This window comes from Notothenia rossii (genome assembly GCF_949606895.1).
Source record: "Notothenia rossii genome assembly, chromosome: 10".
Classification (NCBI taxonomy): domain Eukaryota; kingdom Metazoa; phylum Chordata; class Actinopteri; order Perciformes; family Nototheniidae; genus Notothenia; species Notothenia rossii.
Window position 1 is genome coordinate 17,530,107 of NC_136908.1, and position 69,566 is coordinate 17,599,672.

Sequence of the window (69,566 nt, forward strand, 5' to 3'; positions counted from 1 at the left end):
TCAATCAAAGAACTAGATTCCTATACCGGATCTCCTCTCTGGTAAACAAAAACACCCTGAAAACTCTGGCAGGAGCACTCATTCAAGGGTACTATGACTATGCTTGCACGTCATGGTACCATAGCACCTCCAAGGCGCTAAAAATAAAACTTCAAACATCACAAAATAAACTGGTCAGACTACTGCTTGTCCTTTCATCTAGAACCCACCTCACCTCTGCCCACTTTGACAACCTAGGATGGCTTAGAGTAGACGACAGAGTACAGCTACTTGCAATGGGCCTGGTCTACAAGATCCAATACACCTCTATGGTACCCATGTACATGTCAAAATTCTTCCCAAAGGTCAAGGAATATCATGATCATAACACCAGAGGGAGCTCCACAAATCATGTAAAACCCAGATTTGGCACAAAAAAAGGGGAATACACATTTCGCAATTATGCCACATCAAGGTGGAACGCTCTTCCCACTACTGTAAAGGAAAGTAAAACTATACTTACCTTCAAAACCTCTCTTAAAGAGCACCTTCGGGGGAGAGCATTGCAAAACTGGCTCTGGTAATGGTACAAATCTCAACCTGTCGTACAATGGACAGCTTCCCCCCCCATCTATGTATATAGGCCTACTCGCATTTTAGACTCTGTTACAACTGTATATCTGTAGACTTGGTATGTCTTAAATGTCCGGTTAGGATGTATTAGAACGAAATCTAAAATGAAATTTGTAAGTAAGCCATCTGTATGTAAAAAAACACCTGTATGTCAATTGTAAATAAGCCATCTGTATGTCAAATATGTCTTGTATGTCTTAAATGATATGATGAATTGGAAATGGGGGACCCTGATGTAAACAAGACGAAAGTCTTTCTCTGGTCTGCATCCCCTTAACAATTGTATGTTTTGAGCTGTACTGTACTGTACCCAATATACAAGCTGTTAATAAACCTTTCAATCAATCAATCAATCATGCAAATGAGCATGGAAAGATTTTTTTTTTTGCTTTGGTTTGTTTCATGTTCTCAAATGTATGTTGTCCTTTTTTGTGTTTTGCATATATTGAAAATATAAAGTGATTTTTTTTCAAGAAAATGAGTGATGTATTTATTTGCTTTAATCTGTTCACTCTTCCATTCATCCAAATAAATATATTTTACAAAGTAGGTTGATACTTTGTCACACCTAAAAAGTACATAAGCAGATCCAGATATACATAGTTTGGCTTTAAAAATCAAATAAGTATATTGATATTTGATTTAATAATTAAATTAAGAATATAGATAGAATTGGAGGATGACCCCTCTTTAATGGTCCCACATACATGCACACAGCACACACAGTGACATTTGACCTCTGCATTTAACCCATCCTAGTACTAGGAGCAGTTTTGTGCTGGTTTAAATATTTTAGGGTTTCCTGAACTTACTAGACAAATACTTCTTGTTGTAAAAAATAAAACGAAAAGAGACATTACAAATTGCCTTTTATTGAGGAATTGACATTGGACACATTTTCCAAATACTGTAGAAATTGTAGGACAGTCAAAATAGTAGTTTCTGTTTAAATGTTAAAAAAAACTGTCCACAACCACATTTACATTTTTAAAGCAATAAAACTTGACCAGAGAAAGGACATCCCTTAAATACTTAATTTATGCAGCTAGGTTAACTAACTTGTCAAAAGCAGGCATGACACAAAGGATGCAGCCATCAAAATAATACTGCAAAGCTAACAACCTTAAAAACAGTTGATCAATTCCCTTCTTTTTATCTGGTTAAACCTTGTGCAATGAATACTTTACTCAATAAAATCCACTTTTTGTTCTATTAAACAATCAATTTTTGCATTGCTTTTTTCCTTTTGAGCAACACCTATTTTGTAACATCCAATAAAATGCAAACGGTTAATAGAAATCCCTTCTGCAACAAACAGACAAACATGTAGGTAAAATGCCTGAGATATCTAAATGGGATGGTAGGTAAAGAGCGCCATGGACAATAGTCTGGTGGACAAGTAAACACTAATATAGCACTGCCCCTCTACAGCCACTCTTCATCCACCCCTCTTCATCCTAAGCACCATCATTAAAGGCAGTGTGTTTTAGCACTTCGGTATGGGACACAAAACACAGAGGCATGAGGGGAAAAGGTAAGGCTTAATCTATGAAATCTCTAAAGCACTGCATGATAACGATAGCATGATATTTACAGTCAGATTTACACATAAATAAAATGGAGGAATACAAATATATAAATTACTTCATCACAAGATGAGCAGGGCAGTGAGTCTGTACATGTAGACACAATAACAGAACGTCGATCAGGCACTGTTGAGTTGTGGGTTGTTTTGAGGTATGTGTGATCAAACACACAAATGGATATATTCTGTGTATTTATTTATTCTAAATAAAGGGGCACTCACTCCACCATTTTTTTACAGTCATGAGGGACTACTGAGCCTGTAAAAACTGTACAAATGTCTCATCTGCAGCATTGATACATGACCCTTCTGAAAGTCCCCTTCTGAAATGCAAATCAAAACTGCTGCAGTCCTCTTTTATGTTGATTTGCTTTACTGTTGCAGGGTGTAATAACATAATGGCTAGTTTAACCTCTACCAAGTTTATAGGAGCCTTCCTATTGGTTGCTTCTTAAAGTTTGGGCCTTTTTATTTTCTGAGAAAATACCTTTAGCACACATGGAAATGCTGGATTTGTTTGACAGCAGAACGGTTAATAAGAAATAATTAAAATATGTAGTTTTACATGTTGATGAAAACCAAGCAGCTGGCTGAAGTTTCATATACTGTACCAGTAATCCCACACCTTCTTAAACATCAAGGTTAAATAATGGTGTACTTCCTCAACGCCGTTTACATGAGAAACAATAAGCATGTGCAGGGTGCAGATGGACGATTTACTACTGTTAAAATAATAATTTAATTTCTCAACTTACAAGGCCCCTATTTACCTCCTCAAATTCACAAACATTAAATGATTTCGAGGACTTATGGTCATGAGAGTGGTATAAATCTCCTTATCTGATACGCTGCAAGAAAGCAAAGTAGTGGAGATTCCCTTTTATGTAACTTAAATAGTTCAGAACCTATAGTCCAAACTTTGCCAGCAAACACTACAATTACGAAGTAATTTCTTGAATCTGTAATCCAAAAATTGAGATGACATGCTTCATAGTTTATAGTAGAGGCAGAGTTTCACACATGGTGGAAATGAAGAGCTCCTTAACCTGCAGGGTGTGTATTTCTGTTTTTTTGTATCTGTGTGTGAGTGTTTTGTTTTACACCAGCCACTTCTCCATGCACAGGTGGAACACAGTCTCATTTGAGTGCCAATACACGTGTTCCACGCCGGGAACAGAACAGATGATCAGATCTCCACGAGCCCCAAGCGTCTTCAGACCAAAAACATCCCTTAAATACATCTGAAACAGGGAAAAAACAAGCAATATGATTTATGGCAAATTTCAGGCATTTATTTTGTAAAATGTCTGTTATTTCTAACAGCTTATTTAGGTTGGAGAACAATTTAAAATCTTTGAAACTTTCTATAAAATAAGTTATTTAGTTGGAAATGTATATATGGTGTCTGCTTGTCAGGTCAATATTTGTTTTTTAGATATCTTTGACCTATATGTTTGCTTGTGCATGACACAATAAATAAATATGGATAGAAACAATATACAATAATGTTAGGGTATTAGTAATGTTCACAAGGGGCAATCATACTTGCCAACCTTGAGACCTCAGAAATCGGGAGCATTCCAAAATGCAAAATGGATCGCCGGAGCTGTTAGATTAACATTAACATGTTTATTGTAGTTGTAAGTGCACTGCCTTGCGGCCTGTAGCACCATCCTTGATGGAGCATAGGCTATGTGTGGGCTGGACCTGTATTTTACAGGAAAGGATTGAGCAGAGGGTAGAGTTGTTGATTCTTGTTCTGTTTTCTGTGACTATCTTCCTCACCCTCTCAGACTTTCAGTTGCACGCTAAAGAGATGCGTTACCATGGAAACCAAACAATGGTGTAACTGTAAAGTCTGAGTGGAAACAGCAGAGTAAATCGGATTTTGTCAGAAATCGGGAGAAATGCGGGATAAATATGACCCCGGGAGGAAACCGGGAGAGGGCAATGAAATCGGGAATCTCCCGCAAAAATCGGGAGGGTTGGCAAGTATGGGGGCAATACAATCAAATAAAGTTTGTTGTTAATGTGTTTCTGTGGAATGATTCTTTCACTCACATCCTGGTGCTGCATCTCAACGACCGTGTCGTTGTCGTCAAAAAATCCAAACTGACTAAAGTCCATGAGGGACAGAGAGAGAGAAAAGATAAAGTGTGAGCATCACATGAGAGTCATCTGATCAGCCACAGTCAAGAAAAAGCAACATTTTCAAAGCAGAGACGTGTGAAGTGAGCGTGAAACATGTCATAGGACAACGGGAAAAAAGGATTTGGTGAAGCAACAACAAGGCTTTCATAAAGGGTATCAATGATACTCTGCACTGGGGTGAAGTTACTGTTACTGGGCGCCTTAAGTGTATGTGCTAAGTAATGTTAAAGCATTTTAATGCAAAAAATGACACCAAAACTTTCAATAAAAAACTTTGAAATGGCTAAGAATGACTCCTTGACTATGTGTACTTTGCCACCAATAACTGGAGAATACTGTAAAACATTTTTGTCTGCAAGAAAGAGCATTACATGAAATCATAAAGCAGAGGAAAAGCGTCAAAGTATTTGTTATAAAATGTTAGCGACAGAGGACGAACTCACCTCGACTGCCAGGGAGTGATGACTCCATCGTCCGGTCCTCCAACCAGCACCAGCTTTTTTATTTTCAGGAAGTTCTTCTTCCACTCTGAGATAGAGAGGTACACTTTAGTACACTTAGTTATGTATGGCTGCACAACATATAGCAATCCAGTATGTACTGTAAGCTCTGCCATTAACTCTACTACGCACTGTGTATGATATCATTTATTAAATATATAAATGATTTGTTTATTATAAATAAATGTATTAAAAAGGGATTACAATTCGAAGACCTGGATAGTCAAAGTTTTTACTGTCAAATGATAGACTAACTGAAACAAAATGCAAGTTTAAAAAACATTTACAGACAAGCCACAACATCCGTCTACTTTTTTGTAGCTATGAGCTCAAACCTACTGTTGCATAATAACAATAAAGCAACATCCCCTGATGGTTACATTCATTCAACTTTTGGATGAGTTTTACCCTCAAAGAATTTGCTGACCTGTTGAATTTGGATTTGATCGCTCGCTGTTGAGCAGAGCCAAATAATCACTGCTGTTCACATACATGTCTCTGTGGTGGGGGTCTGGAGGAAGAGGACAAACAACCAGGATGTCAAAAGACTTATTTAGGAAGCTTTCTTACACTTAATCTCATATCCTTTTCTGAGCTTGACAAGATCCAGAATATAAATAATTCTCACCGTTCCAGTAGTTGCAGATGGAGATCCTCTGACCTACCGATGTGTAGCAGAGGTGGAAGAGGTTGGACTTCACAAACTGTGGGAAGAGGTACCTCAAGTAGTCGGTGTCTGATGAGACAAAGAGCGTGATGAGACACAAGCTTAACGAGTTATGGAACAAACAGTCCTTAACATGTTAAATCTGGAATAACAGATTTTTTGCCAATTTGGGGCGGTAACAGGTTAACAACATAACATTGAAACATAGTCTCTTCTGAGTAGATACAACAACTTGCTGATTTTCTAATCTTCTCTCTCTTTTAGCTTTTTTGTTTTTGTTTGACTCTACCAACTTTTGAGTGAAATATTTGTCTCTTTAACTGCTAAATGCTCCACTATTTACACCAGGTAACCAACATGGGTTGTTAAAGATGTCTTTGCTGGCTGCTGCAGTCGTAGACAACACAATGAGCATTCAGAGTGAACAGAAACGGTGAAGCTCAAACAAGAGCTGAAATCCACTCTAATGGGTTTATAACAGAGAGAAGCTAACATCAGGGGATATTTACAAGGAGTGTTGCCCCTCTAAAAATCACAGATTCACTGAGATTACACATTGTCATTTGATGAATTGTTGTAACAACTATTGATTATAGTTGCTTTAAACATAATCATGTGTTCAGCCTTTAAAAGTAGAACTCACCTCCATACTGCCCGGCCTGCGGCGAGGACAGAGAGATGAAAGACTGGACGTTGTGGTCGTTGAGAGTCGAGAGGATCCCTCTGCAAATAAGCCCACCTGTGAAAATGACACAAGTCTGTACATGAACATTGTTTACACATTTTGGATATTTAATGTACACAAATCATGTTTTTGATTATATATTTTCTTTTCCAGTGTATATTTTTTAGGAGAATTGTACATACAAATGAATTATACATAATGATATGCTACGACTTCAGTCTACACTTTTATTCATTATAAGTTTCCTTTGGGCTTACTATTTCAAAATTAATGACTTTTTTATATACATTATTCTTAATATGTGTATTTAAGTTGTACTTGAATAAACAAAACGGATTGCCTTGTTTTGACCAACAAACAGACAAAAAGGTGCTAAATTTACTATCAGATAAGACAAAGTAAAACATTATGTATTTATTAACTAGTTGTTTTATTTTTAATCTAATCAAGATTGCACACTACTCTTTTTAATATTCATGTTTCAGTTTCAAAAATTGAAACGTCTTCACATAAATATTTGTGGTAACAGGTTGTATAATTTCCACGTGAGTAATTCACTGTTGGGCAAAGGAAATGTCATGGGCATTCACATATATTCCCCTGGTTTTTAACATAGACTGTATATATAGGTTTTTACCAACAGGAACATTCGGCAGTTTGAATAACACACTGCAGGTTGGGAATTTCCAACTCCAGACTGAAAGTGAAATCTCAGGAGTTGAGAAAAAATCCCTTGTAAAGCCCCGTCTTTTAAATAAAAGAGTGAAATACACTGAGGAAACTTATAGCAAGATTGGCACAAATACTTTTTTATCATTTTAAGAGAATACCACATTGAAGTTCATTGTATTTCATTTGCAGACATGCACTCACAGACCTTGAGAGTAGCAGATAAAATGGACCCCGTCTTCTGCATTTTGCATTATTGGGTGAATAGCTTCCTTGAATCCCTCCACCTGTTTCCACATGGGCTGCAGGCTGGCACTTCTGTCAAACAAGTCGATGACGGAAACATTTGTGCCAGGATGAGACTGCAGGAGAAAGAAGAGGAACATTTCACAACTACAACTGCACTTATAGACGTATTAATGGATCACTACTTAATAAGGCCAAAAGCAACATAATGTACATTTGTGTAAACTTCAGTTTGATATCAATTAATATAAGCAATATAGCCATTCTCACATAATCTGATTGTATCTAATGGGGCAATCACATGACTCAACTCCATTTGTAATAAAAGGTCCACAGGGATGTTGAGGTATACCAAATGGAAAGGATGTGCTTTAAATATTCATTGGGCAGTACAGGCTTTCTGAAGTAGACAAACTAGGGTCTTGATTTCCGTTTTCTTTGCCTTCAGAAATATGTTTAGTCTGGTTCCAGTCTAACAGCAGATGTGAAAAATAGGAAGTTAATCTTGGTTTAACCTAATCAACCTTCATAATTAAAATGGCACCACATCCACCGCTATCTTAAAATGTGCGTTTGTTTCAGAAGTGGGTGTGTAAATAATACAATAATTATTTTCAAGAAAAGCTGGACAGGTCACATTATATCAATGTCCATTCATTACCGCGGACTTTACTGAATATAAACCTCCTCAACATAGACTACTAGCCTAATCATCATATTTTATAATCCAAACAGCGCACATTAGCTCAAGAAAGTTATTAATTGTTTTTACATTAACATGCAGTGTGTACAAATTAGTACAGTGCAAACTACAGGTAATATCGTCATATTAAACAGAAATAGCAAATGTACCTCTATAATAATACATTTCAGTGCACCAAACCTTTATTACAGTAGCCTACTGATCACTCAATTTCCCGTGTTATTGCAATTAGAATATTGCAATATATTATATATATATTCTACTCTTATTATAAAAACTGATCAATATTACATAAGATTGCATGTTTTAGGTAGGCCTACACGTTGTACTGATAAGGCAGTGATATAACAAGGCCTGGAGAATATAAAGTATAAGGTCAACCCCTGAAAAAACAAAATGTACCATTCATGTTATAAAGTATAAATATAATAAAAATAGCTAAAAAAGAGGCAAATGTAGCGCCTCACTGTTCATTGGAACCACTTACCTCGTTTATGAACCGCTGTAAGTCTTTAAAATCCCCTGAGCTGTCGAATAAACCGTGCACGATGATCACCGGCTTGTACCCGACCGCTGCAGCCCAGAGACAGGCACCGAGCAGCGGGTAGAGCAGCCCGGCCGCCCCGCTGATCCTCCTCACCCTTCGGCTTGACAAAGCGGGAAGGGAGTCCTTCATTTTATCCCAGAACTATTTTTAAAAAACCCGCTTAAATCGTGTTAAAAATAAAAGAGATTACTTTCAAATGTAAATAAAAACATAAAATCTTGATGTTTTTGCTAATGTTTTGCTATCATCTTCATTTCCATTTTTTGCCCAAGCTGCGGTAAAAAAAAGAGCTAAAATGTCGCGCATCAGTCCCTTGAATACTCTGTTTTACACTAGTTGTATATTGCTTACTTAAAAGAAAAACAGCTGCAGCGCTTTGCTTTGGTTCCTTTTGTTTGTTCCGGTTTAAATTAAACGTGATGCGGCGTCTGTAACGTCATTTCCGGTTTCAGCTCGTCCAATCAGCAGCTTGGGCACATAACACTCCCCTACAGTATGTTACTAAAAAGGTAAACAATTTGTTTTGAATGAAAAATGATAAATGTCGTTGTTCAGATATTCATTTTACATCACAAATATGTGTCTTTCTTTAATAATGTTGTACTAATACTGTTCACTTGCATAGCAGAACAAGAAAGGGATGAGTGTTGGTTCTCACATTTCTGTTTACTGCAAATCCCACATCATTGTTGTCTCCTTTGCACATGTACAATTCATGTAGGCCTACTGGATTTCCCTAATATTTTCTTAATTTGAAATGAACTTTAATGTCCAAAGTAGAACAGGATTATTGAAACAGCACATCAAATCGGTGTTGCTTGTTCCCTATCTCAGTGGGTCAGCGGCCTGAGAAGTCGCACTAGTACGACAAGCAGACTTTTGGAACAAACACAGCTGCACCTTTGCCAATCACTGTACTCTCACTCTCTCACACACATTCACACAAATCATTAAAAATGCAAAACCATGTGATCACAGGCTTTATTAACCAGTCCTGCAGGTTGAGAGTAGAACAATAGGTCGTAGCGAGGAGGAGTGCCAAAGCCTCTTTACATTCATTTCAGCATAAAGTAATTTCTGGCTTTTGGTCCATTTCAAACAGAAAGTTTAACAAGACAATAAAGGGTTTCCAAAGACATGTATATATTAAAGCTGATGTGCAACAGCTGGAACATATGTATTCACAATAGAGGGTACTAGAAAGCCTACAGGTCATCCCATGACATGGGAGTGCAGTCAGTTTCTACAGACACGTTTTGGCTTGTTCTGATCAATGACTGAGTGTCAGGTTGACTTTGTTTTGGTTTCACATAATGGAGCATTAGATGCCCTTTAAGTGCTTTTGCTGGAGAGCATAATGTAGGCTGCTTGGTTAGCTCTTGCAAGAAAAGAAAAGGAAAGTGATTTATTGCTTCATGAAAAAAGCATTAAAAAAGCATCAAAAGCACCTCAGAGACAGTTTTCTGCCTTCAAAATTAGCTCAGATTTAACCGCTCTAGTGAAGCATTACATGTACAAGATAACATTCAAAACAAGCCGTATGAAGACAAAAACATTGATAATAACATCTTCTTTATTTTCCCAGGTTAGAGAGGTTGGGGAACAGGAGCAGCTCTACACGGTAGGCTGCAGTAGCTCCTGTAGCTGACACAGAGTGTCCTTCAAGGTGAGAGCCAATGTTTCCGCATGTGTTTCCTCACAGCAGTTGAAGGCGGTGATGGAGAAGTGTACGTGGTCTGCTTGAGGGTTGTAGCAAATGGCATAACCGTCAGGAACGAGGGGGCCGAAACACATCACGCTGTCTGTGTTCGCAGGCACCTGAAGGAGCAAGAGGGAGGATGAACGTGAGCTCATGTACCAAAAGAAAGAGAGTTAGACATGAACAAATATCTCACAGCATTGTCTTCTGGATTTCAAATACTTAATTAATTTTAGTATTGAGCAAATTAATCATGAAAGTAGTTGTTCCTTTCCTTTCTTTTCTTGATAACCTCATTATCCAGCCCTTGTTTTTTTATTTACATTAAATTACATGTTACTTGTTAGACGCTTTTATCCAAAGTGACTTACATACTCAATATTGTGGGCAATCCCCACAGGAGCAATTTGGGGTGAAGTATCTTTCCCAGGGACACAACGACATGCGGACTGCAGTGGGGTTTGAACCTGTGCCCCCCCTGATCCGAACACCAACGCACTAGACCACTACGCCACCCGTTTATTTAACCTTTATTTAACCAGATAAAAAGCATTGAGATAAAATCTCATTTGCAATGCTGACCTGGCCAAGAAGGCAGCAACGTTACACATAAAACATTTACACAAACATATAAAATACAGAGAACATAACTAAGAAAACAAAAGACGAAAAAGCAGTCACTACATTGTGCACATTAGGACAGTAAGAAAGGCACACTCCTTATTACTGCAAGAGCAGCTGGTGGTAAGCACTTCAGACTACTTCAATTTAACACATGCTATTGAGACAAGTGCTGTCAGTTTGAGGCGTGATTGAAGGTCATTCCAAGACCAAGGACCATAATAAAAAAGACCCCTTTTTCCAGCCTCAGTCCGCACAGCAGGAACCTGGAACCGTATCCAGGCACTGGATCTGAGGTTGTAAGAGTCACAAACTGGAGCAAATCTGGCACATATGTACAGTGGAAACTTACCTAAAATGGCTTTATACATTAATAAAAACCAATGCTGCATCCTACGCATACTAAGTGAGGACCATCCAGTTAGGCTATATTATATATATATATATATATATATTTTTTTTTTATTATCAATGATCAGTCCTATAGGGTGCATTTGATATATAATGCAGTGCAGCATGGTAGAGTGGGTCAAGTTTGGCCAAAACAGTGGGACAGGCAAATCTATAAATGGTATCACCGTAGTCCAGCTGGGACAGGAATAAGCCAGAGACCAACCTTTTACGGGATGAAGTTGAAAAACAACATTTAAGTCTGTAAAGGAAGCCAAGAGTGAATTTCAATTTCTTTGATAGAACTTCAATATGGTATTTGAAGTTCAGATTACTGCGTAAATATTATTCAAGCAAGCAATGGCTAAAATAGTGCTTGCTAATATTGGGGGAAATTTCTTAAGAGATTTCTCTTCCCCCCGCAGTTGACATGCCATTAAATGGCACATACAATACATGATATAAAGACAAAACTCATAAATGTCATTAATATCAAAACATCTGACAACTACTGGCTTTTACTAATTAATCTATTGATCTAATGCAGACTCATTAATCGTTGTTCTATGCATATTAACGGCTAGAGACTGAGAAAGTGTGAAAAGGAAGTAGTGTTGACTGATGAATTAATCAACAGGGAAAAGAAAAGCAAGAAAACTCCCATTATGAAGCAGATGGTTATATTGTAAAGGGGTAATAACCAGTGTTGGGTGTATTGCGTTACAAAAGTAACGGAGTTACAGTAATATATTACATTACTTCGTTAGAGCAAAAAGTAACGCATTACTAATGAAATGTGGGTAATATATTACCCGTTACAATGCTCAGTAACGCAGTTACAATACATTTTAACCCGAAATTAAATGGTGTTTTGTTTTTTAAGAATGTACTAACATAGCGAGACATTCCGACACCAGACAAATTGTGCGGGTAGATTAGTAAACCTGGTGTATTTACCCTTCAGGCTTTGCGTCGGGATCTTCGGGGCAGTTGAATGTTATGCACCCTCTTTTAAAAAAAAAAGAACGGAGCGAAAAATACAAAGAAAAAATGGTGTCAGGTGCGCGTGACCTGCTCCGCTGTGCGTGCATCATTTCCAAAGTGCTTCCACAGCAGTGACTCACATCTGTGGATAATCATTTATACGAAAATGGTTAAAGCAACCATCACTAAACGCCAGCAACACTGCATCTACTGCAGACAGTAGCAACAGGTCAGATGGGGACATCACGTTACCCTCCGTTGTGGACACTAGCTTACTCCCGCCTGACTCGCCGTCCTCGCCCCCGGAGCAGCAGTCTTCGTCGCCCGAAACTAAGCCGCCCCTCTTCGGCCCGCAGGTGCCAGGATACCACGGCAAAACAGAGCCTGCCCAGGTATATCTAAACAAGTATCCGCCTGTACAGTGGGGTAAGGCGCTCATTTTGCAGCTCGTGGTATACAAATAGACAATGGAGTATTCATGTGGAAATAGAGCCATATTCTGCCATGCCTGTAGAAATGTTGGGTCAGAAATAATGTATACAATAGCACAGATGCCTTCACCACGAATGGCTACAAAAATCTCGTATCCCAAGCTTATCAACGAGCTGATGTTGCAGTTGAAATGTTCTCCAGGTCACAAAGTCAACCTCACATGATGATGTGATACCAGTTTTCAAGCACAGTAAATATTCTCTTCCCAGAGTATATGATGGGACCAAGGTGATGATTTAGTACATGGCTTTAATAATACTTTTGCTTTTCAATGTTTGCCATTTCAAACCATGAGCTGGTTCAAATCATATTTGCCTTGATTTACAATAATGTGCTCATTTCTTTTATCAGTACAGCTTTAAGCTTTTGTGCTTTTCTTTGCCATAGTCCACTTTGGACTATATGAAATATTTCAGGATTGCACTTTTAACTCACTTGAAATGTTCTCACTTGCTTGATTTCAAAACATAGCAAATGCCATAATCTGTTCATTGGGGACCATAACATCAACCCTATTTTTCATTGCTGTTGCCAGCAACTATTGCTCATGCAAACCTACTACAGCTGCGCCCCCTGTGATCTCAGAGGCATTTTGTTCTGGAACCAGGCCTGTACATGGCCATATACTAAACAAACTACAGAGCCCATTCCGTGTCCTGTTATTGTTTACTTCCTGTCTGCCTTCTTCTGGTGATTTATCTGACGTCCAGCACTCCGTCTTTTAACCTCTTTTCCTTTCTCTTTCTTGATCCTCCTTAGCAACCTTCATTATAGTCCTTGACAGTGGTCTGTACTGTATTAACAACGTGTCACATGTTAATAATTTACAATCAGAATCGAGTATTCAACTAAGCCGTGTAATAAAGGTTGTTATGCTACACCACATTGCCCTTCACTGGATGTATAATGAGCTGCACTAAGCTATCAGCATTTAAAATACCTAGCCATTCTTTTGGTGAAATTAACAAAAAAGTAACTAAAGTAGTGTAACTCATTACATTTCAGAGAAAGTAATATTGTAATGTAACTTATTACTTTCAAAAGACAGTAATAAGTAATATGTAATATATTACATTTTGGAAGTAACTTGCCCAACACTGGTAATAACACAAAATGTAAAAATAGAGTCATAAAGACAACACAAGCTTCTGCACAGAACATCAGCAGGGTGATTGCTGGAAACTCCTAAATTACATTTCGTGGCAGTAAATATGCCACATTAAGAGAACATCACATGTCGCATAACAGAAAAACTACTGATTCACCTGCTGAAAGTTCCCTCGTATATTTTCACTGTGTCATAAAACAAAGACAAATTCCTCTTGTGCTACATGACTGTCAATTACTTCCATAAAACAGACCAGCAAGCCACACTTGTACACACAGAAACACACCTGTCCGGTCCGGAGTTTCCAGTGTGTTGCAAGGCCGTAAGCGGTGTCCATGAAGATTTTGGGGATGCTCAGTCCTTCCTCGATGGCCTGCAGCTTGAGCCCCAGCAGGTGGTTGTCTATGCCGTGTCCATTAAGTACCTGCACAGAGCCGATAAAGAGATTTCTGTTGTGTTTATCAGTTAATATCAAATGACAAATGAAAGTTGACTTGTCACTCACCTGATGAGTCAGAGCTGTGTAGGCATCAACAGCTTCTCTGAACAGCTGTAGCTTTGCTTCGTGCTGCAACACAAGAAATAAAACACGCTATGATTCCATCTCTCCACACCAGCATGTCTTTCACATGCTGAAATAAATGCTGTGTTAGCCACAGGGGATCAATTGTGTGGTGTTTCTCACCGAGACAGATGGATCATCGAAGGCCTGAATGAACTTGAGCGTCTGGTTTGTGGGCGAGCGGATGTACTCGGTTCTTCCTCCTTTAAACATCCTCTGAGAGGCGATATCACAGGCAGGACAGACCTCATTGTGGACTCTAAAAACAAAAAGGAAAGGAGTTAATGGAGTAAAACCTAATAGCACTGTTCAATTCAATATTTGTTCATCAACATTGTACGCTACAGGGCAAACAATCGGCTATGTTTTGACACTCCAGTTTCCATAAAAGTTTGTTGGATACAAGCAGGAAGTATACTGTTGCCATTGATTCGGTTAGATTTGTGCTACAATTGAAGCCCATTTCTTTGGCCTAAATTGAAAAGGATGCTGAATTAGCTAGTAGCAGTTCTGTTTGCCACACAGCCACGTTTTAACAGACTACTTGTGTGTTAGTGTGTCATGTGGCGGACCTGTAGTAGGCGAGCTGCAGGGCGACCTGGATGAAGGAGTTTGGACTCAGGTTGTGCTGCTTAGGAAGCTCCTTGCCAAACTTTTTGAAGTTGAACACGTTCACGTCAAGGTCGTTGATTAGTCTGCAGGAGATTTCAAAAACATTACAAACAGACTTATAGGAAGGGCCTTGATCTCAAAGGTCAATGACAGCTTCCTTTCCTGATAAACGTGTTTACACCTCTGTGGCTAAGGCCACATCAGCTTTGTTAGTTTTTCAAGACAAAGCAAACATGTAGCCTACGCTGAGCAGTGAGGGCATTCTTCTCTTATCATCACAAGCACTCATCGTGAACTCTACATTTATAGTGTGAAACTTACATATCGAGGTTCTGCTTGGCATGCTCTATGTCCCTCTTGATTTCTCGGTCTATGTTAAAGTAAAGCTTCTTGGGCATCGGTAGAGGAACCAGTGGCGCTCTCTTTGGGTCTGGCTTCTCACTGCAGTCAAGAAAACATAAAAGTGTGCATGATGTAAAGCTTTGTAAGATTTTATAATAATATATTATTATTAAATCAGAGTACTTTTATTCAGTAACACAGGTAATCTTTGTGAGTGTTGCTTGGAGTTATTAAGCACCCTTTAATAAGAATGTTAGCAGCAGCTTTTAAACGATTCTTTATACACATTTTTTAAGGAAATGCATTACAATTGGGCCTCAAAAACCATTAGACATGTGGACAGTACTTTCATGTCAGCATAGTCTTCATTTAATATGGTCCAGCATGGTAAGCACTATATATAGATACATTTAACCAAGTAACTTACTTAATACACAATAAAGAGATAATACCACTAAGTAAACAGTAGTGAGAACAGGATATTATCTCGTCTCGTCTCATGTTATCTCACCAGTAATCGAGGATGTGATGCAGCAGTTCTGCTATGGGCGGACCCTCGGCTGTGGCTGGTTCATACAGAAGACCCCACGAGCCGTCCTCGCCCACCACAAACTGTTGAGACAAACACACAGACACAGTCAGACTGCTGTATCAATATGTCAGCTTTTCTTGTCATACGTGAATACTGCTGCTGCTCACCTGCAGAGTTTTATCAAACCAGCGGTTGCCGCTGTTTGAGAACGTCCCACCTCCGTGCAGAATCTGTGCTGCCTTGCGACTGGCATACCTGTCAATCAAAGTTGGAAAAAACAAGATGGACACAAAGAAACAAAATAATAAGAAGTCACTGGTGGCAAGTACATTTAGGCAAGTACTGTGCTTTAGTGCAATTCATGAATACTTTTAAATGACTATTTCCATTTTTGATAAGTTCAGATAATGGTATTTCTGATGATGGTTTTGCTTAAGTAAATTTGATGTTTGTTTGTTGTCTGTTGCATGTTTCTTATATAATACATTTCTTTTGCTATTCTTTTGTAAAATAAATATTGCTTTAAGCTTAGAGTCTGTTTTAATCACTTATTAGAACATTGGAGCCTCAAAATTTGAATAATCCTGCTTAAATCAAGGTAAAAGAAGAAAAAAGAGGACTAACTATAAGGACCGGAGTACTTCTTCATCCATTACAAGTGATCGCCTGGCCTTGAAATATATGTACGCTGTTGCTTAAGAACCTGATGTCAACACACAATGGTATCTTAACAAACACACAGGATTGCTCAACACAAATACCTGAGTGGGGACGGAACAGAGGAGGCAGAAAGAAAGAGTTAGAAATGCAGCTTGTTCGTGTCAGTGTGTGTGTGTGTGTGTGTGTGTGTGTGTGTGTGTGTGTGTGTGTCCATACTTTTCATCCGATATCCTCATGACGGGAGAATCCAGACACAGAGAGAAAAGTCCTGTCTCTATCAGCCGCACTGATTCCTTGTTGAGTTTATCTGAGTCATAAAAGGAAGAAATAAAAAGACAGTAATAACTTAGTATTTATAGATGTCTCGGTTTATTCAGTGACATGCACAGTAAAGGCCTCTTACACCCTTTTCTAGGTCTGCATGTAGCTCCGATGTACCTCTCAGCAGCCGGTCGTAGGCCTGTCCCCAGGTGTGACGGTGCTCGCTGGTCAGAATGCCCATCGGCTCTTTGTCCGTCTTCCATGACTGAGAGCGGATCCTCAGCAGCTGCCCGTGGATCTGACTCTCCGTCATCCGAGAGCCGTCGCTGTTGTAAACCTCCAGCTGGAAGAACTAGAAGAAAAACAGGAGGCCATCTTTGTTACGCCTGTCTTCTATGAATGATTTATTGAGAAACGTTGGATTGGTTAAGCTTTCACTACGCAATGTTTTCCAAGATACAGACCGTCTCCAGGAGGGCTGTGTTCTCAGTTAGCACATTGCTTGTTATTATTTAAGCTCTGGGGCTTTTTTCTTTGTCTTTGTCTGCTTCCAACACAAATACTACATTAACAGCACCAACAATTATTCTGTTAATCGATCAGCCAATCCTCAAAAAATGTACCAAAAACTATTCGATAATAACAATAAAGATATGATAGGATAAGATAAAACCCAATTCATCCCAAGAAAAATTGCAGTGCAACATCTTCAAGTGGGATGAGTGCATTACAATACATACAATGCCAAAATAATTAATCAATTAATTAATTAAGTCAATTTTAAAAGTAAAATGACCAAAAACTCACTTGTTCCAGCTGTTTTTAATAAAAATCATTTGCTGATTTTCCTTTTTCAGTATAATACATTTTTTAAATATTTTTTCCTTTTGGAATGTTGGTGACTGGAACTGCTGCCCCCGCAACCCGACCACGGATAAGCTGGAGAAGATGGATGGATGTTGGTGACAAAAATAAAAAAACATTTGAATGACTTTCATTTAGGAAAAATCTTGTTTGTGGCCTTCATCAGTTGTTATTTAAAAATTAACCAAGATAGGGTTAGCTGGAGAATCAGCAAAATATTTTCAAAGACAATTACAGGCAGATTTTTACATTATTATAATAACATTATTAGCATGAAAACTAACTTTACCTCATATAGAAAAGAGATGGTAAATTAAAGGTAGTGAGAATGAGGCTTTAATAGCACTGCTTTCAGATTGGTTTGGTTTCCTTTCTCTGACCTGCTGCCAAAACTAAAGAGATTCCCAATGATCTGCACATTTGTAATTGGTTAAGACAAGGAATCAAAATAATAAAAAAGAAAACAAACAGAGGTGTGATAACACAAGACTCAACATGTCTGCACTGTGGTATGATTTACAATCCAATAAGGATGATAAAGATCAGAGAGACTAAAAGAGCAAAACATTTTAAAATCAGACTGCTTCATCCCACCTGGTAGTTCCTGACCACTGTGATGTGTGTCGGCGAGCGTCGGGCGCGCCCATAGTGAGCGATGTGGTCGTGTTTGGGGCCGGGGATCCTGCAGGAGGAGAAGAGGAGCGGGTAGAGCTCCATGCACAGAGGCTTCCCTCGCAGGTGCTCCAATGGCAGCTGGCCGCTGAAACAGAGAAGCACACACATGCATCTTAATGTTTGTATGATATAATGAGTACAAAAGCTATGTTTCCCTCTGTACTGTAGATACAAAGTATCTGATCACTTCTCTGTGTTGTGTAGTCAACACTTTATAGATTAGCCCATACCAGACTAAAACTCTACAAATGGATGTTATAGCTTGTGAATGCTATGTAAAATGTCCATCTGCAAACTTACAACAGCTTTGAAGTAAAAATTAGTGAAAAAACTATTTTTCTTTGATATGCAGTGGAGAATCTGTATTTTGTTTGTACATGCGGCGATTCATTCATCTGAATACCTTTAAAACAAGCTTTTTGAATATGTCAGTCATACTTACGTGTTGATTATGGCCTTAAAGTCTAGAACTGCTGCAATGAGTTTGGATGAAAACCTAAATGGAGACAAAGGTTGTGTTTGTATTATGTAACACAGTAACATTATGTGATCTCTTTTTAACATGCACAGACGGAAATGAATTAATTTACAACACAAACAGTCATTCATTAACATATGCTCGAGGAGTCAAATTACATTTTGGAGATTACTTATACGCCGGCGTTTTTAAAGGGCAACATCATGACCCAGTGTTTTTACTGGAAACAAAGACACATCACAGCACACCCTTATTTATTATATTTTATTGTTTTTGGGGGGATATTTTAATTTATGAACCTCCAGCAATGACAAATACTGGAAGTTTGAAACAATGATGTAACAACAAACAATACAATTGCTTTCAGAAAGTATCACTATCTTAGTTTTCTATAAAAGCAGTACTAGTGTACACTCTGCTTCATCAGTGTGTCTGTAGTGTGTGTATGATATCATTGACTCACACTAGCTGGCTCCTCCAGCCGTTATAATCTCTCCTGGGCAGAGAGATGGCCGGGTTTGAATGCACTGGTAGCGGCTGTCTGCTCTCCAAGTACGCCCACTGCACCCACAAGGGAGAGATCTACAGGGGAGAGAGGCCACACACACATAAATAGGACTGACATTTAACTCTTGTAAAAGGTTTCCATGTATCAGGGTGGAACAGATTTTTTTCAAAGAAGAAATCACAGTTAAAAGATATTACATTTTGAATACATTTTAAGCATTGAAATATAAGTATTCTTGTGCAAGGTTTTTGGCGGATGCATGTCGTTTTTGTTGTGAATTTGTGCTTTTTCTATCGAAGCCTTTTCCTTGTATAATTCCGTTACTTTGCTGACAATAACAAAAACACTGGAATTGATTATTTTTGGTTGTTTGGGGTCAGAGCTACCTTTCTACAAGAGTGGAAGGGAAGGTGCTGTTTTGCTTTTTGGCACCACTGCTTTAGCCTGATATTGATACCTAGCAGTGATGTTAAATCTGCCTGTGAGTGCTTCAAACATACCACTGCTGCTGCTGCTCTATCTGTGCTTTATTAAAAACACCCATATCTGTCATCCGTCACATTTCCCACACTAATACAGCGGACACAGACCCAGTTCTTTGTGCGTCTGGCTCTCTTCTCCAGTCCTGCCTGCAGCCGTGCACCAAGGCCCCCGGGCCTACCAAACTCCTGCACCATCCTGCGGGTGTGGCTGAGCTCATCGGGGGGCAGCAGGGGCTCCAGGCTCCTGAGGTAACTCTGCAGCGTCTGGACCAGAGGGGGCACCGGCTGCGGGGGCACCGAGGAGAAACACAGCTCCTGCCTCAAAGAAACCTGGAAGAAAGGGAGAAGTTTAAAGATTGTTTTTCTTCTTTTTCCATCTTTTTAATGTTTGAGCTTCACTGTACAGAATGATGACAGAATGTGCAGAGCTTGACACTAAGAATGGATTTTATAGTGAAGTAGAGCTGCAACTAGCACTTATTTTCATCATCATTTATTGTTTGGTCAGGAAATAATGATAAATGTCCATCCCAGTTTTTGTAAGTCCAACGTGATGTCCTGAAGTTTAATTTTGTCAGTCGAACACCCAATTATATTCAGTTTATTAAGATGTAAAAAAAGGGAAAAGCAGGAAATCTCCCTTTTTTAGAAAATGTGTGGAAATGTTTGAATGGAAAAATATTTAAATAGTAAATAGACTATCAGAATAGTTGGTGATTATCTTTCTGGCCATCAACTAATCTTACAAAGGAGAAGGAGTATATATCCTTTCTAAGATGTTTTATACAAATAATAAATAAATATGACATAGTATAACAACTCAACTTTGCAACACTCAGGTGTACATTTCAGGTAATATTTTCCATTTGATTTATTGTTGTTATATATTTTGGTAAAATACCTTTATATTTTACAAAATTATGTATATGTATCGTATCATATCATATGAGGGGGGGGGGGTGTTAAGGATATGGCTGTTCAGTGCACACTCCCAAATAGTGACGTTATAAGAGTAACCAAAGTTTTGGTACAGTTTCACTGTATGTCAGCTCAGTGCAATGACTTCCATGAAAGTTTGACTTAATGCCAATAACAGCAGGGAAGGACCATAGGGCAGGACTAGGGGGCGTATCAAAATAGGAAGTGTAGAAGTTATGACAGTAGAAACATGATCAGCGGCCTCCTTTTCGACTAATAACAGTGCATTAAAAGCTATAAACCAATATGTAAACAGTATGACAGAAAACAGAAAACGACTCACCCGAGACAGCCATGCTCTGCAGGTTCCTGGTTGGATTTTCCTCCAAATCATGGTTCCTTAAATCAGAAATCCACCCCTTGTTGCATCTGTGTCACAATAGGCAGCTTTGAATTTATATTCTGATAACTTTCTGCACAGTCTCCACAGTCAGGTCGTCAAAGTCAAGAAGAAATCCCTCCTCCTACTTCTTCTTCATGGTGGACGCAGAAGAGAGTCGTCGCTCGATGGATCCTAGTTTGACAACATCAGCGCATGTATGCATGTGGTAAAAAGAAAAGTGTTGTATCTTCAAACTGCGAACATGCAAAGATGCACGTACTGAGCTGAACTGAACTGACGCTGCAAGTCTGCACACGTGTTCACGTGAAAATGTTGCTGTAAACAGCTACGTCACCGAGCCACGAACGAACTTTTAAGTGAACGACGGGAGCCGGCTCGCGCCCGCGAACGAGAGTTTTTTTTGTGTGTTTTTGTTATTGTTAAGTAGTATTGTTATTGTACAAGACAGAATGATATGATGATCTCCGCGCTACGGGTGCTCCGTGCATGCATGCAGTGACATGTAATATCCAAGGATTAGAGACGGTTGGATGCTGCTGTTTTGCACATTGCAATACGTTTATTATTTGTATTATGTTTTTTTATGATTAGAGACGGTCGGATGCTTTATTTAGGATTATCTTTAGGCTCAGCAAATATGTGATGTCAGCTGCATGTTGCTGTCTTTTTTTCTTTAGTTAATACTGAAATAGAGCCCTGCTTTTTTGTTAGGGCTTTTTCTTTAAATACAATTTTAAAATGTCGATATAGCCCCTTTTTTTTTTTAAATGTCTATGTGCTTAAGTTTTTACAGGTGTTGCTATATCTGCTTTGTGTAGCGTGGTTCTACAAGCAAGTCAGTGCATTCATTGGGTGGTATGATATCAGAGAGTTACAAGGGTCTGTAAACGCAATGGCCACAATCATTTATATTTTAAAATGTAATTTTTACTTTTGAATACTTCAGAACAAAGGATGTAGGCCTATTGAATCATGTAAATGATATATGCCTATACATATAAATCATTAGTCCAAACAGGGCTACATTTGATTGAATTATAAAAAGTATATGTGGTAAAATGAAGAGCCATTTGGGAGCCGAAAGAGCCGGCTCTTCTTGGTGAGCCGAGCCAAATGATCCGGCTCACTAAAAAGAGCCGGAAGTCCCATCGCATCCCTCCGCATGGTGTCGCTATTACACTCATCATCAACGAGGTTCAGTTTTATATTTTTTCTTTTTGACGCTTTGGGTCTGTTTCTCTTTTTAAATTCATTTTGTGACTCGTTTTTAAATCTTTTAAAATGAACCAGTGGTACAGGAAGTATTCAGACTCTTTATGTAAACCTATTTCTTAGGAAACTGAAGCCTCTATTTTTCTGTATTTGAATTTGCATATATTTTTTAAAGCTTTAATTATTATTATTTTTTTATTGTTTTTTATTTCTTTTGTTGTTAAATTGACTTGACAATTTATTTTCATGATTTTAATTATCCTCATTATAATCATAGCATGTATTTCAGATGACTGCACTATCCAGTCTTGGACTGGAAAAGCAATAAGGAAAGGCCTTATTTTAATCAAAAACCTAAATTAATACTTGTTTTTCAGTGGATTTTACATTTTATGAATAAAAGAGGAGACGAAAATGTTTTCAGAAATATTTATTTGTTTTTTTCTTCTCTTGAAGCCAGCTTCTCCAACCATCATAGAAAAAACATTTTGCTCAGAATTTTGCATCTTCTTTTACAATATATTGTTTTATAAACATAGTACAGCCAAACATCAGATAGCAGCTGTAATATGTTAGTTATTTTGATAAATGTTGTCAACTCAACACAACTTTCTCTCAGGGACTTTCACTCACACAGCTCTCTCCTCTCCTACAACACGAATGTTAACAAATATTACCTTTATTTATATCCATACTCATGAACTAAACTGTTACCTGAGTTGTCATTGGAAGCAGTAAGGCTCAATTAAACCAAAATACACACACCTCTAACTTTCCTGCACACATTGCACCGACCCTGCAACATTCAACAGGAGGCTTCAGACAAGAAAAATAAAACCTCTATAAACTGATCTTCATATCATCTGTATGGGCGAATCCAGCAGGCACATGAAACCAGATGATACAAACATCACTCCTCTATGCCGAGGCAGACAAATATAGAAATGAATGAACATAAAATAAGCTATGAAATATATTAACTAAAAAATTAAATATTTTGATATTGCATGGACAAGTAATCTTTTAATACCCATCAGAGCACACCTGAGGGTTGTTTATAATGTACCATACTCAGACATAAACTTTTCCCCATATTTCTCAGAACATAAAACCAGATGAAACAATGTCCCCAGTAAATGTTATGTTTTCCTATTTTTTGATGCACGAGTCGAACTGAAGACATTAAATTTATTTTCATTCATTCTGATGCTAGATAAAAACACCGCAAGGATTCTAATTGCTTCAACAATACAGATCAACAAAACTTGATTAACATCGTTCAACATTCAAACTGTTGGTGATCTTGTGAAATGGGACATTTTGGCGAGTACCGAGATGGAAGGTAAATAAGGTGAATTAATGATTATTATTATTATTATTACTTTATTTTCCCATTCACCCGCTGTGACATTTATGGCCTCTGGGGTACTATAAATGCAACCATACCTTTCCACCGCTCAGTAATAACATACATTTAGTAACAAATTTACCATTTCGGCATTTAAAAAAAAACGTTGTGTAGAAATTTTCGTTCTTTGTTTTTATTGCCTACATTTCTAACTTGCTACCATTTTCACAAAACATTGGTCAGTTTGTTTGTCAAAGCTTGAGATTATCCAGATTTTTCTTATTGACAACAAATTCCAAAAAGAGTTTACAACACCATGGTTAAAGTCAACAACATTTCACAGCTCAAAATATTTACTCCAATGTCGTGACAATCAGTGGATCTTTGCTTAACTATTTTTTCAACCTTGGTGACCTTTCATTTTAAATGTTTTGCTGTTAACAACAGTAACAGTAGCATTGCACCGAGTTTAACCTTCTCTGTCAAAGTCTGAACTGCTCCACAAAAGAAAAATTGTAGACAGATATGAGACAAAGTGAATAGTACAAACACATGTATTGAAAAAACAGTGATAGCAATTAAGCTAGCAAACTTGCTCAGTGATATTATGCTAGCTAACATATAGCAAGCTTGCTAGCTCTCACTTTCTCTTGCTAGCACTTGCTAGTGGTTTGAGTATTTCCATAGTCAATCTGTGGCATTCAGTTTTAAGCCAATTCATTATCTCTGATCCATTGAGTCTCTAAAAATACATCACACTTTTTCAGTTTTATTTTTGAAACAGGTCCGTAATTAATTAAAACAGCACAGTGCTGTAGTTTCTAGCTAACTTTACTCAAGCTTGAAAGAATAGCTCAATATAGCTGAGGATTCACTTAAGCATCAGATTAATACATATTTGTTCTAGTAGTGACTTGAAGTAAAAATACAATGCCAACGTTCTTTGTAGGCTTTTTAAAGAAAACGTCAGGGATTTGTTGACAATAAGAAGGTTATGCAGTAAAATATTGCCAGACATATCATTTAAGGAAAGTTCGACACAGTGAAATAAATGGCTTTTTTAGCCGGAGTAAAGTCCAAGCCCATGGAGAGTTTCACAGTGAGACCAAAAAAATTGAAACCCATAACCCCACTCATTACACGTTGTGTTTTTTGAGAAGGGGTTGACACTGACCCACTCTAAGAGCCCCTCCTGTTACCATCCCCACGTTCCTCGTGCTTTTGGATATGATTGCTATTTCCTCCATCTCAGCCTCCTCCTCCTGCACCTCCTCTCCCTGCTGCTTCTCCATCCTCCATGGGTCCTGAGGGTAGGGTGTGCAGGCCAGCATGGAGGTCTCTGATGGGTACTCATACACCTGCTCCAGCTGGTCCTCGTCAAAACACACATTTCCCTGTCGACAAAAGTAAAGGGGATTCTTTTATTTTACATTTTTGTCAACAGCTAAGCAGGACATCCGACATCCATTCACACAATATTCACAACATTGCATAAACCATTTAGACATAGCATTTTTCCTTAGAATACAACATTGATTTAGCATGTTTTGTGTTTATATTATGGTTTGTCAGGTTTTGCAGCAGCAAAAGGCGGTATTCCTTCTTTACCAACACTGACTGTCCTTGGACACATCAGAACCCTTGAAATTTGACCTGTAGATAAAATATGATGACATGAGAATAAAGTTATAATGTTGTGAAGTAAGGAAAAGAGTGTGAACACAGGCGCTGAGGAGAGTCTCAGCCTGCGTCTGTGAGATGTTTGTAATCTGTCATTGTAATGTTAACTGACAGCATGAGGCTTAGCACAGAATAAATACTCTCTCAGTAGAGTACTTACTGACTTGGACTTCATGCACTAACTTATTGATTCTTTAGGAACAGACCGAGAGAAAACTGAGTTACACCTTGTTTGTAAGGAAAGGAGATAAAGGATATGTTTAGCTTATCCTTGCCAGAGTATGTTTACTCAAAGGTCAGTGTGGTGTAAACAGGACACAGACCAATGGTGACCCATTGGTCTGAGTAAAGCATAGCACACGTAGTGTGTCTTACAATAACAGGCTCGACGTGTACAGTTGTAAACACACCCAGAGGTGCAGACATGATCTGGATGAAGCCTACAGATTCCACACTACACAAGTTTCCGCTGCTTCATCCTGACAGCGGCTGTCTGCAGAAGAGTGCAGATAATAGCTCTGCATTAGTGAGGCTGGGCAAATCATACTAAGGCACAGCAGGTTAATCCTCCCTCCCTGAACCCGATTAACTAGGGCTAACACAGCAGGACAGCAGAGGCACCGGGTGAGACACAAAAGCCTGAGAGAGTATAGACATAACAAGGACGTTTTCCTTAGCAGGATGTTGGTATACATTTGGCCACCACTGTTTATAGGTTCAATACTGCGTGTTTAGTAATGCTTTAAGTTGAACTTTCCATCTGTTCAGAATTTTTTTTAAATAGGACTGATCCATGCCTTTTTAGATCAAGAAAAACACATTAAAATCCTTTCAAAATGATGCATACGATAGCTTGAAATAAACTAAATGCAGACGATGATAAGATTGTGACAGAAATGTGAACGTTTCTTACATTTCCAACAAGAAAACAAGCCATAATTGAGGAGCCTGAATCAAGAGAGCAAAAGGACGACTTTAATGTAAAGAAAGTCCAACAAAATAAAAAGCATACAAACTCAAAGGAGGAGGAAGGTGAGGAGCAGGCAGGTCACCCCCCTCTTTGACATGATGGCGTGGATGGGGGAGGGGAGGAGGCCTAATGTCAAACAGTGTGAAGGACATCACCGAGAGAGCGACAGGTGGTCAGGGATTCAACGCCGTAACGTGTTCACTGCAGCTAAAGAGGCCTGTTTGTTTATTGAATTAGAGGTCACAATGAAAGGCCAGTCAAGAGATATTAATTTGCAGAGAACCTCACTAATTCTAGTTTGACTCTTGTGTTGACATATCTGAGTTGCATTTAAAAGTGATCACCATAATCACTTCCTCGTGTCTTTCTGAGTCTCGTTTGGAGGAAGTAAAGAAATTAAAAGAGGAAGTGAGTAAAAAAATGCAGTGTGACAGGGAGTTTTGGTTCGACCAAATGAGAAACATTCCAACGCCTTCAATTCCTCGCAGTATGACTGTCAAACTGTAATTTTCTTGAGACCTAAAGTTATTTTAGCAAAATGCTGTTTCAGTTCTTTCTCTTTACATTCTTCCCCAACTAAGAGTTGGCAGCCTGACGTCAATAACACTGTCGAAGGTCAGTGTGGTCAAAAAATCCTTTATCAAGACTGCAGTCTAACAAACTAAACACCTCTAGGAAGCAGCCGTGTAGATACAAAGACAGATTTGTGTGAGGAAGGGAGAGCTGACTCGACAAAATTGGTAGAACTGGCACAAGGGAACAAGGAAACACAACACACTCAGTTCTAGACTGAACTAACCAGCAGTTTAACCACTGTTAAAAGGAATTCTTCAGGTGCAGTAACACATTAACACAGTCGGATTCATCAACACAAGGTGGTTTAAGAAAGAACAGAACAAATTATATTTCAGCTCTGCTCCCTCTGTTACATAAGAGTTCCTCATCCACTCATCCGCAAACAAAGACTGCATTCAGGTAAAAGTTAAAAAGGAGGAAATAGAAAGTCCAAATCTGAACTGTGACTCAATTAAGATTCATTTAAATACTGGTCTTTGCATGAACCAATCCACACAGACAAGCATGTGATGTTATGTAGGCAAAACGCAAAAAAAGAATGGAAGGAACATTGATCTGGCTTAAACAAACTAAGGGGTGCTTTATTGAACACTTTTCTGTTGTTTGCATTCATAGTTACCCTCATTCTGGCAAACAAAGCAACAAGCAGTTTGCTTTCACTTTCTTTCTTTGGTTTTGAGTGACAGAAAATAACCTATAAACCTCAGGAAATATGGAAGTATTTTTGCTGCCAATACAGGTTTAAGCTTCCATTACATGTATAAGTTGGTATAATTGTTTTTACTTTTAACCTATTTTTTTTAATCATAGGGTAAAAGAAAAAAGTCTGCAAATAACCAGACCTCAGATGCAAATGGAAAAGCAGATCACTCTAGGATTTTATGGCTAAGAATCAAGATGCCGTGCTTGATAAGGCTTTAACTGGCTTAGGTCGGTGTCTGTGATTGTACTTCTCAATCGAAAGGGATGTTCTTTAGATAGAGAGAGGATTCTGCTTGACAACCAGGTGATGCCCTCTGAACCAACTCTGAAGGCATTTAGATATATTACCCTCCCTTTCTGGCTTACTCAATCATTTGAAATCAGTATTCTCCCAAACCGCCATTTTTGCAACTTGACATGTTAAAGTTATTGGAGGAAGCAGACATGCTACTTTTTTGGCACCACTTTGTGTATAGTTAGGTAAGGTAATGTGTCTTTGCTTGAATTTATCTGTGAAAGGCAAACAACAAAACTAACATCTTCCACTCACCCTTTTTGGAGTCGCTCTGTACTTGACTAGACAGGATTTCTCCAGATTCTGATATCCTCCAATCACCTCGATCTCATCCACTGTGGGAAACTTCTTCTTCGCTGGCTCGTTCCCAGTGGAGGGCGACTTGACCTGCTGCGCTGGGGAGTTGGACCCTGCTGCTGCTGCTGCTATGGGACCTGTCACCCCTCCTCCTTCAACAGGCTTTCTTGGGGTGACCGTGATGGTGGCACCTCTCCTCACTTGGCCCCCAGAAGCACTCCTGATGGAGAACAGCGTGGGCGATGGGGTTGGAGATGGAGAAACACTAGGAGACTGAGCAGGCGGTGTGGAGCTGGGGGAGGAGGCCGGGGTCGGGGCCTTATCCGAGGGTTTCAGAGCATTATCTGGGGATTGGCTCCTGAGAATTGAGTTTGTATTTTGGTTGGTTTGTTTGAGCTGATTTGTCGGTGAACAAACACGCCAAGGAGACACTTTGACCTTTGATTCTGGTGTTTCTTGTTCTTTCTTCGGGGTCTTGACGTTGTCATTCACCTTGTACTTTAGCACCCCTCTTGGGCTTTGCTGCCCCTTTTTCTCTCTGTCCTTAAGAGGAGTGTTTGGTGATGCACAAGACTTCAGCAGTTCCTTCTCTTTCATCTGAAACTGTTCTATCTGACGCTGTATCGTCTGAACTCCAGGGGTGTCCTCATCTGAGGAGGCTTTTCTGTCCCCCTGCAGTGCATTTGATAAGAGCGGCTTCACTTTAACGAGATGCACTGATGGGATGTCGACAGCCCTGTCCCTCAGACACATGGCCGACCTCGAGCTCACTGATTCCAAGTTGTAGATCCGACTCATAGCTGTGATGGTGTTGGGGTGCGGCTGCAATGGGGAGAGAGAATTCTCAGAATTGAGAGGCAATGTATTTTCCTCTACCTTCTCCTCTGACTGCTGCTGTATCTCCTCCTCTTCCTCCCTTCCTTTTTCTCTCTTCTCGAGTTGGGCCCTGTGTCGCTTTAGCTCTTCTTCCACATGTTTCAGGGGGTCATTTTCGTCCTCAGATATCGGGAAGCTGTCAGAAATAACTCCGGTGTTAGAAGTTGTGTACCCGCTTGGTACTTCCTCAGCTCTGATGGCTTGTGAGACAGAAACAGGAAGTTGAGGGCAGGTTTTTAACACACTGACTTCCTGCGTGACGTCAAAGGCAGTCGCGGTTGTCTGCGCTGCTTCGTCTTCCTGTCCCCTCTCGGCTTCAATCGACTTCTTCCTCATGTGAGGTGCAGCTTCCCTCTCTTTATCTATTGCTGTTGTGCTCTCGTCATGCTTGTCCCCGGCTGTAGGAGTGTTTTTCATGTCTGCAGCTTCACTCCCACTTCCATTTTGTGCCTCTATTTGTCTCAGAGTCTCCAGCTCTTTTTGTCTAATTTTCTCTCGCAGGGACTCGATGCGGCTCAGGGGTTTTCCAATCCTCCAGCTATCCCTCCTCTCGACCCCTTTACCTCCTTCCCAGTTGCCGCTTTGACCCACAGACTTTTTTCTCTCTGCCATGTCTTCGGCAACATAAAACACACTCCTGGGGATTTGAATCTCAAGGGGCCCTGGAGAGATCCCCATGGGTGGAATCCTTTTGGGAGATCTGGGCGTTACATCATGACTGAGATTCTCTGATCCAATGTCCTGATATGAGCCTTGGGACTTGTCAAACACCCTTTCTCCTCTGCTATAAACGGTTGTGTCTCCTATTTTTTCTATTTTATTTATAAGCTCCTCTGTGTGTCGGGACAAAACAGAGTGTGTTGGGAAAGGTCCTTGTGTACCACTCCACTCCGGCCCTCTGTTGGGGTCCCTAGATCTCTCTGTGACAGCACAGAGGAGACTGGAGCACTCTGTGAAAGCTGATGCAACGTGACTCTTCAGTGAAGGGGAAGGTGGGATTATGCCTCCAAATCCCTCCTTTTTGCGGAAATCCGACACCTTTCTTTTGCAAACTTGCGCTTCAATCTTTCCCCCTGCCTCTGAATCTTTGTCATCATTAATTTCCCTTTTTAAAGTCTTCTCACCTGTCTGTCTCTTTTCCTCAGCTCTTGCTTTCCCGTCCTGCCTGATTGTAACTCTTCTAGCAAACGAGATTCCTTCTGTGTTCTTGACCGATGCCACTGTGAACCCCTCGTCTCCATCCGCATCACATGCCCTTTCCGCAGCCCTTGTGTCAACAGGCGTCACTTTCTTAACGTTGTTGCTTTGTTCGACGGCAACACACATCTCTGATTTATTTCTCTTTTGCATGGGCCCCTCATTTTTATCCATATTTTGTAATTGTCCATCTATAAGCTTTCCAAACCGGCCTTTATCTGAAAGCGATGTGCACCACAGTTTGATCTTTTCTGTGGTTTCCTTCCCTACGGCTGCAACGTCAACCCATGCCCCTACGCTCTTTTCTGAATTTACCCTCGCACACCTTCTCCTTTCATGACGCCCATTGTCATCCAAACCATTCTCCTTACAGCTGATGACTCGATCAGAGAAGCTTGATGAGCGTTTTGGCACACCTTTCAACATCAAGTTTCTCCCATCTGACTCAGACTGCTGGTCATCTTCATCTCCAGAGTATTTCCTTCTCCCGGGCCGGAGTAAATTATCAGAGCTTTTTGATCGAGAGGGAGGCTTGGGGTGCTGTCCAAACTTACTCAGCAGCTGACTGACCCTCCCTCCTCTTTCAACAAACACGTTGTCGTCCAAGCTTTCCTCCCTTTCGTCTTTTATAACTGTCGCCTGGCCCCATGGTCTGTCTTTGTCTTTTTCTCTCAGCCAAGACATGTCTGTTTTGATCTCCCTGCAAAAGCTCTTCCTCTTTTCGTCCATGCTGCATTTGACCTCTCCATCCTCTCTACCTGATCCTCTCCCTCTCCCTCCTCCTTCTGGACTCCTCTCTTCAGAGCTTGATGAAGGCTTTATAATCAGAACCTCGGAGGCTCGGATCTCTGTTATGCTCCCTCCTCCGGCCAGGATCTCCCTCAGGTCCATCTTCATGCCTCTCTGCCCCTGGTGGTCCTGCTCAGGCCTCTCTCTCTCCGCCTCCCTCCATCTACCCCTTCTCTCATCGCTGCCTATCCTGTCCTGCTCGATGATGATGATGTTGTCGGCTCGGAAGGTCCGAAAACATGATTGTGGATCTGTTTCCTTTTCCTCCCCGTCTCGTCTGACTTTGAGGAATTCCCACTCCCTGTTGTCATCTTTAACTGACTCTTTCCATTGGTTGCTGTTCTCTCTTTCTCTTCCTTGACTCCTGTCTCTGCTCTTCTCTTTTTCCCGTCCTTCACTCACATCTCTGAATCTCTCTATTTTCATCTCTACATCTCTTCCCATTCCCCCATCTTGACTGCTTGGGCTTGATTTCTCTTTTTCCGTCTCCTTGGCTCCTGTCTCATCCACTCCGTCTGCATCCTGGCCCTTCCTCCATGCACTTTGTGTGCGGAAAAATGGGTTTTCATGAACTGGAACTATAGTTTCTTCAAACACCTGACTGGCTGGTTTGATGTCTCCATCTTGCCATAACCCCGGGTCTGGACTAAAGGAAAGTTCGCTTTCCAAATTGACCGTCCCAAAGCTGTCGGTGTCACTCAGACCATCAGAAGCAGATCTGACATCCACCTGCAGCAGACAGACGTCCGTCTCCTTTTCCCTGTCACCCAAACTGTCCAACCTCGCCTTTCTCCTCTGGATGATGCCTCGCTTCCAGGCGGGCATGCTGGCATACTTTTCCTCCTCCTCTTTCTCCCTCCTTTCGCGATCCTCCTCCTCTCTCTTTTTTCTCTCCAGCAGGAGTTGTTTCCATTCTGGCAGAGAGGTGAGAGACATCACAGAAAAGGTCGGGGACAGGAGGATCGCTGTTCTTCTTTAGGGCCTCTGGGAATTGTCTGTAAATAAGGAAATGATTAATCAAATAAATTCTCTCTCACAACCATGTTAAAAAGAGGTGTACACAACAAAAATATTAAACTTTAAGGAAATGTAAAACTCTATAAGAGTATTATCAAATGGATATATGTTAAATACTCCTTAATATTATATAAAAATATGCAAATCAATGTGAAATCACCTTATGGGACAACATTCATCAGCACAACCTGCTGTCCTAGTTTACCGTTTGTTTAACTTAGTACAACTTTTAACACAAAAATTAGAATAAACTTAAAATGTGTTTGCTACATGCTACCGAAACCCATTGTTGATTCTGTGTGTAAAATCAAACTCACCAAAACCCCAAAGATATCAGTGTATCCGCCTCAGATGTCATCTTGACTTTTGTGTGTCTCGGCTAATGCGCTCCCCTCCTCGACGACAAAATCTCCTTCCACTAACAGATTAATCTCTTCTGTCGAAACAGTAGCTTTTTAAAAGACGTCAAATCACCCCACGACCTGACTGTGCACCAGAGCATGTAAAAACCTCCGTCCTCGGTATAGTAGTCAATATTTCCAGCCTCGGAGCAGCAGCACTGTAATCCTATAATTACATTAAATTCTGTCAGGAGAGTTTAGTGGCACACACCATATTGTCGGACCTAAGAAAAGGCGTTTAAATAACACAGCCGTCTGCCCGGGCAACAACCCCCACCCCCACCCCCACCTCGTCCCATCCTCCTGCAGGGCTAATTGGAAGAGAGGTGGAGGGGTGTGTGAACAAAAGCTGCAGGCCTGATCTACTTCCCTCAGATGGCATGTTTTTAAAGGACTATTTTATTAGTTTCAGGAATTATTATTTGCTATTTCATGTCAGGACACAACATGCAACTCTCTCTCCTGTTACGACATACTTACTCTGTAGCTATGTTAGTTTGACAATAAAGAACCTTGAACCTTGTTTCAGCCATCTAAGGAACGAGACTAAGGTCTTAATTTCTAAAAATGTGAATATAAACTAAATCCACCTGAAATGGTTCAAATAAAAAAAGAGGAAACAAGCCGGTAAACATCTTGATAAATGTAACATGATACACAACATTTGCATTGCATTTAACATATTTCATGGTTTATTTCTAATTATTTTATTTTTGCAATCAGGAGGCTAAATTTGTTTACATTATTTGTTTCTTAAATTCTTCAAATAAACAGTATTTGACTAAATATGACTCCCTGTTATTTAATGTCTGCTCCGACAATTGTTTTTTAATCAAAGATAACAGTACTTTGAAGTTTGAGAAATAATAAATGGTAAATAAAGGTATTCTGATTCTGATCTGATTAATGATGTGGGCAAAAAATATGTGTTCTCTTGGTTCATTATTGTTGATGTGAACCCACCACAAAGAAATACATTCATTATCTCAGAAATACAATTATTTATTATTGAAGCTGCAACTTGTGAAAACAAACAGCTTTTTTTGCTTTTACCAGTGTGACATCTTAATTTGACATCTCTATTTAATAACAATTCCATTTTAAATGAGTGTGCACGAATATAGCGTAAGTGCAGATGGCACATGGAAAGTAAAAGCCTATAAAAAATAAACTATACGACAAACAAAATAAATTCAATTGGAAAAACTAAAAAAGCAATATTTTGAGGGTTGAATTGCATTACTTTTCATATGAAATATAAAATAAAAATTATATTATTGTAATAAAAGACTAACCTGATAACCTTAAGTAATCTTTAAATTGTAACATATCAAATTATTCTTAAAAATAATTTTAAAAAACTACAATGACCTGGGATTCAGATCCACTCCAAAATGAGAATCCAAAAAGTAGTTTTTACGTAATCTTGTTAACAAACAAGCAAACCAAAAACAATAATCTTCTAATCTCCTTCGCCGAGGTAACAATAATTTGTTCAAACTGTAAAACCTTTTGCATTAAAACTCTCGCTTTCTAAAACTACATATACAGTGAAATGTTTAAAAAAATACAGTGTCAAGTTGAGTGTGTCTTTTGCAATTTCCAGAAATGGCCAGATCATCTTTACCAGGCTCATTGAGAAGTCTGAACAATATTTGATTCATATAAAAAACAGCAGGCAGCTTCACAACGCAGTGGTAAGAAGACCTTTACTTCACTTCTCCTTGTGGTCGCCGGTGTTGGTGCTGCCGTGGTGCGGCTCAGCAAAGACCTGCAGCTTGCTGTTAAGCTGGACGCAGAGGTAGGCTAAATCCTGTTTGTCCAGAGAGTGTGCCAGGGCCAGGTAGGACGACAGAGTCCCCGCCAGCAGGAGCCTATCCAGGGACAAAGTCGGCAGGAGCCACAGCACGACGCCCAGCTCCAGGCACACCGGGTGGCGGAAGTGAGACAGGAGGCGCTGGGCACCTGGGGACTTGTGAGACAGGGGGTCTCCTAAACCGAGACACTCGTAATACACCTGAGAGAGATGAGGTAAAATAAGGCCAAGCAGCAGCACAGATATTTTTTAGAGGATGTCATCACTGTCACAGATTCCACACTTCCTGTATGCTACACCCAGTTTGTTCCTATTATAATATCATAAAGATATGAATTATTGGCAGTTAAATCAAATATAATGTTCATCCTCTTGATGTTTTATCTGACCCTGCTCAGGTTTGTTCGGTATGAAATATTTGGGGTTAAAAGTTCAATTCTGTTAGCTGCCTTTAGACACAAATGGGTAATAATCTAAACTAATCCCAATTTTAGATGTCGCCAGAGTTATGTTTTTTAATGAACATTTCTTTGAAATAAACTTGAGGAAACTGAAATTAAACATTAATAAAAATAAAAGCAGTAACAAATTCAATAAATATTGACATAGGACAGATTGAAAACTATAGAAAAATGTGGAAAATACTATAAAAAATAATACATTGGAATTAAAGTGATACAACTATTTTCTGTAATATAAAGGTAAAGTATGCCAAAAATAATGACTTAATCAGAAATAATAATAAGTTACCTGCTTGAGGCCTAACAGTTCAGGGTAATCAAAGATCATGAGGATGCTGCAGATGATGGCCCAGCAGAGGAAGTGCAGGCTGAAGCAGAGCAGGGGGAACCAGACGCTCCAGGGTGCATGACGCACTGACCAGAGACAGGGGGCGTCAGTCACAGGCTGCCAGTAACGCATCAAAATCTAACACAGGAGGAGAGTTGTGTAGGGAAACGTGTATAACACAGCCAAAGACACTCTCAACTTAAACTGGTGTTTAAAGATGCTATTTTCCAAAATGCAGTAAAATGTCCAGGGAATATATTTTAAGTGTGTTGCAATACCTGGAGTGCCACTACAGTGCTGAAACAGTATGCTGTCCTGTTCAGGGCCCCCAGCCCTGACTGGAGAGCCATTTTGACCGGAGCCCAGGCGAGCACACTGTGCTGTGTGATGAAGAGAGCCAGCAGCCCCAGATCCACAGCGAGAGACCCGAGGACAGAGCTGTTCCGCAGGGCCACCGACCACGGTATGGAGTCTTAGGTACGGGCAAATGACGTAAAGAGAAAAGTCATTTTACATTCTAAACACCAGTTCTAAATGGGTATGAATATTGTTGTGAGTTAATCAAAGGAAGCTACACGTTTGGTTTTCAACTTCACTACGCAGAACTTGGTGATATTGTTTTATGAAACAGGATTTTACATTGCCAATTTCTGTCTTACACAAAATCGTTAACATAGAAAAAAAAGAAAACACTATACGTGCAATGCTGCCAACGAAAAGTTATACGCCCAACGTGGGGCTCGAACCCACGACCCTGAGATTAAGAGTCTCATGCTCTACCGACTGAGCTAGCCGGGCACTGACCCCCAGTGGCTTATTGTTACAAATTGAACTCCATCTCAGTCCTACTCTCATTGCTGATAAAGACACTTGCACTGGTGGTAGAATCACGTAAAAATAACTTACCAAACAGTTGTGTTTTGCTAAATATCAAATACATATTTCATGTTATAAAATACTATCTATGATACAGCGTAGCAGCACTGACAGCCATCTCATGTTAGACTTCATTAATGACCTCCTCCTCTAAAGTTAGCTAACTTCTACCGGTAGCGCCAGCAGCAGCGGTCTAAGTAGCTTACCTTGACACAGTGTCGTGTCCCCAGTGATGTTGTGGTAAATGGCTCGGAATGATATAAACCGAATAAAGTCTGCACCGGAAATGAAAACAAATGCAAAGTTTAGCAGAGAAACAGCGACGAGAGCCCACCTACGCACCGTGCCCGACGCCATTTCAATCAGCGTTGATATTCATTTACCAACTTCCAGAATGGTTTCTTCCGGAAGGAAAGTTTGTGGAAGTACTGAGTATTACCACATGATGTCGCTGCTGGACCAGTCTTTTTCGTTTTGATTTCCCTTTTAGGTCTTCCTACAAGAGCAAACATTATATTGCATATTGATGATAGTGTTACTCATTTGTTTAGTTAAGTTGACATAATGGACAGAAGTTAACACACGTTTTTTTTTAAAAAGGCAATTTTTCATGCTTAGCTCCAGTCTAGGGTGTCCTACTAAAATACAGTCAAACATTACTTATCTGCTGTTTTCATACTGACTACAACTCTAACAAGAAACAAAGAACACAAAACAAAACTCAAGACTTTTGCTCAAAATTGGAGTGACTTTATTGCATACAGGAAATTGTTTAAAATGCTACACATTCATTAGCTTAAATGTTATATTCTTAGTTTTACAAAACAAATATGTCAGAAAAACAAAGACGGTTGTATGTCAACCTGCACCAGTCTTCAAATGAGGTTAACTTCACCCCTGTAGCACTTCGGGTGGTAATTTCTGTCAAATGATACCACTCGAATAGACCCCTGAGACCCCTGAAACAATACAAAAAGAAGGATAATTTGTTGAAGTGTCATGGTGATATCAGTTGAATGTTTTGCCTTTAACACCTGTAGTGTCTCCTCTTATTTTAACAATGCATTCAGCTCACCTCGGTTGGCAGTATCGGCTCTCTGCATGCAGCACACAGAGGAGCTTTGACCCTGAAACCATAAAGAAGTCTCAGTAAACGGTCACAGAAACTCAGAAGTGAAGACACTGGGTGTGACTCATCTGTTGTCTGTCTGGCATGGTTTGGTTTCCTCTTTTGTCTGGAGTGTGAATATAAGGGCTTGGCCCATTGTTGTTGTTCTGAGTAAGAAACTCACTTGTGGTAGTCGCTGACACAGTACACTCTGCTCTCTGCGTCCAAAGTGAACTGCTGCCCCTCCAAGCTCTGTCTGCAGACCACACAGCAAAAGCAGGACGGGTGGTAGGACTTCCCACGAGCCTGCAAGACCTGGCAATGCAAAACGAGCTTTTAACAACGTGAGAGCTGGTGGAAAGTTGTAAAGTGCCTTTTCTCAAATACCGTAGGCCTACTTATGTACAATTATAAAGTTATTGTACTTGCACTTTTAACTACAATACATTTATTGTATAACTTATATTGCTTTTCATATTCACAATATTATTGAAAAAATATTTGTAACATGTACAACTGGAAAGATATACGACTGTATTCATCCCAAACACTATATAGAATGACAACACATATTAATGCATCAAATATTCTAATTCAGTTACAATAAATTGAAACTCTAAAATAGTTTTCCTGTTAATATGTTTGTGCTTTTACTTTAGTAATATTCTGAAAGCTGGAATTTATGTTACACTGTGGTATTGACACTTTCATTTAAGAGATCTGATAACTTGTTCCACCACCGATGAGATCATGCATCGCATATAGTATAGAACACAGTAAAGTAATACATACTCACCATGTCCATTAATAAAAACCCACAGCTGTTGCACACTTCTGAGGATGGATGAACCCCTGGGTACTACATTAGATAACAAAACTTTATATGGTTAATTGCCAATATTTCTCTGAATAATCTAGGTCGATCACGTTTGTGTAATATTTTACTCTGTATAAAAGGTAAGCTCTAAATAAAGGATGTTCTTACCATAAAATCTTTCACACAGTAAATTCTTCCTGACACTGTATAAAACGGCTTTCCTGTGAGCTTTTCACCTGAACATGAAACAAAGGACAAAACACATGGTGACCTATTTGCATAATGCAACATTTGATGACATACAAAAATATTAAAAAGTCATTTTTTGATAAAAAAACCACAACACTTAAATTCACGTTCATAAGCGGGTTTAAGTCATTTAAAATGCAAAACATCACCCTCACATCAAGATGACTCACTGCAAACGCAGCAGGTGAAACAAGTGTCGTGGAATAAATGTCCCATCGCACGACAGGCTCTCCCTTCACCGTACACCGCTTTCCCGCAGCCTGTACAGCTTCCTGAACACACAACAAAGAAGAGAAACACAAACAAACTGGTTACGGGGAACCCTACAGAAGAGTATAGGTGCCAAGCAATCCAAGAATTAACAAATGTGTAGAATAAAGTCAAAACGTTGACATTTTGAGAACCAAAAATAAATATATCAAGAACATTTCCAAAATGTTAATTTCTTACCAAAGTAAAGACTGGGACTAAAACTTGGGTCCATCCTCTAGAGTATTTCTCCAGTTGTCTCTGCCTGCTGGAGGCTACGTTACAACTGTCTGGGGTCTAATTTTATGTGCTGGGCAGACAGCTGTAAGTGGAGCTGCTATCTGGGATCATGGGTGTTGCATTCGGTGCTTTTGCTCTGAAACTTCCTCAGCCCCTCTGACTTCTCCATGGTGGCAGAGTGGGTGGCAACACGCAAGACCAACTAGTACCTTTTTGCACAATTTAGAGATACATAATCCTTATTTATAAATTATGTCATTGGATAATATTTATTGATATTGTGTGTATCACTTTCTGGTATATTTTATCATTTTATATTCTGCTGGCTAGTTTCTCCCCTAGGGTTCAGTTTAATGTATATCCATAATATTACATCATAATCTATTTGTAGATAATCTTTTGTGTTATGAATCTGACTGTTCAAATTCATTATCAGATGAATGTTCTGAAGTAATAGAATGGAGAAGCAAATACCTACTGTAAGTAGAAGTACCTAAACATTCTACAGAACTTGAAAAATCTATTAGTTATTTTCCACCACACACCCAAGGTGTATTCAGATCCCTTGAGCAAGTTAAATGATTGTCAAAGTACTGCAATTCAAATATTGCGTATCTCCTATTTTCAGTATCAAAAGGCCCTTTTTATTTGAGTGTTACAATAAATATTATTATTGCATTAATTGACAAGCAGCTTTCTCTGTTGAAACTGATAGAGATGGAGTTTGGTTTAATGACTTGATGCACAGATAGTTTTGTGCACTGGTTTTCAATCCTCTAGGTAGGAGGTCAGAGGTTGAGCAAGGCAAATGTAATTGTGTGGATAGTAAAACATAATGTTAACTAGGAATACAGGTTTAGATGACATAAAACAGCATACATGCAACTCTAGACCAAAATAATTCCACGTGTGGGCCGTCTGACATATAGGTTTCCACATCATTATTTTTACAGTGTGCCAATGGGTGTGGGCATACTACCCCGAGCGATGAGTCTCTATGTATTACTGTAAACTCAACAATCTGTATATCCATGAGGAACATTTTGAACAGGAGCCCTGAAACCTCTAAAGCCTTTAGTCTATAAACCTTCAGACATTAAAACATGATGCTGCTCATATATCTTGTGTTACTGCCCTCATGTGGACTGTTCAGGCATTTTATATCCTATGACCTAGAACCAGGCACGCCCAAATAACAGATAAAAACAAATGCTGTTATTTGAGCCAAGATATCAGAACCAATTATAGCTATAATTTAGTTGCCTGAATTTAGTTTGAATTTAATGACTCTAAACATTACTTTTCTCATCGTTTTTCCTCACATTGTCTTGGAATTTATCTGTATATCATCAACAATAAACAAGTATTCATAACACTATTTGACACATTGTGCAACCTATTATTTCCGTACACTGCATCAATAGCACATTGCCAATGATCTTATCTGATACACTTTAGCCATGAAACTCCCTACAGCACATGTTTGGCTCTCCTGGGTCTGCTACAGTAACAGTGGAGTGGAAGTGTGTGACAGCTGCTGATTCCTCACTGAAGTCTCTTGTTCAGACCCACTGAAGCTGTTCACCACACCGCCCACTCTGCACTCTGTCAGACTGGTTTAACAAAAAGCTTGGAGTCGTTTTTGTTTGAGTGTAAACGTGTGTGATTGGGGAGACCAACATGTCCTTACACAAAACACAAAGAGTGAGCGCTTTCTTTCTTTCCTTTTTACCATTTTTACTCCTTCCTAGGCTGTTGAGTGATTTAAGTTAGGGGTTTAAATGGGAACGAATGATAATGTTGAAAAAATGGCTTAGAAAACTGCACCACAAATGTGTGTTTGCAAGACGTGGTCTTGCCCTCAGGTAGCTATGTTTGTTTCTGTGCAGGAATGTCTGCGTCATGATAAGGCATGTGGAGGCAGGAGGACATGGGAGTATATTCACAGCATAGACATACTATCTTGACACCAAGCATACACACTAAATTACATTTTCATTATCATTTCACTATGGGAAAGAAATGCAACTGACTAAACAAAACCTGACATTTAAATGTAAACACATTACTCATTCAAACTGTCACCACACATATGACATCATTCTAATTAAGTCCTGTTGTCTACTCATATAATACTATCAGATTAGAGGTATTAGAGGTAGTACTATTGATTTTGGGTAATTCAAACATCCTCTATTTTGAGCTCTAGTTTCCACACCCCTGCTCTGCCTTCACATTTTGGGGAAACACCGCACCATGCCAACTATCCCTGGCATGTTTGGCTCTTTATAAATAGGGCATCCATTGTGCTACACAGTGAAGGGAGTCATATTAGGACCCAGAAGTCTTAACCGTGTTTTGCAGCTCTGCAGGGTCTCGGCTCAAGGGTACAACAGCAGTGCCAGATCCTCCTCACCCATCAAGTTTGGGCAGGTAACCATAACGTGCATGAGGTCCACGCCCTCCTGCGCACAGGTAATGCAGAGCAGGAAGTGGCTGTCAACGCCGTCGTTGTTGCTGCTACATGGATGATAATGCAACCGTGTATTTAGGAGAGAAACAGCACCTTATATATTATCTTTTTTTTGGTACTTTTCTATCTTTTTAAACAACCGGAAAATCCAATTTTCAGTGAACATGTGGCTTTGTGCGACCTACGCTCTCCCGGGACTTTTGTTTTTGACGGTCTTCGACTCATCAGGTGGGATAATAAACTGTCTTAGCAAGAAACATATGTTCTTATGCTGTTTTGTGAAGCTTTATTTGTCAATGCTCTCACTTTTCCTTTTTAAAGAAACGGCTAAAACAAACATTGTGTCTTAATTTCAAGTTTGTGCAAATTGGGTCAAACATACAAATGAGTTGAGTGCATGCTGTCTATTGTGGGGAAACGCACTCAGGCGAAACCTCAAGCAAAGAAGGAGTCATGGAAAGCACTCTGGCTAAAGCCAGCAGTTTTAAAAGCTCAATACATTAAAAGATAATAGCAGACATTACGTTAGCTTTATGTACAATTTACTGGCTTGACAGTGGAGATGAGAGGCTACAGCACAAACACAGTCTGTTTGTGACTTCTGGACCTCCATTTTCAAAAGGTTTATGAGGCATTTATGGAACTTCCTGCGGGCATGAAATCATCATGGCTTCATCAATGATTGACCTGCAATCTGCTGCTGAGCTATCAATCTGGCAGGCGTTTTATCATTGTTTTTGCTAGATTTAAACCCAGTGCTTTCCCCTCGCTAATTCGTAGGCTATTTTGGGGAACATTTTATAAGCACAATGGAGGATTTGTTCTATTTTATAGTTGTTGTGCAAATGATCGGATGAACTTCCTTTCTCCCTCTAAATATGACTATTTGAACCCTGTGACTCCCTTGACCCAACCAATGTGTACTGTCACAAGAAACAGTACTGCACTGTTGCTCTGTGGTGCTTTCAAGTCCTTGCCAGTTCAAATGGTAAATTATTTGCTTCTCTTTATATGTGAGCTAACTGCACTATGCTTTAAAAACAGTTAGTGTTTTCCAGTGAAACTACAGCTGCTATATAGCTTTACAGCTGCTGGTGTATCACATTTAGATGGAACTAACGTTGTCATCTAAGTCTGTAAAAGGCAATTTTCCTGAAGGGAGAAGTTTGCATTTCCCACCTTTTTTTTTTAGAGTCAAATATTACAAAACAGCAGTAACTGTTTAAAACTGGTCCAACTTGAGTTCATCTCTTTTCCCAGCACTTTGGTGACTCACATTAATGTGAAGTTAATACATTTGATTTGGTCTGGCACTACACACCATGGGGATACTGTAGGTGTGCCTGATACCACTCTGTTTGCTCAAGTGTTTGTGTATGTAAGTTTTGACCTTTTATAGCCTGAATACTGCTGAGGGATTGCATTTATATTAAATAGTTTTCAGGGGAGCTGCTCAAACTAATCAACACTCATACTCAAGAACCTTAAACCAAAGAATGTTTTATATTTATGTCTTTATCAAACTTGCTAAACAGTTATAACTACATTTCATGATAATCCCTCCAATGGTTGTTGAGATATATCAGTCTGGACCAAAGCAGTCAATGAAGTGACAGATATTTCCATACTAAGAGCTAGCTAGCTTAGCCAAGAATTACCTTAATGACTTAATGATTAATTTTTTTTGCCAAAATAGTTGCAGATTAATTCTGTTGGTCCACTAATCAATTTATCAACTTAATGTTTCCATGTTATCCATGTTTTATATGACATGGAACAACGATGCTTATGTTTGTGCAACATCCAAAGACTCAAGTCCAAATGAGGTTATCTTCCTTAGCACACTATCCAATATCTGAAGTACTTTTGAAACCTAATCCAATCATAGATCACATCTTTAGATTACGATGACAGTAACTAACATTTTCATGGAATTTGCATAACCCTCTGTGCTCTGTTCCCTCAGAATGCTTACAGACAGCGGTCCGACCTGACAAAGGCTCGACAGTGACGGTGTCCACTGAGCTGTCGCTGGATCAATGTGCTGTGTGTACAGTCAGTGGGGTGAACGACACACTGACGTCCTGCCACTCCTCTCTGGCTCTGGTACCTGAGGAGGAGGTCAAACTGCTGCTCAACTGCTCCCAGCCCCTCGAACAGGGTTACACTGTGACGATCGCCAGTATCATTGGTGAGTTTTCTAGAGTGGCTCTTGTTCAGGGACTTAAAGGACAAAGTATAGTTTTACTCTGAAAACTCATTTTTTAAGGCATGGATAGATTTTGAAATGAGAAACCCCTGATGAAGAGTTGTGTAGTTGTGGCTGTTATCAGGTGGGATAATTTCACTTTTCAAGGGTCAACCTTCTCAACAGCTTGAGTTAAAGGACTTGAAAACCAGCATTAGCTTCCTCCAACCCTAACATCATGGTGATAAATCGTACATTCTTGGGATAATACAATTCCTATGACATAAATATGTTTAATACACATCAATATATAATTGATACATATGAACTACATGAACTACACATTCCCCAGAGATGACATTTCTAAAGTTAGAAAGGCAATTTATTTTAGAAGCAGTTTTACATCCAAACAATCAATAAATGAAATGCTCCGACAACAAACGAAAAAGAGTGAAAAATAAATAAACTGGGATTTTTTTGTTTGGATACTTTCAAAGTCTAGTTTACTCTGTTGGATTCTCAAACGTTGCCTTTCCCAATTTTAAACCAATCTGTGCCTCCTTTTCCTGCCTTTATTTATATTCCAGAGTGCACCAAGGACACCTGCTCCCCTACAACAGTACAACCTCAACGCTCCATCCTCACAGAGTTCAGCAGGACCTTCACCTGGGAGTTAAAGGCTCCTGAGAAGACAGTTGTGAGTCTGGACATCCTTGGAGACGGGCTGATGGAGACGGCACAGCCATGCTCTAATGGATTTCAGTTTTCGGTGACAACATCCAAAACAAACACCAACGGCCGGACTGAGTATTGTCAAGGAGGTTCTGTGACTCGTTTGGACCTGCTCAATGCAGCTGTTGTGTCTCTGCAAGTTAAACCACAGGCTAAGGTCGACTCTGTGGGGTTCCACGCCTCCGCTGGACCGCTAAGTAAGAACAAATGTCTTAATACAAAGTCTGTAGTAACATTTATTTAGAGCTGTATATCTCAAGTTCCTTTACTTATGGCTGAACATCTAATTCCTTAAGTTAAGTGTTAGTAAAGCTATGTTATTTAGTATTTTGAAATCGTATAGTATTATTAATTGAAATGCTATTGAAACACAATATACACATTACACAGATAACCAATAGCATGCTGCTAAATGTTAGTTAGCATAACTGGATATTTCCCTCTCATTCTGAATTGTGTGAACATTTTCTATAACTTTAAAACATATTTCTCAATCTATTCAGGTTTAAATAAAGTAAAGTCATACATCTACAAATGATTTACAGTGAATTTTAATTCCAGGTTTAATCATTTTTCCTTTGAAATCTAATGCTACATTAATATTTGTTCCATTGATCATACACTACAGATATGGCAAAACATTGACAAGAATATAGAAGAGTTAAAGAAGGGTTTGACATGTTTGGATACAGCCTGCTAAATTTATTTGCTTTAGAGGAGAAGATTAATACTACTCTCTATTTAGCGCTACTGGCCACTGCCATCAGGTTAATTTAGCTTAGCTCTAAAGACGGTAACCAAGGGGAAGCAATTTATATCTTGTTTGTTTAATCTGCACAAAACAAATAAATAGGATTTAAACAATTGAGATACTGAGTGGGTTGTAGAGAAGTGTTGGTAGGCTCTTGTAATTACCTCTGGACCAATCAATGCTAACGTGTTGCCCCTGTGTTCTAGACTTTGTGCTAAGATAATTAATCTGCTAAAGACTTTTTGTAACACAGTGGTTTCAATCGCCTCATCTTACTTTGGCCTATTTCCCTTAATGTTTAACTTTCCATTAGGTTTTTAATATGTGCAACTTGAATTTACTTTGTTTAAAATGTGCGAGTTGCTACAAAGATTTGAGGAAGGAAAACACTCGAATTTGTGATGGATTTACAAATTGCTATTGTTACTGGTCTCTAACCTTGTGTAACCTGTTCTTTGTATCACTCTGCTTTTTACCACTGTAGAGGGCCGAACAATGGTTATAACTGTGGATTCAAGCACGACAGTGGTGCTCAGCCGGGACGAGGAACCAGAATGTGAAGTGTGCTCTGTCGGAGGCGCCACTCCTGACTGTAGCCCCTCAGAGAAGACCCTGACAAACGTGGAAAAACTCTCGCTGGAGTTCGGCTGCCTGAAACCTCAGGATGTCTACAGCGTGAAGACGAAGAAGCTAATAGGTGAGAACGGTTGAGGCTACGACGTGCCAACATTTACTCTAATAATTTTAGGATTTGTGTTATTACACTTTGAAATGAGGTTGAAACTTCAAAATACAGAAACTAAGAAAGATATGTAAAGATGAATCAAATATTAAATTATTTATGTCACAATCACTGACTATTTATTTAATCAATTATTTATTTTTGTATTTATTTAACAGGGATAGTGCACATATATTAACATTTCTGTAGATGTGCCAGAGAGATAATATTTGTCAACTGTAGTCCCTGTACAGATTTTATATATATTTCAGCATTTAAAAAAGTATTATTCATTGTTTTTCATCATTTACATGTACCGTATATTTGGTGTATATATAAGCTTGTTTCTTTAACATGCAGGCTAGACTCTCTGCTCTGTATCCAATACATATAGAAATACCTGTTTAACTATATTACATTTAAAATGTATTACTTCTATTCCTTAGAGTGCACCCAGAGCTCCTGCACTCCTGCTGCAGGAGAAGTTGAACCTGACCCCTTCAAGGATTTCAAAAGATCCCTCACATGGGACATTACTGTACCAGAAAGGACTGTTTTAACTCTGGACTTCCCTGGTGGATTGAAGGAGATATCTGCAGCCGAAACTTGCGAAGATAGCCAACAATACTCAGTGAGCACGACTAAGAGTGACGGAAATACCCAAACCAAGAGATACTGTAAGAGCGGGGCGGTCGCTAGTCTGGATCTGCTTGGAGATACAACTGTGACTGTGGAAGTTCCCAAAGGCGGTGAACTGGGCCCATTCAATGTCAAAGCAGCACCAAGAGGCAAGTATTCCCTAAGTCTGTGGCATGATAAAGAACAATATGTTGTTAACAGAAATTAAATACAAATATCATAAAATATTCATATAAACAGATGCTATTTCTTTTTAAATAACACAAATATGTTTTTTTGGGCACAGTTTGGTAACTAAGGTGGAAATACAGGCAGAGAACAATTGTACTGTATCTAACATGTTTCCCAATACTGTTTAAAAAATACGGAAGACAAAATGGAGGAAAGGGAAAACAAAACAGTTAAATATACAATGTACACTCCTTCACAATAACAATTAAAGCACAAAAATACAAACAACAACCACCCTGTATAAGGCTTAGTTTATTTCACTTGGTACTAAACCATAAAGACAAATCAGTTCGATGCTAGTTTGTAAAATAATTGAGGATCTAATCTCTAGAATAGTAAGGAGAACATTTACAAGACAATTCATCCTAAAGGGGAACAGGAATGTGTGAACCACATTTCATGGGACATTTTATGTGATCTTGGTATTAATTCTGTTTTTCTTTAGGTAGCAGAATGATGTCCGTTGTGCCCGATCCCAACACCATCATCATCATCAGCAGGGTGACCACAGAGCCGGACTGCAGCGTGTGTGCGAACAAGGGGCCCAAACAGATATGCGATCCAAGATTCCTTACACTCAGAGATCCTGGCAACACCACAGTAGAGTTCACCTGCCCTCAACCTCAGGATTTCTTCACGGTGGAGATCAACAGAGAAATTGGTATGAATGTAGAAATGTTTTAAAACTTTTCAAAGTATATTTCCGAGCAACGAGGAAGCAAAACTAATAAGGGTAATCAAGCAAACATGTAGGTCAAAGTATAGCGAGCCATTTTGCTATCACGTTCACTTTCAATGTAGAAAACTGCAACCTTAATTCCTGTTAGGTCTCTTCATATTTCACTTAATCAACATCCAACTTAAGTCAGTTTGATTCACTTTCTTTAATTATGGAAATGTTGTTTGTATTTATGGAAGTTTGACAATAAAAATCCATTCAGTTTTGAACTGTGTTTTGCTCTTTTCGAGACACTTTCACATGGCATAGTATATTATTGTAGATTATATGTTTTAATAATCTCCTTCACTCAATGATAAGTTACTTGTTTGCATGTATTAAGAACACAGTTATCTGGTCGGGACAATACTTACTCCCTTATATTCTCTTTCCTACGAATCCAGACTGCACAGAGGCCGCTTGTTCTGGAAACATTGTTCAGGCCGAATCCTCTCTGTTCCCCGACTTCAACCGGACCTTTACCTGGGATCTGAAAGTTGTCGCCACTAAGGCCTTCCAACTGGACTTCCCCGAACCGGGAATGCGACAGATTCCCAACGAGGAGACCTGCCCAGATGAGCACACATACTCTCTCGTCACATATCTGCGCAAGGGGCCAGCAACCATTGGTACCTTCTGCAAAGGAGGAACTGTGACGACCGTCCTGGCTCGCTATAAGGGCCGCATGTCTCTGAAGGTGCCTGGAGACAGGAAGCTGGATCCCATTGACTTCAAACTCAATGTTGGACCTGAGACCAGCAGTAAGTGAAGATTTTTTGGTTGGATGATCTTTCTGTACCCTGCCAAATGTTTGGTCCATCCCACCCCACATGGAAGACATCACTTCATATCAATCATCATCCATCATGTTACAAGACATCCAGTCTTCATTCTGTTTTACACAAGCAGCAAGTTGGCACCAAAAAACACAAAACTTAAATCTAGTTTTAAGTAATGTAGACTTCTACAAATGTTACCAACATCTCTTTTGAATTTTATCACAGAAAATAAGAAACTGAATATTAAATGTTTTTATGTTTTGTGTCCTTATTGGGACTTCAGACGCAGCACACAATGAGCACAGTCAGGAGAACTCAGAGCAATTATAATAATATTAATAAGAAGAATACAAATAATATCTTATTTTATAAATCCTTATCAAAACAAAGCCATACGTGCTTACATGAAGAAAAGAAAACGAAGAAAAGGTACAGCAATAGGAAAATAAGAACTGAAAAACATACAACTTAAAAAAGAAAAATTCTGAAAACATAAATAAAAACTAGAGTCTGGTGAAATCAGGGTAGGGAGTGGACTAAGAAGTATGTTTCAAGGTTAGCTTTAAAAGAATCCACTGATGCAGCCTGCCTTTTATCCTTGGAGTAACTTACTTACCTACGTTAACAGCAGAGCTTGACATAATTAATGTCAATTAAAAAGAAAGTAAACAGTTTTTATTGACAAAAACTTTATTATAATGAAACATTTTTATTTGACAAAGATAGAAGTCTAAAATACCAAGCTTTTTTTTCAGTCAAATGACAAGCATGACAAGAAAGAAATTGACTAAATATTGTAACGTCCACCCGGACGTGTCGGAATGACGAGTGAAGCGTTCTCAAGTTAAACAGGTTTATTAACAACCAACGGCTCTCATCCGTCCTTTCTCACTCTCTCTCCTCTCGCGCCAACCTCTCACTCACCTGCACGCGCCCACACAGACACACACACACCAAACCCTCTGCTCCCCAACCCCGCCCCTACCTGCTCTCCTCACAGAAGCCTGACACAAACAGTTAACAGAACACTTGAACAATAAATGCAGATCGCTACATTGCCCCCCCCTTACTAAGTCCCTCGCCCCGACGGAATGCTTAAAAGTCTCTGAGGTGGCCCGGGGCTCTTCTTGGTCTCTGAGGCCGCCTTGGAGTGAACACAGGCGGCTGCGCTTGCCGGCTTGGAACATCCTGTCCCGGAACAGGGGGCGAGTTTGGGGGTGGGGGTGGGGGTGAATGTGGGGGGTCAGCAGGGGACACAGTCAGTGAATCGGGGGAAGTGACTGTCTGGTTTCTCCTAGACGATGCTGGGGGTCTAGGCCGCGGATGTGCATCGCCTCTGTATGGGGCCAGCCGGTCCCTGTGGAGGGCCACCCGTCTCCCTCTAGGCGGCAGCTGGACCCTATAGACCACCTCTCCCAGCTTTTCCAGCACCTCACAAGGGCCCACCCAGTGACAGTCCAACTTAGGGCACCGGCCCTTCTTTCTTCTTGGACTATACACCCACACCAGGTCCCCGGCCTTGAAGTCCCCCCCTCTAGCCCTCGTGTCATAGTTTATTTTCTGTCTCATGCCCGCCTTCTGCAGCTGATCGCGGGCAAAGGCATGTGCTGACTCCATTCTATCCTGGAGCCTCCTGGCATATTCCGGTCCCGGAGGAACCGCTGGTGTGTCGGGGGGTCGGCCAAAAGCCATTTCTGCTGGTGTCCGCAGCTCTCGCCCCAGCATGAGCAGGGCCGGTGTGCATGAGGTGGACTCCTGCACAGCCGATCTGTAGTCCCAAAGAACAAGAGGGAGGTGCATGTCCCAATCACGCTGATGCTCCGCGGTGAGGATAGCGAGTTGTTTTCCCAGAGTCCTATTGAACCGTTCGACCAGTCCGTCACTCTGCGGGTGCAGAGGAGTAGTCCGCGTCTTTTGCATGCCCAGCCGGTCACACATAGCGGCGAACACCCTCGACTCAAAGTTTCTTCCTTGGTCGCTGTGAATGACCTCGGCCGCTCCAAATCTGGCAAACATGCCCTCCACCAGGGCACCTGCAACGGTCACCGCCTCCTGGTCTGGTATAGCATACGCCTCTGGCCATTTTGTAAAATAGTCCATGGCGGCCAGGACGTAACGGTTCCCCTTCTCTGTGCACGGGAATGGGCCCATTATGTCCACCGCCACCCTCTCCATCGGGGCCCCCACCGCTAGCTGCTGAAGCTGGGCACGTGACTGATCAGTGGGACCTTTGTACGGCGGCGGCGGCAGAAGTCCTCAACATCTCTCCTGAGCTGGCCCCAGTAACAGCTTTGGCGGAGTCGACGCAAGGTTTTGGAGACCCCAAAGTGTCCTGCCCCAGTAGTTCCATGGGAGGCCTTAAGCACTTCTTCCCTCAGCGCCGTGGGGACCACCACCTGCCACCTCTCCTCCCCCGTTGCAGGCTCTTTCCAGGCTCTCTGCAGCACTCCATCCTTCGTCCGGAGAGCCTCAAACTTTGCAACCAGTCCTTTGGTGGCAAGCGAGCACCCAGCAACTTCATTCCACAGTGGCTTTTGTCCTGACTCCACCCACCTCAGCACTGGCTGTAGGTCAGCATCCTCTTCCTGCCGCGCTCTCCATTCGGGTGAGTCGATGATCCGTGCACCTCTGCAGACCGGCTCGGCTGGTTTATGCCTGTGGTCTCGCTCCTCCTCTGCACAGAGCTCCTTTTCTTGGTCCTCTCTCTTTTCACAGTACCGACAGCCGCTGGGAGCACAGGGGCGCCGGGACAGGGCGTCAGCGTTGGTATGGCGAACCCCCGCCCTGTGCTCCACTGTGAAGACGTACGGCGCCAGTCCTTCTAGCCAGCGTGCAATCTGTCCCTCGGGCTCCTTGAAGGACATCAGCCACTGGAGGGCTGCGTGGTCAGTCCTCACTGTGAAGGACAGGCCACACAGGTAGTACCTGAAATGGCTGATTGCTCTCACAATTGCCAGCAACTCTCTGCGTGTCACACAATAGCGCCGTTCAGCTTTGTTGAAGGTTTTGCTGAAATACGCCACCACTTTTTCCCCCCCAGGCCCCACCTGGCTCAACACCGCCCCCATCCCGACGTCACTGGCGTCCGTATCCAGGACGAACGGTAGGCTGAGGTCTGGGGGAGTGAGGATGGGAGACTCCGTCAAGGCCTTCTTTAAAGAGCTGAAGGCCAGCTCACACTCTGGAGTCCAAGCAAAATCACAGTCTTTCTGTTGCAGGCGGAACAGGGGTGCAGCTATGCAAGAGAAGCCACGCACGAACCGCCTGTAGTACGACGCTAACCCAATGAAGCTCTTCAGCTCCCGCAGATTGATGGGGGCTGGCCAGTCCTTTACTGCCCGCACCTTCTCCTCCAGCGTGCTGATGCCCTCTCCTCCGACTCGGTGCCCCAGGAACTCCAACTCTCTCCTCAAGAAACAGCACTTGTCGGGGTGGAGCTTCAACCCCGCTGCTGCTATCCTCTGTAGAACCCGCCGCAGGGCTCCTAAAGCCGCCTGGAAGGAGCTACCATGGACCAGGATATCGTCCAGGTAGACCAGGCACTCCTGTCGGGGAACGTCAGCGAGCACCCTTTCCATCAGCCGCTCAAACGTGGCCGGAGCGTTGCACAGGCCGAAGGAGAGGACTCGAAACTGCCACAGCCCCCTCCCAGTGCAAAAAGCTGTCTTTGGTCTGGCTTCTGGGCTGAGGGGAACTTGCCAATACCCGCTGCGCAGGTCTAAAGAGGAGAACCAGGATGAGCCAGACACCAAGTCCAAACACTCATCTATGCGGGGCAGCGGGTATGAGTCTTTCTTGGTCACACTGTTCAGCGGTCTGTAGTCCACACAAAACCTCATCTTTGAACTCTTCTTCTTATTGACCATCACAACCCCCGAGGCCCAGGGGCTGTCAGAGGGCTCAATAATGCCAGCTGACAGCATCTCATCAATAGCGCTGTCTGCTGCTGTCTGATGGGCCAGGGGAAGGCGGCGGGGGCGTGTCTTGACGGGCCGTGCGTCGCCCGTGTCGATATCGTGCTGCACCAGGTGTGTCAGGCCCACTTCCTCTTCTGTCAGAGCAAAAATGTCCTTAAACTCCCACAGCACTTGCCACAGTTCCTCCCGCTGCTCGGGTTTTAAGTCATCACAGCTGCGTTTCCACACCTCCTTCACTGCCGCCCGTCTGTCCCCCTTTAGAGCTGCAGGTTGTTGTTCCGGGGCCGGGGGCCGTACATCAACTGGAGTACGGGGTGTGGGGTTGGGGCTGGGGTTAGCATTGATGACAGGGAGCATGGCTGCAGGGGGGGGGGGTTTGGGGTGGGGGAAGTGTTTCAGTCACTCTTGATGTAGGTGGGTGTGGTGTCGTGGCAAGTGTGGGGTGCACCATTTCAACTGTGGGACCCCCTGGAAAGGCCAGCGTGTTCCTCCCCAGGTCTAGCACACAGCGTGCAACCCGCAGAAAGTCAAGTCCTAATATGCAGGAGTCCTGTACTGCCGCAACCCACACCTTAACAGACACTGACAGCCCCCCCACCTGTATAACCACCACCCCTCTCCCAAGCATAGGGGCTAGCTCACCGGTTACTGTTCACAGTTTCACCAGAGTGGGTGTCAACCGTGTCCCCGCTGGGACCACGTCCGGTCTCATCAGTGTCGCTGTGGAGCCGGTGTCAACAAGGGCCGTCCATGGGGCCCCTGCCAGGGTGACGGGGACATGGCAGAAATCCCCCGCGTGAGTCCAGCCCACCACCCTCACAGACTCTGCGATGTCGTTTGCTTCTGGGGGAAGCGGAGCCCCGCTCCCCCCTCCGTGCAGCTGGGCTCTGTCCACTGGAGACCAGGCAGGATGGGACCCAACGGCGGGGGTCTGTGACGTCCCATTTACACAGACCCGGGGGCGTTTCCCTGAATATCAGCATTCATGGGGCACCTTGTGCTAATATGGCCGACCTGGCCGCACCCCCAACACACCAGAGGACCCCGACGAGGACGGTTGCTGCCCTGCGGCGATTGCAGTGCCATAGCACGGATTAGCTCAGTCAACTCAGCCGCCCATGCTGGTTTCTCTTGTCCTGGCTCCTCCTGTCTCACCGTTCTCACAACCGGGCCGCCTCCCGTGTGCGTGCTCTCTGCCGCCCCTCCTACAACCTCTCTCTCCAACGCCAGCTCCAGTGCTTCCTGCAGAGAGCGGGGATGTGCCAGTTGTGTCTGGACGCGCAGCTCCCTGGGGGTTATGGCCCGGATAAACTGGTCCCTAGCCAGCTCGCTCTGCACCTCAGGGGACATGTGGCTGTATGCCCTTCTCGCCAGGGTTTCAATGTCATTAGCCAATATGCGGAGCGGCTCACCCGGCTGTCTCTGTCTGCTTGACAGCTCCGAACGCAGCACCCCAGGCTGGCTGCATTGTCCAAACCGCCGCTTCAGAGCCCCATAGTCAGTTCTTTCAGCCGGGCTGAGCAGTAGCAAACAGGATAAAGCTTCATCTGTAATACACAGGGCCAGCTGGAGCGCCTTATTGTCCTCAGACCAGCCCACAGCCCGTGATAACAGTTCAAATTGGGCATGGAAGGCTTCCCAGTCGGCTTTACCGTTGTATTTCGGTGTTTTAACTTGGAGCCGGGCGCCGCCATCATTGTTTACAACCGGCGCCGCGCCACTCCCGGGGGAGGTCCCTGCGCCGACGTGCCGCTTCCCGCCGGCCGAGTCGAAACCGGCAGCAGCATTTAATTAACGCCATAAATTGTCTTCTGAGTCACGCCATAAGCCATCCATCTCCTCCTTGACTTTCGGACGAGCTCCGGTCCGGTTCATCTGTGCTTCCATTATTTACCGGCCGATGAAGCAGAGCTAACGTTAGCCGAGTCAGTGCTAGCTGCGGCTACCGGCGATTAGCGGATAAAACTCTGTTTTTTTTTGTTGTTTTTTTTACTTCTGACACCAATGTAACGTCCACCCGGACGTGTCGGAATGACGAGTGAAGCGTTCTCAAGTTAAACAGGTTTATTAACAACCAACGGCTCTCATCCGTCCTTTCTCACTCTCTCTCCTCTCGCGCCAACCTCTCACTCACCTGCACGCGCCCACACAGACACACACACACCAAACCCTCTGCTCCCCAACCCCGCCCCTACCTGCTCTCCTCACAGAAGCCTGACACAAACAGTTAACAGAACACTTGAACAATAAATGCAGATCGCTACAATATAATAAAAACTTACAAGGGCATTTCACACAGGACTTAGACTAAATAAAGAAATAGCTGACATAATAAACACTAAAGCCTTTTTTTTTTAACACTATTCTCTCCTTTTTTCTCTCCAGTGGTGGCCATAGTGAAGGTCAACCTACCGCGAGGTGCGTCAGAGACAAACTTCATCTCTGCTAACTATCCGCTGGACTTCCCTGATGAACAGCAGATGCAGTGGGACTTCACGGTGCCCGGCATGCACAACTACACCATGCATATCACTGATCACACAGCTCCAGAATGCCTCAAAAATGAAGTTGAGGTGGTGTATCAGAAAGAGGGCAAGAAGGGGACCAAAGTGAGTCTGACGGATCCTCAGCCGCAACACCAGCAGGGCAACTTCAACATGGTGCTGAAGAACTGTGAAACCAACCAGACGCTGGAGGGACTCAGCCTGAACTACAGGGTGTCTGTGATGAGGAGTGGACATCCAGGTAGAGTGTTTACATTTCCGACCCTCTGAGAGTTATTTAACTCAGAGAAATGTGATGAGAAGTGTGCTTGTGTCTTACAAAAAATGCAAGGAAAGGATATTATATGTATATAATAGATATACTGTAATGTTCCGGCAACTTTTATTGGTAAATGCAGTGGCTGCTTGAGAAACAGGTAAATGCAGCAGACAGAATATCTGTTTCATGCAGATTGTTAGAATGAATGAATATGAATGTATGTCAAAATACATGTACTTTTAAGTGATAAAACAAACTAATATAATGTTCTAAAATAATATAACACAATGCATACTTTTATATTATATGTAGCCTACTTTTACTTTTAACACTTAAGGTACATGTTTCTGATACTACTTTTGTACTTCATTACATTTTTTAACGCGTGTTTTTTTAGATACTATGGTATTTCTACTTTAACTTTAGTCATGTTTGAGTACTTCTTTCTCTTATGAATTGCATTTAAATACATCTAATATGTGCAGAAAATGGACAAAAATAAATCCCACCAAGTGTTGTTTTACTGTAACATGATTTTCTATACAGTTTTCCCAATAAAAGACTTCCTTTTAAATATTGTCTTTCTTACAGTTCTGTGTGCAGTGGATCTTACCAAACACACAGGATTGTCCCTGCAGATCGAGAAAGTGGGTTCTGATCCCTACTGTGAGATGAGCGTTAACTCCAAGGTAGAAAAGAAGATAACCGTGGCTGCAGGCACTAAAGCCAGCCTCTCCTTCCTCGACTGTCCCACTGAAGATGTACGCCTGACTGCCAGTACAGTTATTGGTAAGATGATTTTATTTTACATGTTTATGCTTTTTTTTGTTTTTCTTGTAACTGTAGAAACCTTTTTTAAGTCATGTCTATCACAGTTTCCTTGTTAAAGAAATATTAAAGGTATAACGTTCATAATGGCATCTCTAAACTCTCATGTTTATATGAATATGAGCTAGAGCTTTAAGAATATTAGCATCGCTTAGCATGAAAACTGGAGAAAGGCAGAAAAGTAATATCTTTTTGTTTTTCTGTTTCAATAACAGAGTGCCAAAATGTGACTTCCTGCCCTACGACCCTCCTCACTGTACCCAAACTGGACTCCTGTCTACCGATGCCCCTCCACAGCTTCACCTGGCACCTGTCCGCCCCTCAGGACAGGACCGTGGAGCTGGAGTCGCCCACAGGAAGTCTCAGACAGTCGCTGCCCGGCCAGGAGTGTAATAAGTCTGTCTCCCTGCACGTGGCAGAGGGCGATGGGTTTCCTGTTGGAGATTTCTGTGCTCAAGGAATTATCCAGAAAGTCCAGGTGCAAGGCAAGGTTTCTGTCACAGCCACGGGCCGGGACTTCAGCAAGGCCGGGGGGCAGTTTCTCAATGTCAGCTACAGTCAGGATATCCCAGGTACATAATGAACACACTCTTTATATTTATTTATATATGGATTCATCTGTAGGTTGTTTTTCGGCCAATGGGTTAATGAGTTTTTTTTCTTCATATGTATCTTTCTTTACAACTACTGCACCTTTTTGATTAAATGTCTTATTGGACCAACAATCCAAAACCAGAGATATGTCATTTAATATCATATATATTAAAGGCAACAAATTGTTTTCGAGAAAAAAAAGCCTGAATCTGAGAATTGTGGGCATTTTAGCTACAGCTCTATAATGTTGTCCTTTTCTTTATGGCTGGATTTGAAATAAGAATGTTCTGACAGGTTCTAACATGTTAATCAAGTTGAGTGGATTTTTATTTACCAAAATAATAAATTTTAAAAAATGAAAATAATTAGTTGCAGCCCTCTTAAAAGCTTTCGATCTGCACTCTTCTGACATTTGTAATGTTGCTATATGTTGTGATTTTCCAGTGTAATTGATAGAGCACATTCATTTCACTTCAAAGTTCCACACAGGGGCGCTATTGTTCCACAGATCCTGGTGAATACAGTCCTGACACTCAGCAATAATGCCATCTGTTTTTTTTTTTAGAGAGCATCATTTACAGAGTCCGTCCAAAGGAGTTGTCTCCCACCCTGCTGGCCACCCCCAACTGGCCTCAGGGTATGAAGCCTATGTCCACGGTGGCCTGGATCGTCGCGGTACCGAGTGGGTATGAGGCACACTTGCTCTTTGAAAACATCAGCCTGCCCAAATGCAAAGACAGGCACACCTCCATCAAGGTGAGGATGCTGGGGGCAGAGGAGGAGATGATGAGCCGCAGGGAGGACGAGAAGGCGGAGGACAAGCTGACCGTGCCGCAAAGTTTCTATCTCAACATGTCCAACTGTATACCTGAGGAAGGGAAATTTGCTGCACTGACCAAAATCGTTCTGCAGAAGAAATCCAGTAAGAAAGCAGGACACATTCAGGTCTTTTACAAACATATTCCATTTGGCTAAAGTAAAGGATTTAATTTATTTATTGTTATTTTATTTTATTACAGATCTCTTGGCCATCCTCCTTGGGATAGCAGGAGCTCTTCTGTTGCTGCTCTTAGTGCTGGGCCTTTATTGCTTCATCACAAAGTGAGTACACCTGTAGCTGTGTTAACATTGGGGTGCTGTATTTTCCAAATTATTAAATATAAAAGTAGCAAACCTACCATTTTAATCCTACATCACAAACTGAAGAATAAAAACTTTGGAGTATTCTTGTAACTTTGGAAAGAAATACATCCCATATGGATACAGTACAGAGGAAGGTTTTGCACATATACAATTAACTATAGAACATTTCAATCACATTTGGTTTGTAGAAAAACCCAAAACTGGTTAAATCCTAGTTATAAAAGGAGTTAAATCCTAATTGGCTCTGTCAGTCAAAAATATTAACAAATACAGAAATGGAACAAAATAGAGAAATTATACATTTATTAATACCCCTCAAAAAAGCACTTTTAAACTCTAAATGTTATTTATTTATGTATTTACTCATATTTTTGATTGCATTCTTAGATGTGTAGTGATATTTTTGTCTATATTCTGTAAGATTAGTCTGTAACCACCTATGTCTTTTGACTCTTTCTCATTGTTTATGGTCTGCATTCATCTTGTCAAACAGGAAAAAGAAACAGGACAAAATGAACGTAGAGTCGTCCATCTACATGGGCAAAGGGAATATGTTCCGCCCTAGTGACAGGCACTTCACCAAAACTCGGTCTGATAACGAGTCCCACGTCTACGACTCCATAGACGATTCGAGGGTGTACGGCCACCTGCTGGGCGACGTCAGCTACGCGGACAGCATGCAGGACCACTACAACGGGGTGCAGACGGACTCCTATAAGACATTCACCGGTCCCACTGATGCACAGCTGCCTGTCATCAAAGAGCCGGACCACGAGCCTGAGATGGATCAGTTCAATTCGTTCCTGGACCCGTCCCAGTCCTTCCTCCCGCCCCGTCCACGTACTCCCATCAACCGGCAGGACAGCATCGGCTTCGAGGACCGAAGGATGGTGGACAATGAACTGTACACATTCAAGAGCACAGGGGACATAAAAAACATCCGGCTGTCTGGTGTCGACATGGATTCACAGCCCCCCATTATATTAGAGGATTCCTTGTAGTGCGTCAGGACTGTAGCTGCATGCCGGACCGCTGTTACTGAATCATCCTGAGAGTGCCGAGTATCTTTAGACTGTTCTGATGTGAACTCCGTGCCTCGATCACACTCAGGGAATCTGAGATCGATGAACTTCTGAATGTGATGAATATCTCCTCTTTGTCTGCTATTTCTAAAGCTTCAAGAGAAGCCCTCTTCTTTAAAGGAAGTTAGGCATTTTGGGAGATACCTTTTAGATTTTTTGCAGAAATGTGAACAAGAAAATCGATTCAATTTTCAAGTCTTCCCAGTAAATGTTACCTTACAAAGACACCTCTAAAGCTCTTAATGATTTATACGGATTCAACAAACAAGATATAATGTTATAATCCGTGGGCTTTAGAGGTGTTGGTAAGTGGGAGATATATAGATACAATTAAGATGTCATAGATAAAAGGGGTCAAAATTGAACTTCTCATCCAACTTTCAGTAAATTAGTAAAACATTTGACTATTCCTTTTAATGTTTGATTTGTTTAGTTTTATTACATCTTTGCTTATGTGGCATGGATTCAGGAGCAGGGACAGTGTCAAATGTGCAAGTACCTCTGTTCCTTGTTTTGTTAGTGTTTTTATATTGTTTACTTGACTTTTAAAGAGATTTTCTGTACCTGTAAATATAATGTAATTGTTTTTGCAATAAATTCTAGAAAAATGGTCTGAAACTGTTTAATTACAGTTTTTCTCGATTGCTAACACAATTTACAAAACCCCACACCCAAAGTGCAAAACAACTAACTGCCCTCAAAACTACATAAAAACTTACCAAATGCAAACTTTAGCACCAAATATAACACACTTCCTTCATAATACTAGATGGTTTGACCACCCAACTACACACTGCTGAGCATAATCTAAAGCACGTTCATTTGTTATGGGCTATGCTCTGTACATAGAGGTTTCTACAGAGAAAGATTGCTTGAGTATACAGAAATACAGTACATGAAGAAATACAAATGAGTTGTTGAAAAAAATCATATTTTATACAAAGATAACATTGTGCAACATGCATCTCAGCACATAGTTATTATGCTTCGGATCTAAGTGTGATGCATTGTTTGCCAAAACCCAGTTTGTAACTGCTGCTTCCTGTGCCTCATTGAAAATCCTTAGCCTTCCACCTGCACCTCTTTGTTTCTCAGTCCTTCAGATAAACAACAAAGATAGGGGTTGGTCATTGTCTGTGTTGCATAAAAGTAAGTTTACCACAGTACATTGTGCAGGATGTTTGTACAGTTATAGTATGCAACATGCTAACAATTCAATTACAGTAATGAAGTAAATACGTTTCACACAACAGATATAAGCACTGATATATCATGAATTATGCAGAGCTAAAAACTGGTAACTAACCTGTTTTCAAGTCTAAATGTCCGGATTACAGAGGCAACAGTAAATCGGCTTAGATTAGGCTGAACCCTCTGTCCAGCCTCTCTCATCGTCAAACCATGGTTGATAACATTTCATTTCATTAGAGAGTACTCTTCTTTGTCCGCGTCCTCTCCCTCCAGCTCTACGTCTCATTCTTCCTCCTCTCACTCTCACCCCACCTCTTCCTCCTCCTCTCACTCTCAACGCAGCTATTCCTCATCCTCTTCCTCTTGCTCCTGCTCTTGCTCTTGCTCTTGCTCTTGCTCTTGCTTCCATGTTGGCTTCCATTGTTGCTGTAAGAAAGTAATCACCTGTGGTCTTTTTATAGTGCTAACATCCTGATTGATGAGCCAACAATTGTGTTTGGTCAGGTGGAACGTGTTTCTTGATCATTGGTCCATGTGTGAGGCATTTTGAATATCAGTGTTTTAAACCTGCTAACACGTAACTTTATTTCAGATTCCCATGTCTTACGTGGAGAAACTATAGGTTACTTACGTAACCCCAGTTCTCAGAGTAACATGAAGTGAGATGTCTCACTATGGGATGCGCCTCAACGCGTATGCAAACAGAAGCATCAAACTCATTACGCCAATCCTGATTGGCAGGTGATCTTGACGTCTACGTCAGGGAATCCACCCACCCTATAAGTAGCTTGCGCTACGACGCAGCGTCATTCAAAATAAGCACCTCTTCTCGCTTCGCCTTAGCAAGAAGGGCCGTCTGGTGAGACATCTCACTTCATGTTACTCTGAGAACTGGGGTTACGTAAGTAACCTATAGTTCTCATTCATAACACTCCGTTCGATGTCTCACTATGGGATATTGAAACTCCCGTATTGCTAGACATGCTTATCTCGAAAATCACCAAAACAACCAGAACTTAACAGGTAGAACCCTGTCTCAACACGGGGCCCAGCACTGCGCGGGCCACACTTGGAGCAGAGACATCTAGCCTGTAAAAGCGGACAAAAGTGAGCGGTGAGGACCAGCTCGCTGCTGCACAAATGTCTTGGATGGAAACACCCTTGAACAAAGCCCAGGATGTAGCCAGTCCACGAGTAGAATGAGCACGCAGGCCCGTTGGTGCCTGCAAACCCTGACTCGTATAAACCAGAGCGATCGCTTCCACAATCCAGTTGGAGAGCCGTTGCCTGGTAACGGGCTTGCCCTTCTGAGGGTTAGCCCAGGATATAAAGAGTTGGTCAATAGGCACATTCCCACCGCAGTACTTTTCCCACAAAGGTTCATGAGAACTTAGTTCATCAGAACTCTTTAGTTCTGGTGGACTAAGTACAGATCGCGTTCACACCGGAATAAATCCCTGGGGGTGGATTAGGCAAATGAAGCCGCTGACGTCACTTCTTCTTCTTCTGCTTTGGGTTTACTGGCAGGTCGCAAACAACTTCACGGCTTATACTGCCGCCCAAAATCCCCGGCCGGAAGTCCCCGGTTGTTGGGGACTGGCTTCAGTAGAAGCTGCTGGGACTCCCAGCAGCTTCTACTGAAGCCTTCCGAGTAAATCGCCAGAACGCCGACACCTCCTCATCTCCACCGCTCCCATGTTTTATTTTGTGTTGCCATAAGTTATTCTCTCTGCGTTTCTGCGCTGGGGTAATGCTAATGCTAATAATGCTAATAAAATAGTGGCTTGACAACACTTTTTTTGAGTTTTACGGGGCATGGTTTGCAATCCGCCCAGCCAATCAGAAATATAGCTAATTTCTCACAAGAGAGCCGCATGAGAGTCCCTGCTCTCTAGCAGGGACGGAAAAGGGGGTAAAAAGGTTCTCATGAACTAATTTTAGTTCCGGCTCTTTTTGGAGTGAACACGACATTTCGGAACTATATCGGAACTAAAGTGGGAAAAGTACTCCGGTGTGAACACGGCTATTGCAACAAAACTCTTTTGACCTGTCCATATAGGTGCGTAAAGCACAAACTGGACACAGCAAATTCGGCCGCTGTTCCTCAGAGGAACACATCGGCGGAGGAAATGCCACAATGTCAATGGGGGTACATGAGCCAACCACCTTAGGTATAAAGGCAGGGTTGGGCTTCAGCAACACTCTCGTTTGCCCCGGGGCAAACTGAGTGCATGAAGGATGTACAGAGAGCGCATGAATGTCACTGACTCGCTTGGCAGATGCCAGAGCCAGTAACAGCACTGTCTTCAGTGACAGGTGTTTCATCTCAGCTTCTTCCAGGTGTTCAAATGGAGGTCGAGTGAGCCCATCTAAAACCACTGCCAAGTCCCATAAGGGCACCAGTGACCTGGAAACAGGGAGGAGCCTGCGATCCCCTTTCATAAAACGGCAGACCAAAGGATGTTGGCTAGCCGTCTTTCCCTCAAAGCCCACATGGCATGCAGCAATAGCAGCCAGGTACACTTTGATCATAGAGAAAGCTCTGTGTATATCAATTAGTTCCTGTAGAAATGATAAAATCACCCCGACAGGACATTGAAAAGAGATGTGTCCTTTTTGAAGGCATCACTCCTCAAACACCCTCCACTTACAGTCATAGAGGGACCTGGTGGAGGAAGCTCTTGCACTCTGAATAGTGTTTATCACCTTCTGCGGGAGCCCCACTGTATTCAGGTTATACCACTCACGGGCCAGGCCCATAGTGCCAAGCGCTCTGGGTGTGGGTGAAAGATTGTCCCCCCCGCCTGAGACAGTATGTCCCTGCGTAGTGGGAGCTGCCACGGCTGCCCGCACAGCAGCTGATATATCTCCGCCAGCCAGTACATTGCAGGCCAGTGCGGAGCTATCAGGATCAGTGTGTGGCGTTGTTCTCTCACTCTGGCCAGAGTTGGGGGTATCAGATGCAGGGGTGGGAACGCGTACAGAAGGACCGGAGGCCTAACGTGCGCGAGCGCGTCCACGCCTAACGGTGCGTTTAAATCACGCATTGAAAAGAACAGCTGACATTGAGCATTTTCTTTTGATGCGAACAGATCTACCGCGGCTCGGCCGTAACGCACCCACAGCTGACTCACAACCATTGGATGTAGAGTCCAGTCTGCATAGTGGTGCACCTCTGGACAGCAGATCTGCCCCGAGGTTCATCACTCCTGGTACGTGCGTCGTTCTCAGAGAGAGGAGACGTCCGCAGCTCCATAAGATCAGTTTGCGTGCCAGCATGTGTAACTGAAGAGAACGCAAACCCCCTTGGCGGTTTATATACGATATTGTGGTCGTGTTGTCTGTCCTCTCGAGGACATGATGTCCTCTGAGAAAAGGCAGAAAGCGTTTTAGGGTGAGGAACACCGCTAAAAGCTCCAGATAATTTATGTGTGACCGTTGGAGGTCTCTGCTCCAGAGACCCCTGACAGGTCGACCTTTGTATATACCCCCCCAGCCCGTCAGACATGCGTCTGTCGTGACCACCTTCCGCGATAGGACAGCACCCATAGGCACGCCCCGTACTAGAAAAGTCGGGTGTAGCCAGTGGCGCAGTGCCATTACGCATTTCTTAGTGACCATCACTCTCCACGCGCCATGACGCGCGGGGTCCAGTCTGAGGGCAGCTACCCAGCGCTGAAACTCCCTCATGTGTAAGCGTCCCAGTCGTACCACCAGGATGGCTGACGCCATGAGCCCCAGTAACCGTAGACATGATCTGAAGAGAACATATTTGCGTAGCCGGAAATGAGCGAGGCAAGCTCTGAAGGCTTTCACTCTTTCTGCTGACAGGCGGGCTGTAAAGGGCACCGAGTTAAGGCGTAGGCCCAGGAAGAGTACAGTCTGGGCTGGGGACAACATGCTCTTTTCTGTGTTTATTACGAAACCCAGATCGAGCAGGTGTTTTACGAGGAAATTCGTCTGCGTAATAGCCTCTTGCTCCGACTGTGCGAGAAGCAGCCAGTCGTCCAGATAAGTTGCCAAGCGAATACCCTGTTGTCTTAACGGGGCTATCGCGGCTTCCGTACACCGTACAAACACTCGCGGGCTGAGAGACAAACCGAAGGGAAGGACTCTGTACTCGTAACAGACACCCTGAAAGGCGAACCTCAGATATTTCCTGTGTGGGTAATATACTGGGATGTGGAAATACGTATCTTTCAGGTCTACTGATGTGAACCAGTCGTTTTGGCGCACGAGACGCAACAGAGATGTGTGAGTGAGCATTCTGAATTTGTATCTTTTGAGATATTTGTTCAGAGCTCTCAAATCTATTATAGGCCGAATTCCATTCCCTCCCCGTTTGGGAACGAGGAAATACTTGGAATAAAAGCCGCTCTGACTCTGTTCGGTGGGTATTATAGATATAGCCTTCTTTTCTAGTAGCGAGAAAATCTCTTGCTCCAGAATATGGGCCGACTCTCCCCGGGCTTGTGAATACAGAATGCCCGAGAAGCGAGGGGGGGTGACAGCGAATTGGAGCCTGTAGCCCCGTGTTACTGTCTTGAAAACCCAAGCAGATGCTGTGAGCATCTTCCACTTTTCGCTTCTTAAAGCGATTGGAGATGTCACATCTCTGTCGTCTGCCCTCTGTGTCTTTATTTGTTGTGTTATGGGGCCCTCTAGTGTCTGAACACGGTGGTACCCCAGGTTGACAACCCCGGCCGACACTGCGCATGCGCGTGGCAGTGGTACCTTCACAATCCCGTCTAATGTCCGCCTTTTGAGAGAGGCCGTAGCCGCTCTCAAAAGAGGGGTAGACGACAGACTGTTTATTGTTTTTATTGTTTTTCTTTTCATTTTTATTGAATGCGCCCTTGGCTTCAAGCCTGGAAACAACAGTGGAAAATTGTTTATTTAATAATGATGACATGTTTTGTGTGACTTAAACAGGCAGCGGAACTTGCTGTCTTTGATGTTAAGTACATTTCCCTTATGGCGCGAACTTGAGGATGACGTTCTGGCATCACTCGAGGCGGCGGGAAGATGGGGGCATGGTGGCACCCCGAAAACACATGAGCATCTAACACTGGAACGTGTTCTGGAGCTGGGGAACCGGGAACTTCCAGCTCTCTCGTCGAGGAGAGGAGAGGAGGCTGTCAGGCTGCCCTTTTCTTCTTCCTCTCCTGGTGGCTGAAAACCTGTGTCGGCTGTGCCTGAGCGGCAGCTACCGGAACCAGAGATCTTCTTGGCCAGCTCATCCTCGCCTCGTGCCTGGGCTGGGGACCCGGGACGGGCTGTGGTCTCTGCTGCTTCGGTATCTTGAACCGGGCAGGACGTGAGGCAGCTTGAGTGAAGGACCGTTGAAGGTGGCGGCTGGACCCTTCGGGGGAGACAGAGCTGGAGAGCCTTCGTCTTCCTTCTTTTTTGATTCGCATCTCAGCTGCATCGAAGCTAGAGCGGAGCCAAATATGCCCTCGGGAACAATAGGCATGTCCAGAACATCCTCTTTTTCCCGGTCTGGAAGGTTCGTCAGGTTGAGCCACCTGGCTCTCTCCTGTACCCCCATAATTCCCAGTGCTTTTCCCGTGGCTTGGACTGCACAGCGCTGCACACGGAGGCAAATGTCCGTGATCGCTGCGATCTCGTCCCACACGGCAGGCTCAGGTTTGCTTGACAAGTCTTCGCAGAGCTCCGCCTGGTAGGCGGTCAGCAGCGAGGAGACGTTGAGTGCCCTGGCGGACAACGCTGCGGCTTTATAGGCCCGTTCAGTCATCGCTGACTGAAAACGGTCTGCCTTTGCCGGTAGCGTGGGGTTCCTGCTCGGTGTCGAAGCCAGCCTCGGTTGGAGGTGGGCTGCCACCAGCGGTTCCATGGGCGGCATGCGGAGCAGGCCGAGCCTCTCCATAGTGTCACAGTCCAGGGAGGAGGCACCCTGGATTGGGGCCTTGTTGCTGAAAGGGCGGTCTCTCCACGAGACCGACACCTCGTCCAGCATCTCCGGAAAGACTGGAAGGAGCTGCCTCTTCGTCCTCGCTGCTTGGGGCAATTGCTTCCCCTCGTAGCGAGATCTGGAGGTCTCCTTGGCCACTTCAGGCCATGGGATGTCCAGCCTGGAAGCAGCGCGTTGACACACGGCCCGCAAGTCCATACTTAGGCAGCTGGTGTGCTTTCGCCCGGGTGAGCAGACATCGCTCCCGGCTTTGCAGCCTGAGCCGATGAAGCGAAGATGTTATCCTCGTGCTCATCCGAGTCGGACAGGAGGAACTGAGGCATCCTCTTCTTTCTCCATATAGTCCAACTCCAGGACATCCTCCGCGGGTGGAACCATGGTGAGGTCCAGTTGGGAGCCCCAGCTTGATACAGCGCGGGGCTCCGCTCTCTCAGCTCTTGCCGCCACCGGACCCCAGCCTGACACGGCGCGGGGCTCCGGTTCAGCGGCTGCCGCTGTTATTGAGCCCCAGCCTGACACAGCGCGGGGCTCAATCTCTGCGTCGGACGCCACCATGTCTTGATTGCCGGCCGGCGAATCAGCGGACATGAGGGGGCCCTGTCCCGACAAGCTAGCTTGGCGTGCTAGCCGTCGGCGGAGGCTGTTAATGGTGAAGCGGGCACAATGCCCGCGCGAGCTGGGGTTATCGATAGCCTCCTGGGCGTGTTCCAGCCCGAGGCAGGACGAGCAGACCTGGTGTGAGTCTGTGCCTGAGATCTTAAACCCGAAGCCGCATAGCCGAGCCTCCGAGTCCCTGACTCCTCTGGTGTGAGGGAGAAAAGGGTCCATCTTTGTTCGCCGGGGTGTCGGCGTGGAGTAACAGGTACGTTACTGAGTAAAAAATCCAACCTTGTCGTTAATCCGAAAGGAAAAAGCGACGGTGTAGACTTTATTCTTTAAAGAATATTAACTGGTGTGTTAATACCTTTTGTTTTTATCTCCGTCTCCTCTGGTGTGAGAGAGAAAAGAGAACGTCCTCGCTACCGTGGTGGTGGAGAGAAGAAAAGCTAGCAACAGGTATGTTACTAGCTTGAAGAAAAAATCAAACCTTGCCGTAATTTCGAAAGAAAGAAACGGCGAGGCAGATTACAATATTAACTGGTGTGTTAATATTGTTCAGTCTTCTTGCAAAGCAAAAAAGTAACCGGCAAGCACCCGTCGACCGAATGTTAGCTTTGGGTTCAGTCTGTGGACCGTTAAGCTAGCCCGGCTACTGATAATTCGAGATGTGCTCTGAAGCGAGAAGAGGTGTTTGAATGACGCTGCGTCGTAGCGCAAGCTACTTATAGGGTGGGTGGATTCCCTGACGTAGACGTCAAGATCACCAGCCAATCAGGATTGGCGTAATGAGATTGATGCTTCTGTTTGCATACTCGTTGAGGCGCATCCCATAGTGAGACATCGAACGGAGTGTTATGAATGAGAACGGATGCAGTGGTTTGCAAAAAGTGCCATGTTGATTTGCAAATTGTGTGAAAAGCTGAAAACGTGTTTAGAGTTTTGGAGATTTGAGCCGATGTTTTGCTCTTTGAGTGTCAGTTAAAATAATTGTGCTTTATGTAGCATTTTAGTGTGTTAGCAATCGAGAAAAACTGTATCATTACAGTTTTACTTTTTAAACTGAGACTGCCAGCTTTTGCATCTGGGTGTGGAAAACCATTTCAACCACAGGAACTCTAGCCATGAAAAACAGTGAAGTGAAGGAGGGAGTGTGTTTTACTGGAGACAACAAATGAGGAGCCAGGATTACATAGTTGCACCACATTTATTGCAGCCGCAGTTGTTCAATTTAACAATGTCCATGATGAGACCTGTTAAATGAGGCTGCTCCAGTGGATGCTTAGAATTGATTCACCTCCTCTCTCTTCTTTCTCACACCCTCCTTCTCATCTCTCCAAACAAGGAAAAATACTGATGTCAAAAACTGCCATTTGCAGGAATAACAAACTGATCTCAGGAGCATTAAAGGATGGCGTGCATGCATCTCAGCTGGCTCCAAACCCTTCAAAAGTAAAGCCAATACAAACCAGAACCATGCCTGGAAAGCAGGTGGAGGCTGACAGACAGCTTTCATCAAAGTATATATAAAGGAAGTAAACAAATCCTGACTCATGTGCTGCATAAATGCTTAAAAATCTGGTTACAGTTTCTTCCTTGGCTTTAAAGAGTAGTTAAAACCTGAAAAAAGGATGGGAATACAACTTTGTTGGCCAAAAGATTTTTGGAAGTGTTTAGGTATGGCCTCATTTGGAACACATCCGATTTCCTGGAGGCGGCAGTGAAGCACTGAAATAAAAGTCATTCATCATAACCTGTGAAGTCTCTGATGCAGCTCTCAATTAACTCTTTAGGGATATACAAGTTTATCCCTTATTTTAAAGGTCCCCTATTATACGGTTTTTCATCAATATATTATAGGTCTCAGATATAAACAAAACATGTCTCTGAAGTGTTTGGCTCAAAATACCAAACAGATCATTGCAGCATCCCATAATCCCCTCTGGAAGGTCACCAGTTCAAGTCCCGGCAAGACCAAGTGCTACCGAGGTGTCCCTGAGCAAGGCACCGTTTCCTAAACTGCTCCCCGGGCGCCGTTCAAAATGGCAGCACACTGCTCCTAACACTAGGATGGGTCAAATGCAGAGAAACTATTTCCCCACGAGGGATTAATAAAAGTCCATCTTTCTTTATTACATTACATTGCATTTAGCTGACGCTTTTATCCAAAGCGACTTACAATAAGTAAGATGAAAATAAGGAGCCACTCCCCACGCCCCTCTGAGAGATATTTGGTTAAAAAGAACACAATGGTGCTCTAGGAGGAGATTCAGGTGATAAGGTGGGCGGGGGTTACCTTGGTTTGTTATTGGCTAATGGTTATATAAACCAAAAAAATCGTTATGACATCATAAAGTGGGCAAAATCTGATCAGCTCATTTTCAGACAAGTTTTTATATAAATGGATCGGGACAAAAAGAGAGCAAATCTCTTTACACATGTTTATGCATAAAAGACATGAAAAAGTGGATTTTGCATAATAGGTGAACTTTAAATGTTGTGTAACTTTATGAAGTATTCTCTGTATACATGTTATATTGTCCAATCTGCTGCAGGAGCTCTTTCCATAGGAGTTTGTTTAGGACGTGTCTGTTCTCAGCCAGCACACACACCCCACAACAGTCTGAGTGGAAGTGATCCAGAGTCACATCTGGTCCTTCTGGAAGACCGACACGTGGCGGGAACAAAAGGACATAGACAGACTGGACTTTATTTTTGGACTTATTTGTGATCTTTGTTTCATTACTAAACAAAACTGAACTTAGGCTTGATAGGAGGGAATAAGAGTTTATAAATCTTTTGGTGAAAAATATACTGTTCAGCCACTTGCAACATAGTCCCTTGTACAGGGATTAAAATCCTAAAATATTAAATACCATATAAAAATGTATTATAATTCAAGTACAAAGAGGAAAGGCAGTAGAAATGAATTTTTATTAGAAAAATCTAAATACATGTACATCAAATGTAAATTATGTTAACCAAGGAAGCCAACTTTCTGTCGTTCTTTCCCCAAACTCTCCTCCTCCTGCAGCAGCTTCATGAGCGGAGCATGGAGGGCCTTCCCGACACGTTTACCTGCCTGCAGACAACACAACCTTTTAGAACATTTCTAGCACACATCCTCATTCAAACATAAACATATTTAGAACCTGGAAGAGTCGACGAGGAGGGCCACACTCACCTCTGTCATTTCAAAGATGCTCTCCGGATCCAGGCTGCCTCCGCCCACCTTCCTGGTGCAGGTGATCGTGCCCTTTTGTGTGACAGATATTATCAGGCTGGCCACAGAGCAGGCCTTCTCCTGCAGAGTCGCATCCACCACGTGCCTGTGGCCCACCTGCAGGAAAACAGCCAATGCCAAGGTCACTGTTTGTGTGATGATGGTCTTTAAAAATGCTTTTCTCCTGAGTATCAGCAGGGTAGCTCACCTTGCACAACGTGACGATGCAAGGAACATTTTCTACATTGAGTCTCACGCAATCATAAGGGTCATCTGACAGCTCAATTTCCTTCCCTCCTTCCTCGTCGGCCGATATGTGCACTCTGGGAATTCTGTCAGTAAGGTAATCAGAAGATATATATGTTATATCACTTTACTGTATAAGAATTAGACGTACAACAGCTGTAAGACATCATATTATTTCACAGTTTGATCAACAAAGACCCTAAAAAACCACAGGATAACATTTGTCTTACTTTGTGTTAAAGAGAGCAGCCTTGATGGCTACTGAGATGGCATCGTAAAGGTTTCCATCACACTGCAAAAGCTGTGGAAACATGCCAGTGTGAGATTTTATCTTAGATACGATCATGGGAACTAAATA

The 69,566-nt window shown here is 42.2% G+C and overlaps 7 protein-coding genes across 11 annotated transcripts in view; 1 reads left to right on the forward strand and 6 right to left on the reverse strand.

The window, feature by feature from the left end:
* Positions 1-1,464: 1,464 nt before the first annotated feature.
* ppt2b (palmitoyl-protein thioesterase 2b) lies at positions 1,465-8,775 on the reverse strand. The gene is made up of 8 exons (XM_079654895.1): positions 8,306-8,775; positions 7,078-7,231; positions 6,159-6,254; positions 5,477-5,584; positions 5,276-5,359; positions 4,792-4,876; positions 4,259-4,313; positions 1,465-3,438 (listed from the first exon to the last, which is right to left on the reverse strand). The coding sequence occupies exons 1-8, from the start codon at positions 8,492-8,494 to the stop codon at positions 3,295-3,297; spliced, it is 915 nt and encodes a 304-aa protein (XP_079511021.1). The 5' UTR covers positions 8,495-8,775; the 3' UTR covers positions 1,465-3,294.
* A 557-nt stretch (positions 8,776-9,332) lies between these two features.
* Positions 9,333-21,289, reverse strand: cratb (carnitine O-acetyltransferase b). 2 transcript variants are annotated; one of them, XM_079655328.1, is made up of 15 exons: positions 20,897-21,289; positions 19,744-19,965; positions 19,109-19,227; positions 18,610-18,663; positions 18,087-18,249; positions 16,806-16,980; positions 16,584-16,674; positions 15,875-15,962; positions 15,687-15,787; positions 15,155-15,274; positions 14,794-14,916; positions 14,345-14,480; positions 14,165-14,227; positions 13,946-14,083; positions 9,333-10,183 (listed from the first exon to the last, which is right to left on the reverse strand). In XM_079655328.1, exons 1-15 carry the CDS (start codon positions 20,945-20,947, stop codon positions 9,980-9,982), a joined length of 1,848 nt encoding a protein of 615 aa, XP_079511454.1. In that variant the 5' UTR covers positions 20,948-21,289; the 3' UTR covers positions 9,333-9,979. The 2 variants fall into 2 exon arrangements, with proteins under 2 accessions (XP_079511454.1, XP_079511453.1); XM_079655327.1 differs by having other exon boundaries at positions 18,087-18,252; positions 20,897-21,288.
* A 1,294-nt stretch (positions 21,290-22,583) lies between these two features.
* On the reverse strand, positions 22,584-31,893 carry ppp1r18 (protein phosphatase 1, regulatory subunit 18). Its single transcript, XM_079655924.1, has 2 exons — positions 27,995-31,893; positions 22,584-24,910 (listed from the first exon to the last, which is right to left on the reverse strand). The coding sequence occupies exons 1-2, from the start codon at positions 31,832-31,834 to the stop codon at positions 24,653-24,655; spliced, it is 4,098 nt and encodes a 1,365-aa protein (XP_079512050.1). The 5' UTR covers positions 31,835-31,893; the 3' UTR covers positions 22,584-24,652.
* A 1,404-nt stretch (positions 31,894-33,297) lies between these two features.
* Positions 33,298-36,191, reverse strand: nrm (nurim). 2 transcript variants are annotated; one of them, XM_079655925.1, is made up of 4 exons: positions 36,004-36,191; positions 35,200-35,393; positions 34,883-35,059; positions 33,298-34,333 (listed from the first exon to the last, which is right to left on the reverse strand). In XM_079655925.1, exons 1-4 carry the CDS (start codon positions 36,152-36,154, stop codon positions 34,031-34,033), a joined length of 825 nt encoding a protein of 274 aa, XP_079512051.1. In that variant the 5' UTR covers positions 36,155-36,191; the 3' UTR covers positions 33,298-34,030. The 2 variants fall into 2 exon arrangements, with proteins under 2 accessions (XP_079512051.1, XP_079512052.1); XM_079655926.1 differs by lacking the exon at positions 36,004-36,191 and adding an exon at positions 35,828-35,950.
* Positions 36,192-36,537: 346 nt separating this feature from the next.
* On the reverse strand, positions 36,538-40,989 carry limd1b (LIM domains containing 1b). 2 transcript variants are annotated; one of them, XM_079652765.1, is made up of 7 exons: positions 40,877-40,989; positions 38,142-38,243; positions 37,891-37,958; positions 37,702-37,764; positions 37,090-37,220; positions 36,873-36,924; positions 36,538-36,756 (listed from the first exon to the last, which is right to left on the reverse strand). In XM_079652765.1, the coding sequence occupies exons 1-7, from the start codon at positions 40,908-40,910 to the stop codon at positions 36,673-36,675; spliced, it is 534 nt and encodes a 177-aa protein (XP_079508891.1). In that variant the 5' UTR covers positions 40,911-40,989; the 3' UTR covers positions 36,538-36,672. The 2 variants fall into 2 exon arrangements, with proteins under 2 accessions (XP_079508891.1, XP_079508892.1); XM_079652766.1 differs by lacking the exon at positions 40,877-40,989 and adding an exon at positions 38,422-38,548.
* On the forward strand, positions 40,923-58,637 carry cdcp1b (CUB domain containing protein 1b). Its single transcript, XM_079652764.1, has 13 exons — positions 40,923-41,161; positions 42,900-43,124; positions 43,709-44,050; positions 45,089-45,301; positions 45,772-46,117; positions 46,645-46,856; positions 47,318-47,674; positions 53,995-54,354; positions 54,964-55,161; positions 55,416-55,772; positions 56,360-56,716; positions 56,814-56,895; positions 57,431-58,637. Exons 1-13 carry the CDS (start codon positions 41,098-41,100, stop codon positions 57,936-57,938), a joined length of 3,621 nt encoding a protein of 1,206 aa, XP_079508890.1. The 5' UTR covers positions 40,923-41,097; the 3' UTR covers positions 57,939-58,637.
* Positions 58,638-68,654: 10,017 nt separating this feature from the next.
* The window catches only part of exosc7 (exosome component 7), a 4,774-nt gene continuing 3,862 nt past the window's right edge, over positions 68,655-69,566 (reverse strand). For both annotated transcript variants that reach the window (XM_079655870.1, XM_079655871.1), the window contains exons 5-8: positions 69,439-69,509; positions 69,171-69,294; positions 68,924-69,079; positions 68,655-68,821 (exon numbers count right to left, since the gene is read on the reverse strand). In XM_079655870.1, coding sequence (XP_079511996.1) covers positions 68,717-68,821; positions 68,924-69,079; positions 69,171-69,294; positions 69,439-69,509 — 456 coding nt within the window. In that variant the 3' untranslated portion in view covers positions 68,655-68,716. The remainder of the gene's footprint in view (positions 68,822-68,923; positions 69,080-69,170; positions 69,295-69,438; positions 69,510-69,566) is intronic.

Excerpts from the sequence above, each read along its gene's own strand:
- nrm (XM_079655925.1), bottom strand. The coding sequence starts at position 36,154 with ATGGCGTCGGGCACGGTGCGTAGGTGGGCTCTCGTCGCTGTTTCTCTG. Across the intron at positions 35,394-36,003 it reads GGACACGACACTGTGTCAAG|ACTCCATACCGTGGTCGGTG; the intron begins GTAAGCTACTTA and ends CCCGTACCTAAG. Across the intron at positions 35,060-35,199 it reads GCACTGTAGTGGCACTCCAG|ATTTTGATGCGTTACTGGCA; the intron begins GTATTGCAACAC and ends CTCCTGTGTTAG.
- ppt2b (XM_079654895.1), bottom strand. The coding sequence starts at position 8,494 with ATGAAGGACTCCCTTCCCGCTTTGTCAAGCCGAAGGGTGAGGAGGATC. Across the intron at positions 5,360-5,476 it reads CATCTGCAACTACTGGAACG|ACCCCCACCACAGAGACATG; the intron begins GTGAGAATTATT and ends CTCTTCCTCCAG. Across the intron at positions 4,314-4,791 it reads ATCACTCCCTGGCAGTCGAG|TCAGTTTGGATTTTTTGACG; the intron begins GTGAGTTCGTCC and ends CATGGACTTTAG.
- cdcp1b (XM_079652764.1), top strand. The coding sequence starts at position 41,098 with ATGTGGCTTTGTGCGACCTACGCTCTCCCGGGACTTTTGTTTTTGACG. Across the intron at positions 43,125-43,708 it reads GACGATCGCCAGTATCATTG|AGTGCACCAAGGACACCTGC; the intron begins GTGAGTTTTCTA and ends TTTATATTCCAG. Across the intron at positions 46,118-46,644 it reads AAAGCAGCACCAAGAGGCAA|CAGAATGATGTCCGTTGTGC; the intron begins GTATTCCCTAAG and ends TTCTTTAGGTAG.
- ppp1r18 (XM_079655924.1), bottom strand. The coding sequence starts at position 31,834 with ATGTCTCTCACCTCTCTGCCAGAATGGAAACAACTCCTGCTGGAGAGA. Across the intron at positions 24,911-27,994 it reads ACAGAGCGACTCCAAAAAGG|GGAAATGTGTGTTTTGACGA; the intron begins GTGAGTGGAAGA and ends TTTTGTCGACAG.
- limd1b (XM_079652765.1), bottom strand. The coding sequence starts at position 40,910 with ATGCACGTTATGGTTACCTGCCCAAACTTGATGG. Across the intron at positions 38,244-40,876 it reads TACCTGCCCAAACTTGATGG|GAAGCTGTACAGGCTGCGGG; the intron begins GTGAGGAGGATC and ends TTGTGTGTTCAG. Across the intron at positions 37,765-37,890 it reads ACTGTGTGAAAGATTTTATG|TACCCAGGGGTTCATCCATC; the intron begins GTAAGAACATCC and ends TATCTAATGTAG.
- cratb (XM_079655327.1), bottom strand. The coding sequence starts at position 20,947 with ATGATTTGGAGGAAAATCCAACCAGGAACCTGCAGAGCATGGCTGTCT. Across the intron at positions 15,788-15,874 it reads GGTTTGATAAAACTCTGCAG|TTTGTGGTGGGCGAGGACGG; the intron begins GTGAGCAGCAGC and ends TTGTCTCAACAG. Across the intron at positions 14,917-15,154 it reads GCCAAGCAGAACCTCGATAT|ACTAATCAACGACCTTGACG; the intron begins GTAAGTTTCACA and ends AATCTCCTGCAG.